This window comes from Dromiciops gliroides, chromosome 2 (genome assembly GCF_019393635.1).
Source record: "Dromiciops gliroides isolate mDroGli1 chromosome 2, mDroGli1.pri, whole genome shotgun sequence".
Classification (NCBI taxonomy): domain Eukaryota; kingdom Metazoa; phylum Chordata; class Mammalia; order Microbiotheria; family Microbiotheriidae; genus Dromiciops; species Dromiciops gliroides.
In genome coordinates this window covers 471,247,146-471,305,668 of record NC_057862.1, presented here as the reverse complement: position 1 = coordinate 471,305,668, position 58,523 = coordinate 471,247,146, and the positions used below count along the sequence as shown (strand labels likewise).

At 44.9% G+C, this 58,523-nt stretch overlaps 3 protein-coding genes, 1 long non-coding RNA gene and 2 other non-coding genes across 15 annotated transcripts in view; 2 read left to right on the top strand and 4 right to left on the bottom strand.

The window, feature by feature from the left end:
- The window catches only part of EMILIN1 (elastin microfibril interfacer 1), a 16,902-nt gene extending 9,875 nt beyond the window's left edge, over nucleotides 1-7,027 (bottom strand). The window contains exons 1-4 of one of the 2 annotated variants that reach the window (XM_043983813.1): nucleotides 6,416-7,027; nucleotides 4,890-5,015; nucleotides 4,103-4,317; nucleotides 1,130-3,040 (exon numbers count right to left, since the gene is read on the bottom strand). In XM_043983813.1, the coding sequence (XP_043839748.1) occupies nucleotides 1,130-3,040; nucleotides 4,103-4,317; nucleotides 4,890-5,015; nucleotides 6,416-6,582 (2,419 nt within the window). In that variant the 5' untranslated portion in view covers nucleotides 6,583-7,027. The remainder of the gene's footprint in view (nucleotides 1-1,129; nucleotides 3,041-4,102; nucleotides 4,318-4,889; nucleotides 5,016-6,415) is intronic. The other variant, XM_043983814.1, reaches the window with a different exon arrangement.
- Nucleotides 7,028-16,426: 9,399 nt separating this feature from the next.
- On the top strand, nucleotides 16,427-18,704 carry LOC122740932. The gene is made up of 4 exons (XR_006354795.1): nucleotides 16,427-16,591; nucleotides 16,870-17,034; nucleotides 17,746-17,879; nucleotides 18,325-18,704. It is a non-coding gene; the product is annotated as an uncharacterized LOC122740932 (long non-coding RNA).
- A 705-nt stretch (nucleotides 18,705-19,409) lies between these two features.
- OST4 (oligosaccharyltransferase complex subunit 4, non-catalytic) lies at nucleotides 19,410-20,149 on the top strand. Its single transcript, XM_043983828.1, has 3 exons — nucleotides 19,410-19,568; nucleotides 19,709-19,844; nucleotides 19,936-20,149. Exon 2 carries the CDS (start codon nucleotides 19,710-19,712, stop codon nucleotides 19,821-19,823), a length of 114 nt encoding a protein of 37 aa, XP_043839763.1. The 5' UTR covers nucleotides 19,410-19,568; nucleotide 19,709; the 3' UTR covers nucleotides 19,824-19,844; nucleotides 19,936-20,149.
- A 377-nt stretch (nucleotides 20,150-20,526) lies between these two features.
- On the bottom strand, nucleotides 20,527-40,840 carry AGBL5 (AGBL carboxypeptidase 5). Of its 9 annotated transcripts, none has more exons than XM_043983821.1 (17): nucleotides 40,371-40,840; nucleotides 39,361-39,425; nucleotides 38,607-38,778; nucleotides 38,035-38,198; nucleotides 37,167-37,344; nucleotides 36,749-36,927; nucleotides 35,550-36,006; nucleotides 34,888-35,057; nucleotides 34,457-34,592; nucleotides 33,567-33,769; nucleotides 32,650-32,852; nucleotides 23,971-24,078; nucleotides 23,266-23,421; nucleotides 22,346-22,458; nucleotides 21,989-22,035; nucleotides 21,329-21,538; nucleotides 20,527-21,007 (listed from the first exon to the last, which is right to left on the bottom strand). In XM_043983821.1, the coding sequence occupies exons 3-17, from the start codon at nucleotides 38,715-38,717 to the stop codon at nucleotides 20,836-20,838; spliced, it is 2,607 nt and encodes an 868-aa protein (XP_043839756.1). In that variant the 5' UTR covers nucleotides 38,718-38,778; nucleotides 39,361-39,425; nucleotides 40,371-40,840; the 3' UTR covers nucleotides 20,527-20,835. The 9 variants fall into 9 exon arrangements, 7 of the variants coding, with proteins under 7 accessions (XP_043839756.1, XP_043839753.1, XP_043839750.1 ...); XM_043983818.1 differs by lacking the exon at nucleotides 39,361-39,425 and adding an exon at nucleotides 39,024-39,287 and having other exon boundaries at nucleotides 21,329-21,462; nucleotides 21,989-22,057; XM_043983815.1 differs by lacking the exon at nucleotides 39,361-39,425 and adding an exon at nucleotides 39,024-39,287.
- A 64-nt stretch (nucleotides 40,841-40,904) lies between these two features.
- On the bottom strand, nucleotides 40,905-40,977 carry TRNAA-AGC. Its single transcript has one exon. It is a non-coding gene; the product is annotated as a tRNA-Ala (tRNA).
- A 428-nt stretch (nucleotides 40,978-41,405) lies between these two features.
- TRNAY-GUA lies at nucleotides 41,406-41,494 on the bottom strand. Its single transcript is given in 2 exon segments — nucleotides 41,406-41,441; nucleotides 41,458-41,494. It is a non-coding gene; the product is annotated as a tRNA-Tyr (tRNA).
- Between the last annotated feature and the right edge of the window lie 17,029 nt (nucleotides 41,495-58,523).

Here is a 58,523-nt window from a genome sequence, read left to right as displayed (position 1 = left end):
CTATCTGTCATCTATCTATCTATCATCTATCTATCATCTATCTGTCATCTATCTATCATCTATCTATCATCCATCTATCTATCATCCATCTATCTGTCATCTATCATCTATCTATCATCCATCTATCTGTCATCTATCTATCTATCATCCATCTATCTGTCACCTATCTATCTATCTATCTATCTATCTATCTATCTATCTATCTATCTATCTATCTATCTATCATCCATCTATCTATCATCTATCTATCAATCTATCTATCTAACATCCATCTATCTGTCATCTATCTATCATCCATCTATCAATCTATCTATCATCCATCTATCTGTCATCTATCTATCATCCATCTATCTGTCATCTATCTATCATCCATCTATCTGTCATCTATCTATCATCTATCTATCTATCATCCATCTATCTGTCATCCATCTATCTGTCATCTATCTATCTGTCATCTATCTATCTATCTATCTATCTATCTATCTATCTATCTATCTATCTATCTATCATCTGTCATCTATTTATCTATCTATCATCCATCTATCTGTCATCTATCATCCATCTATCTGTCATCTATCTATCTATCTATCTATCTATCTATCTATCTATCTATCTATCTATCATCTGTCATCTATCTATCTATCTATCTATCTATCTATCTATCTATCTATCTATCTATCTATCTATCTATCTATCTATCTATCTATCTATCATCCATCTATCATCCATCTATCTGTCATCTTTCTATCAATCTATCAATCTATCTATCTATCTATCTATCTATCTATCTATCTATCTATCTATCTATCTATCTATCTATCTATCTATCATCTATCCTTGCTTATTTGTGTATATGTCATTTCCTCCCACTAGAATGTACATTCCTTGGGGAAGGGGATTCTTTTTTGTTGAGGAGGCACAATAAATGTTGGTCTGATTGAATCAAATGCCTGAAGGATGGAGGCTGGGACCCTGGCACAGCACTTCTGAAAGGGAGCAGCCAATTCTAGGGGGCTGAAGGGGATAGGAGTAGATGAGAGATGAATGAGGCAGATACAAGGGAGCTCAGGAAAAGGAGACCTCCCAAACAGTCACATCCTCCCCCCATCCCTCTCTCAAAGGGTCTTACCAGAAAGGTCGCTTTGGCTGAGCTGATGCAGCTGTTCTTCCAAGAGAAGCAGAGAGCTGTTGAGGGCTCCCAGCCTTCTGCCTAGGCCAGCTTGGCCACCCAGCAATTTCTCCAGCAAGGCAGCTTGGTTTTGGCTAGTGCTGTTGGTTTCCCGTAAGCCAGCCCAGAGCCCAGCCACATGATTTGAAAGCCCTTCTCGAAGTCCCCTCAATCCTCCGGCCACAGTGTCTAGTCGCTCACATATGCCCTCAATCCTGGTCAGTCGTCCCTCAAGGTTTGGGCACTGTCCCACTTGAGTTTGCCCTTCTTCTAGAATGCGAAGCCGTTCTTCACTTTCTGTTGCATGCTCTGTGGCCTCCTGTTGTAGTCGATTGATCTCAGAGATGATCCTGTCCTTGGTGACCCCCAGGTCAGCCAGGTCTGCCCCCTGGCCCTCCACTGCCGTCTGTAATTCTCTCACTGAGTCATTGAGGGAGCTGAAGGTGAGGATGACCTCTGAGAGTTCCCCTTGCATTGCTCGAAGGGCTGCACCTGAACTGCCCCCGAAAACACTGAACCCATCCAGGGGGCCTCGCCCAGGTCCCCCCACTCCCGCATTGCTCCCAGGGTCTCCGGGAGGCAACAAAGGGCAGGGACAGTGCTCTACTCCTTCCCTTAACCGGTTTAACTCCTCCTGAAGGTCGCTACAGCCCAGGCAACCCCCTCCTCTAGCTTGCATCCTCTCCTCCAACTGTGTCAGCCTCCCAGTAGTGTGGTTCAGCTGAAGCAGCAAGTCCCCGGGCCCTTCTCCTTGCGTACGCAGCTGATCCCTCATGCGCCCCAGTTCCCCTTCTAGTCCATCCAGAGCTGCCTGTAAAGCTTCTCCAGCCACCCCCATCTTGTGCAAGCTGGAACCCACCAGCCGCAGTTGGCCCTCATTGTCCAGGATCCTCCGCTCTAAGTCACTGAGGATGGCACTGATTTGTGAATCTTGGGTCCCTGGGTAAACAGTGCAGAGCTGCCCACAAGCCTGCATGGCGCCTTCCACCCGCTCCTCTAGCACATGGAGCCTGGAGTCTAGTTCCTGGCTCAAGTTGGCCAGTCTTCGTTCTAGCCTAGTGAGCTGCCCCTTGGCTCCCTGCAGCCAGTGGCCCAGGCCTCCTAGGACAGGGGGCCCACCTTCCATCTTCTCAGATGGGCCCAGGGTAGAATTGAACTGATCTTCCAGCCGGGAGAGGCGAGTGGCCAGGCTCGTATAGCCAGGGGGATGACCTCCCTGCCCAGCCGCCCCCTCAAGCTCTCCCCCTCTCCGACCACTCAGCACATGCACAGATCCAGCCACCACATCCAGCCGGCGCTCCACGTCCCCCAACCTCTGGCCTAGCTCGGGAGCACAGCAGCCCGGAGGAGGCACCCGGCCCCCAGCCAGTCGCTGGTGCAGCTCTTCCCTAGCTTCCCTCTGTTGTTGCTCGATGGAACCAAGGAGTTTCTCCAACTCATGAAGGCGTTCCTGGTCCTCCCGATATTGCCTGCGGAAGTCATCCAGCCCATCCATGCAGCTGGAGCAGGACTCCTGCAGCCTCTGCTGCATCTCCTGAAGCAGCTTCTCTGCCGGGGACGGGCTGGTCAGGTCAGGGCCCAGAGCGCCGCCTCCGTGGTGGAACAGACCCAGTTCCCTATCGTGGGTGGAGACTCTGTTGTCCAACAGCTGCAGCTGGTGCTGGATCTCACTGAGGGTCTCCTGCACCCCAGGCTGGGCAGCTGCATCAGCAGGGGGGCGTCTTCCATTAAAGGCTGTCTCCACAGCCTGCTTCACATCCTCAGCCAGGCGCCCACTCAGGCCCTGCAGGGTGCTCTGCAGCCCTTGCAGCTCCTTTGCCATGCTCTGTACTTTCTCCTCTAGTTGCTTTAACTTCTCGGAGTCCCCTGGACCTAGAAAAAGGGTTAGAGTGTGGCTTGTGATCAAACAGGCTGGAGAAGGAAAATCAGTGATTCTGTTCTAGTCCCAACTTTTTCCCAGGTGAATACAGACACTTCATTGAGGCAGCTAGGTGGCTCAGTGGAGTGGATAGTGGATAGTCTTAGAGTCACAAAGACCTGAGTTCAAATCTAGTCTCAGACACTGTGTGACCCTGGGCAAGTCACTTAACCCTCTTTGTCTAATCTACTGGAGAAGGAAATGGCAAACCACTCCAGTATCTTTACCAAGAAAATCCCATATAGGGTCATGAAGTAGGACATGACTGAGTCACATCTTTTTTTCCCTGTCTTCCAGAAATAGAAAAATAAAGGCAGCCATTTCATGGAAAGCTTACTGATTTGTTTTTGTTAGGTTTGTTTTTGTTAGGATGTATATCAGAAAGTTGGTAATCAACAAGAATTATCATTACCAGGAAAGGAAATAAAGCCTAAGTTCCTAGGGGGACCCATCATGTATATGGAGAAATGCTCAAAGCCTAGAATGTTATATTATGGGAGCTAAGGTCTCCAAAGGCCACATTGTACCTTGTAGTCTGTCAACCTGTGTGCATGCCAGGACTTGAGTCTCTGTGGATCTGCTCACTAGAGTTGGGAAGTTATTATGTCTTTCTGTGGACGTTTTACAGGAGTGCCATTTTAATTCTAAGGGTCATTTATGTCACCCACAAGAGCCCTGGATAAGAGGCCAGTGAGCATATTCATCCCCCTGGATGCAGATCCAGAGTGTGTGCTGTGTCGCATCACTCCCCATCCACTAAAGGGGAATTGCTGTACCTGCCTGGCTGGCATGCCCAAACATACACACACAAATACATGTAGATGTTTGCTTCGGGGGTCGGGGTAGACAGTCTGTGAGGAAGCCTATTTCACATCAGGCTCATCTTATCCCTACTTTTTTTTTTAAATTTTTCTGTTTTCAGGAGTAATGAATGGCCCTCTCTCCAGTTACCTGGCCCTACATTATCCAGCCAGGCCTACTCCGTCTTCTTTTCCCTTCTTATTCCTGGTACCTACCTTCTCCTCCAAGCCCACTCAGGTAACTGCCAGCACTGGACCCTGAGAGATTGGGACGAGCTAGATGGGGCCGAGGGTGGGGAGTGGTGGTGCCCAAGGCTGGAGTTGGTCCCTCACTACAGTCCTCACCCCCAAAACCCTGGCAGCACCGCCATTCCATGTCCGACACTGTTTTATAGGCTACTCTGTATCGAGGGCGGAGGAAATTGCGATACCTAAGGGAGAGAGAGTTGAGATGGAAGAAAACATTGGACATATCATAGACTGGCCTGTACCATTAGTCATCTTTTTATGTGAGTATGCTTGGCTTTCGAAGGAGAGTCAGTGAAGTTTTATATATCTTTTGTATGTAGGAGCACCTAGCACAGACTTTTGCTCAGTAAACATTTGCTATTGATTACTGCTTCTCTTATTTTCTTAAACCACCAAGCTTGTGAGGAAATTTGGCATAGTCCTCAGGTGATTCCTGGATCCCTGCTAGAGAGCTCATCTTGGGCCTGTGAGCCCTATCCACCCTTCACTGGCTTTTCTTCCCATGCCCTGGTTCAGTCCCAGATCTGGTCTCACAAAACAGAAAGCAGCACAAGGGGGCAGCAAGATGTCCCTGAGTGGATTCTCAGCTCAATCTCTCCAGGCTATATTTCCAGCTCACCACTGACTCTAAATGACTGACCTCCACTTCCAAGCTCAGTCCCATATCGCTTCTTTGGCCTTGAGTCAAATTCCCTGGTTTTGCCATCTTGGTCTCCCACCCCCAGTCTCGGTTTTCCTGGCCCAGGCAACTCACGTGATAGTTCGAGGACACTGGGGCTGGCCCCAGCCACAGGCCTGGTAGTCGGGTTTGACAAAGGTCTCCACCCCGTCTTCTAGTACGCAGCTCACTGTCCGAGTGACCACGTAGGCACACCAGTTCCTGCAGGCATAACCATCAGGGCCTGAGCACTGGGACAAGGACCCCAGGAGGAAGACAGAGGGATGGAGCTACCCAGAGGCACGGCCTTGTCCATTGGCCTCTCTCCCCATGCCTTCTAGATCAATAATGGGTCATGGAAGAACTTTTTAGAATGGAGAAGTACAGAGTGGGAAAAGTTAGTGCCTCCTGACATGCAGAAAGTGCTCCTAATATAGATGGGAGCACAGGCGGACATAGAGATGTGTCTTACATATAGATGTGTCTATCCATAAGTGTTCCCATGTGTCTGGGAGTCTGTGTTTGCATATAAATGTTCATGGGCATAAAATTACAAATGTAACCATTTAATTATAGAGCTTTGAATATTTATCACCTCATAGGAACCATGAATGCCAGAGTATACACATCTGTATGTTTCTGTGAGTTTGTTTATGTGTGTGAGATCTGTCCTACCGGATGTTACCCTAGGACCTTCAGGGGAAAAGAGTAAGGGCTTTTTCCCTTTTTCTGCTGGTTACAGCCCAGGACTGATAAGGATAATGGGGGCATTCACTAGTAGTTACTCACCACTCCCTTCCCACTCCCCCCTTCCCCCAACACAACCTTTCTAGTTTTCAGTGGTACCACATTCCTGACCCCCCATCCATACAGGGCCTCTGATCTGTGACAGGATCTGTGTCAGGGTCAGGAGGAGAGCAAAGGGTAGCAAAGAGAATAGGGTCAGTAACAGATTAAGGAGTGGGGGTAATTGAATCACTGAAAAGCAACAAAAGGGTATAAGTTAATTCGGGGCTGTCTCTTCTAGTCCTGGCCTCGATGCCCTACTAAGTGCAGTGCATAGTCTCTTTCAGAGTATGAATAGCCCCTGTTGCCCAGGGCCTGCGGGTGAGAATCAGAGGCTAGAGAGGGAGAGGGATGTCCCAGCAGAGGAGGGCCTCTGGAAGCAGCTAAGCCTGATGTGGTCCCAGAGCAAAAAACCCTCGGTAGGGAGGGAGCTAGCGACCTAGGGAGCCATCCCCTCTGGGTTGCCTTTATCCAGTTTGGTTCTAATTTCATGTAAAAACAATTTTTAACATTTGGTTTTTGAGTCCCAAATTCCCTCCCTCCCTCGGCTCCGCACTTCTTGAGAAGGAAGTCATTTGACAGAGATTGTACGCGTGAGGTCATGCAAAGCATCAGGTTTATTTCTAAACCCCAAACTTTATAAACCTGGCAGGCAAGACTGGGTAAAGGTCAGTGAATGCATGGGGTGGGCTGGATATGTAGTTCTTGTCCCACCCGTCACCGCACCCAAGTCTCAGTTTCATTCCTCTGAGGAAAAGGTGGTAGAGGTGATAGAAAAGTTGCGGGGGAAAGTACTTGCGGAGTGGTTGGGGCTGGAGATCCATGGGGCCTCTTACCTGTGGCGACTAGCCGGGCGGTGGACACTCTGGGCCTGTGGCCCCCCAGGACTGAGGGAGCGGGCCCCGGTGTAGAGGCTGTAGCCCCGGGATGGGTAGCTCGCAGCCCAGGCTGCCCCAGCCAGCAGGCAGCAGAGGTAACAGCTCCAGAGTGCGGTGGGGGCCATGCTGGGGGAGGCTCCACTCTGTGCCCGGCCTCAGCTGCACATCCCAGCCCAGCTGGCTGCTTCTGTCTCAGTCCCAGGGGGGTCCTGACGCTCCTCAGGAAAGAGCTCCCTCCACCCAGAAGGATAGAGAGCCCCTGTCCCCCCCTCCCCACCCCAGCTTCCTGCCTGCTTCACGCCCCCTCCTTATCCTTCTCCTATCCTGATCCTCCCCCCTCCTCCCTCTCCTCTTTTCCGCTCTCCTCTTTAGAACAGAGTCTGTTCTCTTTGCACCTAGCCTCCCAGTTCTTCTTTACCTATTTGAGTCTTTCTCTTCAAGCCCCTCTTCCTGGCCCCCTCACAGCCTTCTCCTTACTCCCCACTCTCCTGGATTTCCTTGCCACCTTTGTTGCCCCATTCCTTGCTCACTGGTTCCTCTGGGATGATGAGGCTGTGCCCCTGTGGCGGCTCTGAGTGAGGGTGGCTGTGTGGGGCGGGCCCTGGCCTCCTGCCTCTCTCCCTCCCCTCCCCTCCCCCCAGTCTGGCTGGAGGTCCAGCCTACCCCCCCACCCCCCTTCCAGCAGCTCCACATCTGCTTCTTGTTAACGCCGGGAAGGAGGGAAAAAAGGGGGGGGAACAGAGAAATGTGGAGTTGCCGCCGGGCAGGGGGCCAGCCGCTCAGACAGGGCCATATGGAGCCAGGGCCAGAGCCGGGGCGGGAGAAACCTGGGGCCAGTCACTCAGATGGGGAGTCAGAGCAGCAGTGGCAGCAGCAGGAGCAAGAACTATTGACTCTGGAACACGGGCAGTTCGGGGTGGGGGGATACCTCAAAGAGGTGGGAAAGGGTCTTGAGAACATTTGTCTTGGCTAGGGAGAATGTGGAGAGAAGCAATAGGCTAACTAACCCCTATGGGTGACTTTGGTCACCTAGCCTCTCTTGGCCTCAGTACAATCGAATGTATTGATTTAAGTGCCTACTATGTGCAAGGCACCATGCTGCTAGGTGCCAGGGATAGAAAAATAAAATGAACAATGGTCACTATCATCAGAGAGTTTGTGTTTTAATTTGGGAACACATAAACACACATTTTATGTATACATATATGTGTGTGTATACGCATGCACACACACGTGTAATATATACATGTGTATATATGTATGTAATTTCAGTAAGGGGGGAAAGAACTAACAATTAAGGGTATAAGGAAAGACTTCTCAAAGGAGGTGCCGTAGGAGATGAGTTTTAAAGGAAGCCAAAGATTCTACTAGAGAGGCTGGAATGTGCTGGTAAATGTTTAACCACCAGCTCTCAAAAATGCACCACACATTTTTACATTTAATCTGCATTATTCACCTTTTCTCTATCACTTTCTTATTTCTATACTATCAACAAAACAATCAAGCCCTAAAATGTAGCAATTTCTGATTAAATGCTCACACTGACAATTTAACAACCAGCTCTCAAAAGCCAGTTTGAGCTGTTTCTACCCCTGAGAAGTGAGGAGAGTGCACAACTAGGGATGCTGGATGATTGAACAAGGAATAAGGCCAGTTTTCTAATTCATAAATGGGAAAGGGTTAGAGGCTGGACTAAAATTATCTCCAAGGTCCCCTTCAATTTTTAAGATTCTATATGTTTCTAGGAAACAGAAGGCAGAGGACAGTCCAGAGGAGAAGATGGTTTGGGGTGGAAAGATGATTGGATTTGGATCAAGTTTGAGATGATGGTCCACATAAAATTGTCCAACAGGAAGTCGGAGGTGTGTAAATGAACCTTGAGAGACAAGGTGGATGAAGTGGGATCTCCCACTTAAAGGTTATATAGGTTGGGAGAAGATGATACCAAACATCTCAGAATATCTTGGAATACCTTCACAGTAGGCAGTGGAACACCTACCTGTACAGTAGGATTTTGAATATCCTCACCGTAGGTTATGGGATGCCCTATAGATTGGACTGTGGGATATCATCAGAGTAGGTTTGTCAGACTCTCCCTGAAGGTCGAGGACACCCTTACAGTAGGATGAGGAACAGGCATCCTTATAAGAGGCAGAGAGTGTGAGGAATAAATTTCAGGTAGGAGGGCATTGGGGGCATCTGGTGGTGGACATGAGCATTGAGGGAGATAATATGCAAACCAGATGGGAGTTTGGAAGAAGTGCCTGGTAGCCTTACCTGAAACCCTTTGAGAGTCAAGGAGGACAAGAAAGACAGAAGGTCTGGTTGAAAGGTTCTAGTGGCAGTTGGTCAGATGGGGGAAGGGAAAGGAGAGTGCTGAGGTTCCAATGGCAGTTGACGGAGGAGGGGTGCCTGAGCTACATGAAGTGGGGAGGGGGTGTGATGAGAGTAGTAAAGGGTTCTCTTCTTTTTGTATTTATAGGTTTGGGGTCTGCAATAGTCAAGGGCCCACATCAGAACACAAAGCACTACTAGAGTTTTCTCAGTTTTCTCAACTAAATTAAATAAATGTGGTGTCATTAAAAGTATTTTTCTCTTATATCTTATTCAGAGGCAACATTAAAAAAAAAGATTTTTATTAATAAGTGTACCATTTACCAAAAAAATCACCAAGAAGCTTACAAAGAGATCATAGGATGAATATCTAATCGAACCCTTAGCCAAATTTAACCACTTATATCTTGATCAAATAGAAAACTAACTCAAATGAAATTATTATACCATATAATTTAACAGAATAAGCTCTTAACAAAAATGCAGTAGCTAAAATCTCCTGATTTTGTATACGTACTTCTTTTGGTTTTGTTGAAATATCCACATATTTAAAAGTGGACATGAGGCAGCTAGGTGACAAAGGGGATAGAGCTTGGGGCCTGGAGTTCATATCGGCCACAGACGCTAGCTGTGTGGCCCTGGGCAAGTCACTTAACTCTGTTTACCTCTGTTTCCTCAACTGTAAAAGGAGCTGGAGAAGGACATAGTAAACACCCCAGGGGGCAGCTAGGTGGTACAGTAGATAAAGCACCAGCCCTGGATTCAGGAGGACCTGAGTTCAAACCCAGCCTCAGACACTTGACACTAGCTGTGTGACCCTGGGCAAGTCACTTAACCCTCATTGCCCCCTAAAAACAAACAAAAAACACTCCAGTATCTTTGCCAAAAAAACTCCAAATGAGGTCACAAAGAGTTGGACATAATTGAACAATAAAAGTAGAAAAGAGTACCTTGGGAACTAGAGGATTCCCTCTTTTTGGAGGTCTCCAAGCAGAGATCACTTGTTGGATATATTATAATGGGGATTCCCTTTTGAGTATGGATTAGACCAGCCAACTGCTTGAGGTTCCAACTATAAAATTCTGAGATACATATAGGATGTCCCATAAATGCAGTCCTAAACTTTAATAACCTCAGATATATGAATGCTAAAAACTTACCAAAACATCTGCATTTGAAAGGTTAATCATATACATTTTAAAAATATTGATGCTTTTTATTAAAAATGCAATGTAATCAGCATCTTTTGCTACACATTACTTTAGCACATTTCTGAACTTTGTAAATCTTTCATCAGTTGCTGCTTGGTGACAGAAAGGATTCCTAGGCTTAAGGTGATCCAAGGAGTGCAGTTTTGATATGACTCCACAAGGAAAAGAATAATGGAGACTGAGGTGGCCATATACCAAATCCCCTGGTCTGAGAAAGTGTCATCCAAAAATTATTGCACATACCATACAATGCATAATAATCAGGTGCCCATCTTGTTCAAATTAAAATTTTATTATTTAAAATGTACAAAACTAAGTTCAAGGTAAATTTAAACAATTAAGCTTTCAAATGATTTTGTTTTTGTTTTTGTGGGGCAATGAGGGTTAAGTGACTTGCCCAGGGTCACACAGCTAGTGTCAAGTGTCTGAGGCTGGATTTGAACTCAAGTCCTCCTGAATCCAAGGCCAGTGCTTTATCCACTGTGCTACCTAGCCACCCCCTTTCAAATGATTTTTTTTTTTTTAGTGAGGCAGTTGGGGTTAAGTGACTTGCTCAGGGTCACACAGCTAGTAAGTGTTAAGTGTCTGAGGCTGGATGTGAACTCAGGTCCTCCTGACTCCAGGGCAGGTGCTCTATCCACTGCGCCACCTAGCTGCCCCTCAAATGATTAAAAAAAAAAGGTTCACAGCGTTTCTATTTGTGAAGTCATTAAAGCTTAAAAGTACACTAAGACTTTTGGAAACACCACTGTGTGTGTAGGGAGGTGAGGAGGTTGGAGTTACCATGCATGCTGTTTTGATTCTCCTGTCTTCACTTTGCACGTGGGAGGGATGTAGTGTCAGTGGGTAATCCAGGCCATACTAATTGGCACTTATAGATTTCCCAGGGCAGCCAGTAGAAAATAGACATGAGAGAATTTTATGGTGAACTGTTCTTTTTTCAGAAGCCTATGGTAATATAGAAAAAAAAGATACACAATTTGAATAAGACTCAGCAGGACAATGCCAGCCCAGGTGGCAATCCAGCTTGGGTGGGATTTCATAGCAAGACTCTTCATGCAGTAGGGGCCACATTCTTTCTTCCCATTCCTTTCAACTCTCTCTCCTCTTTCCCCACATGCAGCATGTAGTACAAGTGTCAGGGCAAATAATAACAACATAGTAATAATTATATCCTCCACTGAAGTATTACCTGATTAATATTTATTTGTGATATGGCGGTGCTCCTGTGTTATCTCATTGACTTGGCTCTTTCCTTCGACAATTCAGATCACCTCCTGCTTCCATACACCATTCCAAGGCCCTCTGGCCTATGGGGCTTGTCCGAGTCTTTCCATAATTCATCAAAAGGAGTCCACTCAACATGCTTTCTCTTGACATCTTGAGGAAACTAGGGAGAACATGGGCTGTCCATCACTCTCCCTCTCTCTTACTATATAACTAGCCCATCTTTATTTATTTATTTATTTATTTTTGTGGGGCAACGAGGGTTAAGTGACTTGCCCAGGGTCACACAGCTATTAAGTGTCAAGTGTCTGAGACCAACTTTGAACTCAGGTCCTCCTGAATCCAGGGCCCATGCTCTATCCACTTCGACAACTAGCTGCCCCCAGCCCATCTTTGTTGTTCACATATTTCTTTGATAACATTTATTGTGCTACTTGGGGGAATTCTTTGTAAAGTGTCAAAGCCTGCTTGTACCCACCATATACTTCTATTGCCTTTTGAGTAATCTTGAGGGACTGAGGTGTCCTCACATCATTACAACAGAAGAATATAATTGTGTTGTTTTTTTTAATTTTTTTTTTTTAGTGAGGCAGTTGGGGTTAAGTGACTTGCCCAGGGTCACACAGCTAGTCAGTGTTAAGTGTCTGAGGCCAGATTTGAACTCAGGTACTCCTGACTCCAGGGCCGGTGCTCTATTCACTGCACCACCTAGCCGCCCCTATAATTGGTTTTTAAAAGATGGACTCTTATTTCAGGGAGAAGCTTCTAACCTAGGTCCTTTGAGTCTTTTTTTTTCCCATAAAAGTATTTTATTATTTTCCAGTTACATGTAGAGATAGTTTGCAACATTTGTTTTTATAAAATTTCTAGTTTCAATTTTTTTTCCTTCCTCCCTCCCCTCCCTTCCTAGGTCCTTTGATTCTAACCCTAAGGCTCTTTCCACTATACCCTGCTGTCTCTTAGCAATGATGTGTGCATTTTTAAATTTATTTTTATTTTATTTATTTAAATTTTTTTACAATTAACATGTAAAGATATTTTTTGAGTTCCAAATTTTTCTCCCACCCTGCCTTCCTTCCCCCCTCCCAAAGCCAGCAAGCAATCTGATATAGGTTATACATCATAATCACATTAGACATATTTCCAAATTAGTCATGTTGTAAGAGAAGAATCAGAACAAAAGGAAGAAAATGAAAAAAAGAATAAACAACAGTGACAACAAAAGCAACAAAAGTGAAAACAGTATGCTTCAATCTGCATTCAGACTCCATAATTCTTTTTCTGAACGTGGAGAGCATTTTCCATCATGAGTCTTTTGGCATTGTCTTAGATCATTGTATTGCTGAGAAGAGTTAAGTCTATCGAAGTTGATCATCACACAATGTTGTTGATACTGTGTACAATGTTCTCTTGGTTCTGCTCATCTCACTCAGCATCAGTTCATGTATGTCTTTCCAGGTTTTTCTGAAATCCACCTGCTTATCATTTCTTACAGCACAACAGTATTCCATTACATTCATATACCACAGCTTGTTTAGCCATTCCCCAATTTATGGGCAACCCCTCAATTTCTAATTCTTTGCCACCATGAAAAGAGCAGCTATAAATATTTTTGTACATAAGGGTCCTTTTCCCTTTTTTATGATCTCTTTGGGATATAGACATAGTATTAGTGTTGCTGAGTCAAAGGGTATGCACAATTTTATAGCCTTTTGGGCATGGTTCCAAGTTGCTCTCCAGAATGGTTGGATCAGTTCACAGCTCTACCAATTGTAATACCAAGTATTACAATTTTCCCACATCTTCTCCAACATTTATCATTTCCCTTTTTTATTTCATATTAGCCAATTGGATAGGTGTAAGGTGGTACTTCAGAGTAGTTTTAATTTGCATTTCTCTAATCAGTAGTGATTGAGAAAATTTTTTTTTCATCTGGTTGTAGATAGCTTTAATTTCTTTGATGTATGCTTTATTGTAACCTGTCTGCCTTCTTCTCCCATCCCTCCCCACAAGAAAACCATAAATGCCATGTGAACAGGAATCTGTCTTATTTAAACTGTGTCCCTCTTCTCAGGCTAGTCCTTCAAAAGTTATCAGGCAGGGGCGGCTAGGTGGCACAGTGGATAAAGCACCGGCCCTGGAGTCAGGAGTACCTGAGTTCAAATCCGGCCTCAGACACTTAACACTTGCTAGCTGTGTGACCCTGGGCAAGTCACTTAACCCCAATTGCCTCACTAAAAAAAAAAAAAAATTATTCTTTCAATTAACAGAAATCTATTGTCTTTCCTTCCCATCCATCCCTCTCCCACCCCAAATTTGAGTAAAAAGAAAAACAAATTCCTCCTAACAACTATGCAAACAAATTCCCTCAATGGCTGTGTTAAAAATATATGCATAGGGGGCAGCTGGGTGGTGCAGTGGATAGAGCACTGGCCCTGGATTCAGGAGTACCTGAGTTCAAATCTTAAAAATTTGTCATTTTTATAATATTGATATTATAGTATAAATTGTTCTAGTTCTATTCCCTGTTCTGCATCAGTTCATACAAAAATTTCCATGTTGTTTTGACATTATCTTGTTCATTTCTTATAGCACAACAATATTCTATTACCTTGATAAACCACAATTTGTTCAGCCATTACCCAATTGATGGGAACTCCTTAGTTTCCAGTTTTTTGCCACCACAAAAAGAGCTTCTATAAGTATTCTTGCCCATTAACTTTAAGTGAGTTAATCAGCAAAGTCAATCCAATCAATCTTAATATAATCCCCTTAAGCAGGGGCCTCTGGGTATCCCCAAACCCATTATTTTCTCACACAACTTTGTTTCTTCTCTTTGAGTTATGGATCTAGCAGTGTTATAGCTGGGTCAAAAGGTGTTATGCACTGTTCATGAGTGACCCTGGCAAGTCATTTACCCTCAAAGTGCCTCAGTTTCCTCATTTGTAAAATGGGTATAATAATAGCACTTCTCTTCCAGGGTTATTTTGAGGATCAAATGAGAAATGAGTGCTTAGCACAATAAATGTTAGCTTCTTATTCCATCAACTAGGCTGTAGGAAAATCAATTGACCAAGGGTCTCCAGATCAATCCCTTCTCCAAACTAAATAAGTACTGTATTTGTTTTTTACTTATGAGGAAGCTAAAACCCCACAAAGTGAAGCAACTTGCTCAAGGTTCCACAGTGAGATAAGTGGCAACATGGGCATTCACACGGAGAAAATGCTGGATTTGTAGTTAGACTCAGGTATGAATCCTAGCTCTGTTACTTATTACCTGTGTGACCTTGAATAAGGAACACCCTCTTTGTACTTACTTCTCCACCTGTAAAATCAAGACACTGAACTAAAGGTAGTTGGCCCCTTCCACATGTGAGGACAAGGGCCTGGTCTCCTCCCCTAATATCTCCCAACACTGCTTAAGTCAGGCCTTTCCCCTCAAAGTACTAGACAGGAGTGAGAAGACTTGAGTTAGAATTCTGGCTTTTGCTGCTGCGACAAGTCTCTGTTCCTCTTTGTTCCTTTGTTTCCTGCTGTATGCTTTCGCCATCCCTAGTCCATAAGCCTTGGTAGTCCTAACTACACTTTTTTGAAAACAATTTTTCATTTGAAATTTTCCTGTAGCAATCTCCTGTAACATTTTCCCCTTACTGGGGCTTGTGGGTCTCTTTCCTAAGTGTTATACTGATCCCTATGCCTTCTTTAGTCACAGATTCTATACTGGTATACAATGGCTCATAATCATACCCCCCCCCCATACAAATTTCCAGCTCCTTTCACTATCTCTCACCCCTGCTCCTCTAGCTCTCAGCTGTGGACCCTTCTGCCTTGGATGCCATATCTGATTTGTTTCCCTGGAGGCTAGGTCAGACAATCCAGACTAATACCATATAGAGGGCCGTTTTCCCTTTGGCTATTATAGGGTTCTTCCCTTCACCCTACCTTGTCCCTTCTTTCAGACATTTGTGGGAAGGGAAGATTATTGTCTTTGAGTATTGTCATGTGAAAGAGGGGTTAGATTTACTTTGTTTAGCCCTAGAGAGCATAAGTAGGAGCAAAGAAAGGGTGAAAGTTGCAAAGAAAACAATATAGGCACTTTCTACAGCTATACAAAACTGGTAGAGTTGGTGGGACCCCTATCATTGCAGGTTTTCCCATGAAGTTTGGATAACCACTTGAGGATCTATTATGAAGGAAATTCTTCCAAAAGTTTGGATTGGACTTGATGGCTGTTGAAGTCTCTTCAAACCAGGAACTTCTGTGATTCTATGGGACGGCTTTCCACATAGGAGACACTTAATACACTGAAATGGATGAGAGTGTACCTGGGAAAATGCTCCAATGACCCTGGAGGTCAGTGTGTTGTACTCTAGCCCTGGGAATCTGAAGCAGTTCCAAGAAGCTTGATTTGGGCTTGATTCTCAGCTTCCATCCAGGATCAGTCTAGGGATTTGAGTCCACAGAGTGGTTAGATAAAGAGAATTAGCTCATTGAAAAGTGGATCCCATGCTCTCTGTGGCCCTCTAATCGCTCCAGAGGATCTGAATTAGACATGACAAGACGTTTGAAGGTTCTTTCAATTCCTGTAGGTGGGCTCTTCCAGGAAGAAAATTCATCTGGAAAGGAATCCTTTTTTCCCCCCCTGAGAGATGGGTCAAGGTGGGATATGCTTGACACTCAGTGTGGGGCTTCTGGTTGTGGGATGGGGTGAAGAGAGGAAAAGAAAAGAGATACTGAAACGTCTGAAAAGAATTGGGGGAGAGCCAAGATTTACGAAGCGATGGTACAACTATAGAAGTAAAGGTTGATGACTGGGCCCGAGAAGTCTTGGGCTGTTGTTGGGGAGAGAGGAGGTCGTATCTTTGTGGGGGAAGAGAAGAGCAGTAATTATTTGTTGGAGAGAGCTGAGAGAATACCAAAGTGTGCCAGTACAGCTTGATATAGAAGCCACCAGTGTGTCCCTCGCTGCCTACCCCTGCCCCACCCCAGTTGTTCCAAACTCAGGGCAGCTCCCGTAGTTTTCTTTGGCTCTTCTAAGCCCTGCTCCTCCCCCTTCCGCCCCTCCCCACCACAAAGCAACTGGCTTCCATTACCCCTGACAGCTCAAGAGCAGCAGCCCAGCCCACTCCCACCCTCCCTCTCCTGACTGGCTCCCTGCCGTTCCCTTTTATGGATAGAAAGAGAGAAGAGATGGAAGGGAGAGAGGGCTGAGTGGGCAGCGAAGGGCCGAGAGTGCTTCAAGTAGCCCGTTCCCTATTTCATGACCTCCCTAGCCTCAGAGACACTCAAGACAATGCTCATTTCCTCTGAGTTCAGGTTTCAGCCCCTCCCCTTACCGGGAACCCCGGACTCTTCTTTCGAGGTTTGGCCCTCCCCCTCCCCACATCTGGGGGTGGTGGTGGTGATTTCCCATTTGACCCACTTGACCAAAGTGCCAAGATTTGAAGTTTGGATTCCGGGAGGATGGCCCGCCCGCCCCCAAACCCTATCTCTCAGGGGAAGGATGGGGGGAGGCGGGGAGGTTATCTGATCCCCTTTTCTTTGAACCCTTTCCCAGTCAGGGCAGACATTGGGCAAATTTCAGACACTTCCCCGCCCCCGCCTGCGCCCCCCACCCCCGGGTTTTCTTCTTTTTTTTAGGGTCAGAGGACAAAAGGTTTGGGCTGGCGGGAGGGAAGACCTTTTTTTTCCCATTGAAATCTCAGCCTCAACTCCCAGCTCTGACCCCGAATACCCCGACGCTTACTCTTCTGCCCCTGGGAAGAACGGTCTCGAACCCAGCACCTAGAGGACTGCAGCGGCTGAGTAGGGCGGCTTGGCAAAGCCCGAGAGGAAACACCTGGCGGGAAGCGGGCTGGGGGTGGGGGCGGGGCGCCGGCCCAGGGGGCCCCAACAGGAAAGGGGGGGCGCTGGGTGGGGAGGGCACCGAGGTCAAGCTAAGCCACTTCCCCGAGCTCGGGTCGCATTCTCTGGCCAACCCCGATATCGGCTCCTCAGTGCCGGGAAGAGTCTTCCCCGGACTGCCCATCCTCTTGACCTTTGCCACTAGGGCCCTAGTCAGCTGTATCCAGCTGTGCTGAGTCAAGCTCGGCTAATTGAACTGCCTCGGGGCTGAAGGCGGGAAGCTGGCAGGGCTGGGACGGGTGCGTGCCTCCGTATGTGTAGGACGCTGGGCTTAGTTTGGGGATGGGGCGTCTGTAGCTGGAAGAGGCTGGCCTCAGAGGGACTGTCAGTGTGTCTATTTGTGAGTGTAAATGGATGGATTCATTCAGAAGGTGTGTTGGGATGTATATATAGGAAGCTGGTCTCTGAGAGCAGTGTGTGTCATTGTGATGGTTGGTAACAGTCAAATCGAGTTATAACACGGTGAGTTTTTCCGTGAATGTATTCTCACATCACCAAGCTGTTATGGCATGGGCTGATTTCTCCTGGTTTCAACATTTCTATCTTATTTGCACAGGCACTGTACACCAAAACAGTGTATGTGCTCATTGCTATTGTCATGAAAAACTTTAGGATTCAGGACCCTGGCTAAGCTGCCATTTTTCTCCAATGAAATGAATGAAAATCTGCTGAAAGGGATCTTAGAGACCATTTAATCCAAGCTATACCTGATCAAGAACCAATATGTGGTTAATCAGCCCTCACTGGTAAGAACCCCTCTCCCTAACTGCTTCCCAGCCCCATTCCTGAATTTCCCCAGGCAGCCCATCTGAATTACTTTGGGTCAACTAGAATGTTAGGAAGTTTTTCCTTGCATCATCTGTTTGTTCTCTTGAAACTTCCTCTCATTTTGATTTAAGAATAATGAACTCTCCTGGTGAATCAGCTATGTTGCCCCAAATCCAGGTTTATGTTAAGTGGCCATGTGTGTATTGGGTTAATAATAAGGGAACCTTAGGTAGGGGCACCTTGGTGGTGTAGTGGATAGAGCACCGGCCCTGGATTCAGGATTGCCTGAGTTCAAATCCAGCCTTAGACACTTGACATTTACTATCACGTGACCCTGGGCAAGTCACTTAATCCCAATTGCCTCACCAAAATAATAATTATAATAATAATGGAACCTTTCATCTTTTTCCTCTGGTATGGCAGAAAGCATCCTGGATTTAGAGACATCACCTGGATTTGAGTCCTAGCTCAAACATTGTGAACACCCACATGACCAGATCAGCCCAGATCAGCCAGATCAGCCCAGAAAACTTCTATAGCTCTCAAGTGAATACTAAATAATGACCTTACCCCCTAAATGCCTTAGCCAAGACCCTCTAGGAGCCAACCTCCTTTGTGAAATAGAAATAAATAATACTGGCATTACCTTATTCACAAAGTGTTTTTGTAAACCTTGGTCCTCTCTTCCTTGCCCTTCCCCCCATATCAGCTGTACATTTTAGCTTAAATGACCGGCTGTTCCCTATACATGACATTACATCTCTGGCCTCTGTGACTCTGCACAGGCTGGCACCCCCCCCTTTTCCTCCACCGCTTGGAGTCCTTAGCTTCCTTCTTGTGAGGTCTTCCTTTACCTTACTATTTGTGGCTCTTCTCTCCTCTTCCATTACTGGCTATGTATTTTGTATTTCCTTATCTGTGTATCTGCTCCCCATAAGAATGTAAGCTCCTTGAAGGCAAAAATGGCTCCCTTTTCGGCATCTCCGGAGCTTAGCCCTGTACGTGGACCCCAGCAGGGAGCTTAACAAACATTTATGATTGAATTGGACGTAGAAGTCAGTTTGGAAAAGCTGTCCCGTGTGCAGGAATTTGGGCTCTGAAAAGATGTGTTTATAGGAGGTTAGTAAGGGGAAAGTGTGCCTATGAAAGCCTTCTGAAGGGAGGTGTACGTGTTCAGGAGCCTGGTGTGTGTGTGTGTGTGTGTGTGTGTCGTGGGCAGGCTCGGGGAGGGGGGAGGGTGCGGTGGTTGTGAGCAGAAAGCCGGGATATGGGGCAATATGCTAGAGCAGGAGGAAGGGCCAGGGATAGTGCTTGGCAGGGGGGGAAAGGGGGCGAGAGTGGGTGAGATGCCAGCTCCCCGAGCCACACAACCGGTCCGTGTGGCCTGGAAAGTCGAAGCACTGGCTCCCTCTGTAGGTCTGGCGGCTCGGGGCAGAGGGGTGGCGCATGCGCACAAACCCCGACGAAGCGTTCTGTTCCTGGCCCGCCCAACTGCGCCCAAGGGAGCATACGAGGCGGCGGGGCGAAGGACTAGAGTGGCCATTTCCTCCGCTCGCCACGCGCGGCCAGCCACGTTTCCTTTGGAGTGCGCAGACTCCTCGTAGTTCCGGTCCGGCGCCGCAAAGCTGCTCCCTTTCTGCAAGTACTGTGGGAACGCCGAGAAACAAGTGAGAGAGAGAGAGAGAGGCTGGGGCGGCGGCGGGTTCACTGTGCGGGGCGGCGGGGCGGAGGCGCGGGCGGCCCGGCCCAGCGGGCCTGTCCGTTGGCGGTGGCTGAGCCCGGCCCGCCGGCTCTGCTCTGTCCCTAGGATGATCACGGACGTGCAGCTGGCCATCTTCGCCAACATGCTGGGCGTGTCGCTCTTCCTGCTCGTGGTCCTCTATCACTACGTGGCGGTCAATAACCCCAAGAAGCAGGAGTGAGGCGGCGCGGCCCCGCTGCAGGTAATGCCCTCCTGCCCTCGGAGCTGGCGGCGGAGGAAGCCCGCTCGGGCCGGCCCTGGCTTCACCTGCGCCCTCCCCTTGTGTCTCCCAGATGGCTCTGTGCTCTGGAGGGAGCGTTTTCGTGCTCGTCTCTCCTGCCTGCTCAGCGCTGAGGATGCCACAAGCCTGAGCCCAGGAAGGGCCCTCGAGGGACGAAGAGACGCTAGCCACCAGGACCAAAAGCCAGAAGAGGATGGGAAGCAGCTGCTCCAAGGCTGAGGGGTTTGGGCCTCTATTAAACATCCCCCTCCTCTTTTGAGGCTAAACTGGCGTTTGTTAAGAGGCAGAGATTGCTTACTGGGAGATGGGAGTGGGGAAGAGCTGGAATGGTTTCTGTGCACGGTGGGTAAGGAGCCACCCATCACCCGGTGTGGGTCTTCAGGTTGGCCGTGAAGAAAAGGCCGTCCAGGAATTGGGTGAGGGAGAAGTCTTTGGAGACGGACGTCCCTCTGGCTGCCTCCCACAGGAAGGGGGCCGCAGCAGCAACATTCTCTCCTCTTTTCCAGGGTCCCCTGATAAAGTCTGAAGCTAGATGGAGTGTGTGTGGTAGGGGATCTTTACACTACATTCAATCCTGTCCACCTTTCAAAATAGCAAACATTTCTCGAGTTTTTTTTTTCCAAACAACTTTTATTTCCTCAAAGTCTTCCCTATCCTATGAAACAAGCCAGAGGCAAAATCTGCCACTGAATAGGGCTCAGTGTAGGGGCTGATTCCTTTTCCAACCCGCCAATATAAAAAATATATATATATGGTCCCAAATTCCTGTGCTGTGGAGGGAGGGATGGGGCTGGGAGATCCCTGCTCCTTTGTCCTGCTCCAAAGTGGGCCCGGGACAATGAGGCTGACTCTAAGGAGCCATGGTTGTTACAGGGGGAGAAGCAACTCATTAGGGCATTTCCTGTGCCCTAAAACCATGGGAGGATGTCCTGCCATGGAGTCAGGGGCAATGTCATACTCTGGGAGATTGAGTGATTGGGGGGGGCTTGATGATAGAACAACCCTCAGGCTGTCCCAGTGCCCCCCCACTGTAACAAGTTGGGGGCTGGGAGCAAATAATGGGACTAGACAGAAATGAGGAAGCAGGGGCAGAGTGGGGCCGTGGGGGCCCAACCGGGTACAGCCTGTAACAGAAAAGAGGGAAATCAGGCTGATGAATTCTGTCCCTTCTCTACTCTCAGCCCATGAGGATCTGAGCTTTGCATAGTCTTGTGATTTGGGGTGGGTTGGGGGGTAGGATGGTTCTAAGGCCTTTCTCCTATGGGGGAGGGGAATCTCAGTTAAAGGTCATAATGCCTCAGTAGGAAAGTCAAGGAGGTTGAATTTTTCAGTGGGACTGCATTTGGACACTAGGGTGATAAAGGGAATGGGGAAAATTACGTGATCTAAATCAGGGTCAGAGAATCACGTTCCTGTGGAAGAGGGTCAGGATTCCTTGTGCTTACCCTGATGCAACAGAGCAGGATCCCGGCTCTGGCTCAGAGCTGTCCCTGGTCCGGGGGATGGGGGATGTGGGGCCCGAAGAGCCTCTCATCCCTCTGCCAGGCGGCGATGAGCCCCGGCCCAACCCGGGCCTAGCCTGTATGGATAGGGGGTGGCGCTGAGGGCTAGACTCTTCCCCTGAGCTTCTCACTTCCTGGACTTGATTCTGGCATCTCCATGGAGGGAGTGTGGTACAGTAGGGGATTAACAAAGGAACTAGGACTTAGAACTCCTGGGGACTGTCCCTAGCTGGGACAGGTAATAAGGGATTGGGGTAAAGGACTTTAGTCTGGATTATGCCTTCCAGGGTCTTACCCAGGGTGGGGATAGCAAAAGGGTCCAGGTGCTCCACAGTTTTGAGCCTCCGTGGCCCTTGCATGACAAGGGGCTGCTTGAGCAGAGAAAGCTCTCTACATGGGGACATGATAGGGTATATGCAGACCTCCCTCAGAGTTCCTCTACTCCTCAGCCCCTGCCAGGGGAGTTTATCCTGTTACCCAATCAGGTCTTGCCTATAACCACTTCTGCCAACCCAAAGGGGTTCAACACTAGCCTGGGGGCCTTGTCTGAACCCTGGGGTTGGTGGTATGGCTGCTCCTTGGAGCAGCAGCCAGAGGTGTTACCTGGGGAATCCGGGCCCCCTCCTGGTGGAAACTCTCCTCGGGCAGTTCTGGGCAGAAAGAGAGGATAGGCTGAAGGCAAGGACAAGAGAAGCCAAGGCTAGGAAGCTGAGGTTGGGGTATGATTGACAAAGAATGAAGCTATGGAAACTGGAATTATGAGTTGGGGAATTGTTGCTAGCTGTGAGGGGTGAGTAGATTGCTATGGTCTTTTTGGGGAATGCCCCAGATAAATTCCCCACTTGGGCAATAGGCCAGTGTTGGATATTCTCCCTCCCACTACCAGAATGGAAGATCCATTGGATCTGGGCTTTGTTAGGGCAGCTGTTCAGGGAACAAGAATAGGCTACAAAGTGTTACCTGCAGTCGAGCCCTGATGCAGGGGGTGCGAGACCCACTCCCCAGCAGTCCCTTCCCGATAACCATGACAGTTTCTGGTTTATCCCCTGCAGACAGGAGTGAGCAGCTACTCCCTAGGGATTAAGAAAAAATTATCACTGGAATGGGACCATGCTGAAGAGGTTCCAAGACTGCAGATCACAGCAACTGAAGGATGATTTTGAATCATTAGGGCATAGAGCCCTAATCTGGCTCTAGTCAGAATCTGGCTACAAAATAGTTTAGAGAAGTTGCTCAATCTTGAGTGTCACTTAGGTGTTCCAGGACCTCTAGTCATTACGAAAGTCAAACCTTAAGAATAAGGTTAGAATCCAGGACTGGAGAGGGTATCCGAGCTGGTAGCTAAGGTGGGAATCAATATATAGGCATGGGAATGGTGGTAGCTGCTGAAAAAGTGCTATCACACAGATGAGCCTCATTTGTTAACTCACAAAGAGGGGAGATACTTGTTCAGCCAAGTAGAAGTAGACAAAAGGTATGTGCACAAGGCTGTCCTCTCGTTTCTAGTGTCCGACCGTGACATTTATTTAGGTGTCAGAAACCCCAAGTGAATATCCCTGGGCAACTAGGAAAAAGTCCCTTATAGAGAGGGCTCAAATGTGACTAGGCATAATTCAAGGTCTGTTTTTAAGTCATAAAATTCCAATTGATTTTGGAGGAGATAAATGTTTTCATGCGGGGCATTAGGATAATCCAGGATTGTGACTAGGAGTACAACTGAGGCTTATGTAAGAAGGGATAGACCGGAGCCATATCCTATCAATAAGGAAGCCAGGCTAGGTAAAAAACTTGTCTATGACTATGTTGGTAAGACTGACTTGGGGCCACTGAGTGGAGGAATGGGGGGAAATTGTCACATAGCAGTGGTGTTAGGTACAGACCTGCTATACCAAGTGAGGTAGGCAGTAAGCAGGTGCCTATGTTTCTTGAAGGGGGTGGACCGGTACTAGGAGGAGTTGGGGGCGAGTCCAAGCTGCCTGTGGTAGGGCGATGGGTCAGTGGCTGCTGCCGCCGTCTCCTGTCCTGGCTTCGGGACTCTGAACAGAGATTGACAGAAGTGAATAAAAGGGCGAGTCAGTAGGGGGTGCTCTTCACTGCCCATCCTGCTCTCCTCACTGCATGATTTATTGGGGCCTGGGCTTTGTGTATAATGGTGTCCTTCTCTCCTGGAGTAACTCTTAGATGGAGAGGACCTCTCACAAACATTAGAGATTCAAAAGCAGAGGAGAGTTAACTTTTTTCCAGTTAAGAAAACTGAAGTATAATGCTAGGAAATGAACCCAGGATTTGTGCCTTCCATCTTGGTCCTTTCCTTGGGAGAAACCATGGCTTTGACTTTCCCAACTGCATCTTGAAAGTCTTTCCAGTGACCTAATCACAGGTTATTTAATATTGACATTTACAGTTTTGTCTCATCTCAAGCCCTTTTATCCTAAAGGGTCCCTTGGACAACCATTCCCATTGAGGACCCTCTTCCCTTTAGACTGCCACTACTGTCTCTTAAGACCATGCCTATTTATCAGATTGAATGTTACTCTGCATCCAATTTATAAACCTTTAGCTAACCTGGTTCCTATTTCTTTTACCTGCTCGGATTTTCCAGTCTGTAGTAACCCAGCTCTGCCCATGACCTTGTCTTTGCTTCCCTGCTGTGTTGCTGCAGTCCTCTCTTTCCTCTGGCGTGCTCCCTGCATCTGTCACACACAAGGAGGGGGACCCAGGGCTAGTTTCCTCAGTAGAGAAGAGGGGACCAGGACCGGCCAACAGAGGGTATAACTTTACCTAGACCTCCCAGAAAGCCAAATTCCATTTCTGTTCCCCTACTCTTTGACCTTCTGATTCAATGTCTATTCCTGGGCTCTTCCCTTTGTAGGCTTCTGGGATGAAGAAGGGGAGTACTGCTTGAAGGCATTTCCTGATCTTAATTGTGTTCTGAACTTTATTAGCTGGTACCTTCTCAGAAGAGCAAAGAGCAGCAGTGGCTTAGAAATTACACAGAGCAGCTAGAGAAGTCCCACCGATGCCAGCCTCAAATCTCTTTTCATCCTAGAGCTGACATTGTGCTAACCTGCGCTAACTGATTTTTCTGGATCGTTGTCTGTCCTGTTTTGAGGTTGCAGGGACTGTTGGGACTCAGGCAGTAGCTGAGAGGAGTGGAGGCTGCTGCCACTGTGGAGCTCCTTTCCACATTGTATTTGCTCCTAAGCTTCTGAGAGTGGATGTATTAAAAAAATGTAGTAAGGAAGAAACAGAAGTGAGATTGTTGGGGAATTCTACAACAGGTCACCTAGATCAAGGGTTCTTAATTTTTTTGTGTCAGACTCCTTTTCATTCTGTTGAAGCCTAGGGACTTCTCAGAATGTTTTCAAATGCATAAAACACATAGGATTACAAAGGAATTCTACTGAAACACGGCTTTCAAAATAATTTTTACTTGCTTTATAATGGCAGCATTCTTTGGGGGGGGGGCAATGAGGGTTAAGTGACTTGCCCAGGGTCACACAGCTAGCAAGTGTCAAGTGTCTAAGGGTAAATTTGAACTTGGGACCTCCTGAATCCAGGGTTAGTACTTTATCTACTGCACCACCTAGCGGCCCAAAATAATTTTTTTTTTTTTAAAGTTCACAGACCCCTAGGTTAAGAACTTCTGACCTAGAGGGCAACTAGGTAGCACAGTGGATAAAGCATCAGCCTTGGATTCAGGAGGACCTGAGTTCAAATCTGGCCTCAGACACTTGACACTTACTAGCTGTGTGACCTTGGGCAAGTCACTTAACCCTCACTGCCCCGCAAAATAAGTAGAAATTTAAAAAAAAAAGAAGAACCTCTGACCTAGCTAGAAGGCAGAGATAAATGAGAAGTTAGAAAATAGATCACAACTGGCATGGAGGCAAAGGGAAAGTAGTGAAAAGGGACTAAAGTCATCCAGAGATCTAAAATGAAGTTAAACTCCTGGCTTATCTAAATGCCAGTTTAATCCTTCAGAAGATGGGAGAAAGCAACAAGGGATGCTGCTATCTTGACAATTCTCACCAACAAGGATGGGAACCTTGGGGGTAGTGACTGTAAAACCTTAAAATTACTGACAAAGAGAAAAGCCCGGTTAGTCTGTATATTCTATTTTTGGAAAGATTTCAAAGGGTTCAGAAAAAGGTTAAGTAGAATCCCAGAACTTAAATGTCTATCAAGGTAAGTCAGTCCAGGAGGGCTACCCTGAAGAATAAAATCCTTAAGATGCAAAAATAAATAGTTCCATCAGGATGAATGGGGTTGTGTAAAGGCTCATGGAAATGCACAGGAAATTCATTGACCCACTTAGGTCATACTATAAGAAAGATAGATGTATAAGTTGGAAGCAAGGATGAATACCAGAGCGGCGTGATCCTCTGACATCAGTGGTAGGAGCCCCAAAGTTCAGGATAAGCTGAGTTAAGAGCTGAAAAAAAAATTGGGGGAAAAAGGAGGTAGGACCATTCATTGCCTAAGGGTTTGGGATAACAGCCAATGATAGACCACAGAACATATTTATCATATTCAACTTTGCATTTTTTTTCTCTGCCAGGGATCCTTGTGTTGGAAAGGACAGGACAGAAATAGTTAAAAGGAATTAGAAAACCAAGATAAACAGATACTAAGAGCATCTCAGCTATGCTGAGTTCAGGTCAGCAGTCTTCGCTGTGCCCCATCCCAGGTGGATGTTATTGCTAAGCCACTGAGTGATTTTGGAAAGACCAGGAGAGGTGCATCAGGATTGGCAAAGAGCCAGTGGTCCAGTTTTTAAAAGAAAAAGGAGAATAGGTTCCATAAACTGGAGGCCTGTGAGCTTGACTTCTATTCCTGACAGTATTCTAGAACGTTATTAAAGGGATAGTTTAAGAACATCTAAAAAAGGAAATGGTGATCATTGAGTCAGCATGGTTTCATTAAGAATATGCTTTTCCCCACTAAGTTTTCCAATAGGGTAACTAACTAGATTGGCAGATTGGGAATTCAACAGACAGGATTTATCTGTACTTCACAAAACATTTGACCAGCATTATGCTATTCTTATGGGAAAGTATTTAGAGGTGTGGGCTGGATGATATTACAGTGAGGTGTCTTATATGGTTGAATGACTATTTAAAGAATAGTGTTAATGGCTTAGAGGGAGGCCTTTAGTGGAGTTTACCAGGAATACATCAACTCCATACTATTTACATTTGCATCTGTAATTTAGATAGTATGTTTATCAGATTTGCAAATAAGGTGAAGCTGGGAAGGTTAATTAACAGGTTCCAGATACAAACAATAATAGCTAGTATATAGCACTTTAAAGTTTGCAGAATACTTGGTAGATGGTATCTTATTTGATCTGCAAAATACCCGTGTGAAGTGCATGCTACCATTATCCTCATTTTGGAGATGAGGAAACAGACTGAGCAAAGCTAAGTGATTTGCCCAAAGTTACACAGCTAGTATCTGAGGCAGAATTTGAACTCAGGTTTTACTCCAAGTCCAACACTATCCTAGTTGACTTGATAGGATGAAATGATGGGCTGAATTTAAAGGCCTGCATTTGAGTTGGGAGTAGGGAGGGGAAGACTAATTTCACAAAGAAGGAAGGAGACGTGTAGATAGCGGTTCATCTGGAGATCTTTGGGTTTTAGTAAACAATCTCAATATTAGACAACAGCAATCAAAAAAAGCTACTATGTTCTTGAGCTGCATTGAAAGACATCATATACAGAGAATACTCTTCAATTTGGAGTACGTTTTAGTAAAGCCATTTACAAACAATCCTATCCACAGGAGGGCAACTAGGATGGTAAAAGAACTGAATCCAGGCCACACCTAAGAGTATTGGTTGAAGGAATTGGGGATTTTTAGCTTGCAGAAGAACAGTGTTAGGGGTGGAGTAAACCTCCAGGGCTGTCCTGTGGAAGAGGCATCGGTCCTGTTGGTCCTAAAAGGAAGAACTAGCAGTTTATAGAAATTAGAGATTTTAGCTCACTGCTGCCCCAAAGTGGAATAGGCTGTCTTGGGTAGGCAGTGGGTACCCTGTTACGTGAATTTTAGGAGGCAGGTTGACCAGTTGTGGTTTTTTTTTGGTGAGGCAATTGGGGTTAAGTGACTTGTCCAGGGTCATGCGGCTAGTGTCAAGTGTCTGAGGCCGGATTTGAACTCAGGTCCTCCTGAATCCAGGGCTGGTGCTTTATCCACTGCGCCACCTAGCTGCCCCAGGTTGACCAGTTTTGGTGTATGTTATGAGTTGGATTAGACAACCACTGAGGTTTCCTTTAATTCTGAGATCCTGTTAGAGGAGACAGGTGGAGTTTGTAAGATGACATCCCTACAGAGGTTTCCATTTGTGGAGTTGGAAGAAGCTGGCTAAGTTGGTAGGTTGCCCACCTGACCACACAACTAAACTAAGAAGTGAACTCAGTCTTTTACAGGTTGCAGCTGTGATTATAGTTATCTGCCACAACTACTCTGGGCAGCTTGTCTTAGTCCTACCCACAGTGGTCAGAGCTGGGAATTTTGAAGTCTAGAACACTGGTGAATACAATAGATGTTGCCTTATATCATGGAATTACAGGTTCTGTGTTCCTTCTATTATACTTAGGTAGCAGGTAACCAAGACCTTAGCCATCCTGGACTAACTGCTTATATTGGCAAAATTGTGTTTGAGAGAAATTGAATTTAAGATCTGTAAGGAAAGAAGGCTAGATGCCAAACCCTCTGAAGTCAGCAAGAGATACTGGATCGTAAGTTAATTTTAGGGTCAGGAGTTCTGGATCCTGTCAAGATTGTACACATGATGGTAAGAAGGCCCCAAAGCTCCTAATGACTAGATAGACATTCATGTTCCTACCTCTGGGCATGGGATGAGCAGTATAGTGGTGGAGAAAAAAGCACTAGATTTGGAAACATGATCCCAAATCCTGCCTTTACAATAGACTAATCACAACTTCTCTGGGCATTAGTTTCCTCATTTGTAAATTGAGGGACTCAACTGGATAACCTCTAAGATTCTTTCCAATTCTAAATCTGTGATCTTTCAACTGTGGGCTGAAGGAAAAAAAATTTCAGATGACAACCATTTTCTAGCTGATGGTATTTGTCTTGTGAGATGCTAGGGCCTGCAATCCAGCAGTCTCTATCACAGGGAATAAGGTAATCAGTAAGTCAACAGTCATGCTTTTATTGGGAAATTGACCAAGCATAGAGAAACAATTAAATTTGGCAGGAGTCAGAGATTCTTGGCCACAGCCTAAAGATACAGGACATTATCCACTGTCATTGGTGCAGAAAGGCCAGGATCCTGGCAACTCTCTACAGTTTCTCTTAAGGCTACAGTGGAGACATTACTCGGCTGTTCATTAAAGTGGACATGGTTAGTAACTAGAAAGAATACAGAACTGGAGACAGTGAGATAGGCTTGGAGACGATCTGAATCAACCACACATAGGTGTTAGCTGAAGGGGATTGATTTTTCTGAAAATGTGTACAGGGCTCTGCACCTGTATCATTAAAGCTAACAAGAAACAACTTTTGAAATGACAGTGGTATAAGGACCAAAGTTTTTCTCTTAAGTCAAGGAGAAGGTGGAAGAATTAGGCTATGGTAAATGGCATTTGACTATAAAACCCAAGAATTCTGCCTGAGGCATTAAAGTTGCTGGGAGACTTTGAGCATAGACTGTTCCTGAGCCACAACTTGACTTTTATTCTATAAATGAGCATCTCAATGGGGCATGGCTCAGTAGTAGAGCAAAGGTTTGCCCATGTCACTTTCCTACCAAAGGAGCTCCAATGACTTTCTGTTGCCTTTAGAATAAAATATTAACTCCTCTGTTTGACACCAAATATCCTTCAACATCTGGTTCCAACCTCTGTGCCCAGGTTGATCACATACTACTCTTTCTCACCCACTTTGGTACAAACTGGCTAGCTGTGCCATTCCTTGTACATGAAATACTTATGTCATACCTGTCCCTATGGGGGACAGCTTTCCCTCCTTATCTCTGCCTCTTGGAGACCCCAGATCCCGGGTCACTTCCTGCAAGAGGCCCTCACTGATTACCCCAATTGTTAGTGCTCCTGAGATTACTTGAAATAATCTTGTATTTTATCTCTCTCTATAAGCACTGCATCTCTCCCCTTGCCCTTCCCCACTACTCTCCCCCAACTCCCATCCACACAGAATATAAGCTTTTCTATTTGTCCCCACAGTGCCACGAATATACTAGGTGCTTACTGATTGATGAGCACATGCTGCTTGATCCCTGTTGTCTCCATAATGTGAACTTGAGGACAGAATGACTAGAATGACAAAGGAGCTTGGGCTGCAAAATGTGGGGGAGCTTCAAGGTGGCATTTTCAACTAATACCTAAAAAAAAAAAAACTCTTGCAGACCTTCACTCTTCTATGACACCACAATTCCTAGTTCCTCTCTTAATTGGGCCCTTGATACAAGCTAGAAACCTTCCAATCTGTCATCCAGGTGGAAAAAAGAAAGGGAAAGCCTGGACTTCCAGAGCTCTCTTAATCCTGGCAATAAGTAGTTATGGGCTGGGGTTCTAGGGTCTGTTTTCAACAGCTCTGTTCTTCAAGGTCATGGGATGACATTTTAGGATAATGAGCTGATATTTCTGTTCTGAGGGAACAAGGCTTGTTCATCTGGAATCACAACAGAAACAGTGGTGACAGCAGTGCTTTCCCCTCATGTTCCCTCTACCTACCACCTAGTAGAGTCCCCTCAGCTGAGTGTAGCTGCTCTACAAAAGCTTTCAGCTGCATTAAGGCTTGAAGGGTCCTTCAGAGTGAGAGATGCCCCCCCCCACCCCCACCTTACTAGCTTTTGCCCTGGATACCACAAAGGCCTTGTGTCAGGGCTCAGTTTTTAGTCTAAAGGAGCCTCGCTTTTACAAAAGCATTTACAGGACACACCCTCTCCATTTCACAGAGATTAAGTTACTTGCTCAGGATCACAAAGTTCTGAAAAGCCACGGTATCTGAACCCAAGTCTCTCCCAAATCCAAGTCCAGGGCTTTTCCTACTACACTGAGAGCTTCCCCTCAAACTCACTTCTAGGCTGGCACCATCCAAAAGGTCAGGGGATGAGTTTCAGCTGAACGCTCCTATCTATAATAGAATTGCTGGGGTGGAAGAAGCTGGTCTGCCTGTTCTCTCCCTGAAGGTCCCTTCCCTCCACTCTGATTCCATGTTTTTGTCCTGGATACATAGTAACCTTGTGAATTCTCCCTTGCCCAGAGCAGTACCGTGGTTACTTCCTCCTAGGCAGCAGCCACTCTTCGGTTTGGCAGATAGCTTTCTATGATGCAGTAAGCCAGATCAATTGGCCTTTGCTATGAGACTGGGGATTCCAATGCGGGAGGCCAAGCCAGTGGGCCTGGCTCTGGAGGCATTAGGTCTCATGCACAAACTCTTCAGGTGCCATCTGTGGACACCGAAGAGTAAACAAAACACATCACTATGAGAGTTTTAGAGATGAAAAAGTTGAAGGTCAGAAAGTTTAATTTACTTTCCCAAGGCCACACAATTAGTTAAGTGGCAGAGCTGGGACTGGAACCAAGATCTGATTCCTATAGTGGGAACTCTTTCCACTACACTGTGCCCATCCACTATACTGTGGTATGGGAGGAATGAGAGCTAAGAAGTCTTCAGGGAGGGGTTCCTCTCTTGAGCAAAGAACACTTTCCTGAGTTGAACTTAAAGTAACACTGGCCCAGAAACCTTCATAGTGTGGATCAGCTGTAATAATCCAAAAGCCACACATGACACTGATTAATGGTCTAAGGGTTCTTAACCTGAGGCCTGGAGAAATTTAAAATTAAAAAAAAAAATGTTTTTTGGATAACTATTTCAATAGCACTTGGTTTCCTCTGCAAATCCTGTTTTACTTTATGCATTTAAAAACACTATTCTGATAAGGGTTCCACACTGCAGAAGGGTCTGTGACACACAAAAAGTTTAAGAACTCTTAGTCTAACCTATTTCTAAAGTTATGAATTACTTCCTTACTCCTTGTTTGAGGATACTCTAAAATTCATCAAATCGGAGATCTCTAAAAAACTTTAGAGGTTACAGAGGTCAACATCCATTTTACAGATGAGGAATCAAATGTAGAATGGTTAAGTAACTTGTCCAAAGTCTCCCAGGGAGCAAGTGGCAGAGCCAGGATTTGAACCCAGGACTGTTTTTCTATTACACACTGTTGCCTCCCCGTGACTTCCTTTTTTTCTCCTCCCAATAACCCAGCCTCTTTCTAAGAAGACAAATGTTTAGATCTCCCATTATTTTTATGGGCCTGCCATATTAGGCAACACTTGTGGACACTGAAGCACATCTAAATAATTATAACCATAGTGGGGAAGAGGGGGAAGCAAGAGTCTAGCTTTTTGGATTAGAATAGACAATACTTGAGGTCAGCCCCTTCACTTTTTTGGGGGGCAGGGCAAATGAGGATTAAGTGACTTGCCCAAGGTCACACAGCTAGTAAGTGTCAAGTGTCTGAGGCCAAATTTGAACTCAGGTCCTCCTGAATTCAGGGCTGGTGCTTTATCCTCTGCGCCACCTAGCTGCCCCCAGCCCCTTCTATTCCGGAGGACTTGCAGTGCTTCTGTCTCAGTCTTTTTGCCTAGGCTCCAGAGCCAGAAGTAGCTCCAATTCTCAGGAACCTTGAGATAGTGTCATCATCTCACAGTTCTGCAACTTTAGATAAAGTGCCTGCTTTTATCCTGACCACAAAGCAGCATACTAAAATCCTTGATTTAGAGATTACATGTCTCAATATCAGTTAGCTAGCATTCCCTTTTTTTTTTTTTTTGGTGAGGCAATTGGGGTTAAGTGACTTGCCCAGGGTCACACAGCTAGTAAGTGTTTAGTGTCTGAGGCTGGATTTGAACTCAGGTACTCCTGACTCCAGGGCCGGTGCTCTATCCACTGTGCCATCTAGCTGCCCCTAGCATTCCCTTTTGTCAGAGGGCTTGTCTGGTTTTCAATACGTGCTGGGGCCCTGTGGTTCTTTGGACTCTTGAAAGAGGTGCCTAGGACCCCTACCCATGGTCATAGGTCCCAGTCTGTGGCCCCCATGCTGCAAGGAAAACCAAGGTCTCAGGACAAGCTACAGATTCTGCTGTAAATCGGTTTTATTGGTTTATCCCTTGGCTCAGGCCCAAGAATGAGTCTTCAGGGCTAATTTTTCCCCCAGCAACACCAGAGAGAATGGAACATTTGCCCCAGGGGCTTCCTTATCAGCTTACCTCTAACAGGGCCCAGCACCCGATGGCTGCCTTTCTGGGTGCCAAGGCCCAAGCCTGGTAGCCCTGTGGACCGACTGCTATGAAAGGGAAAGCTGGGTGAAGTTTTGATCTGTGGAGAGTTTTGTTGGCTACTGCCACTGGTACCAGTGCTGAAGCTTCGGGCCCGGCTCAGGGTGTTTTCAGAGCACGATATAGGCAAACCACTGCAAGGAAGCAGACAGAACAGGGGAAATTAGGGATGGATACATTCCAAGTCTTTCAGCCTCCATGTCTTCCCCTAATGAAGAATCAATGGAAATTATTTTTGGATTAAGGAACATAAGGCACCAATACCAAGGGAGAGGAAAAAGAAATCTTCTGCCCCTTGATTAACTACCAAACACATTTCATGTAGACCCTCCCAATGTGGGGTACGCTGTTAAGGAAGTTACAAGTAGCCTCCTGTGGCAAATGTGGCCTCCTGTGGCCACTCGGAAAGGTTAATAGCTCTACCTTTTTGGGAAGTCCCTGCCTCATTCCCCTTGTCTGCCTTATTGTTTCCCTAAAGTAGGGTCTCTCAATCTGACAGGCAACCAGTTATTGTGGATTTGAATTCATGACACCCTTTCCCCCTCCTAGAAGCATCCTATGGTAAACATTAGTTGTAAAATTAAATGTGTTCTAAGTACTTATACATTCCTTGAGATAGCTGAAACCTAGGGGCTGCCCTAGGTGGTGCAGTGGATAAAGCACCGGCCCTGGATTCAGGAGGACCTGGGTTCAAATCCGGCCTCAGATACTTGATGCTTACTAGCTGTGTGACCCTGGGCAAGTCACTTAACCCTCACTGCCCAGACCAAAAAAAAAAAGATAGCTGAAACCTCAAAACCAATTAACTTCTACTTTCCCACCCTTTCCTCCCATCCTGTTATCCTTACTTGGGGCCTTTTGGTGGGGTTCGAGAGCCTCTCCTTTTGTTGATGCCTACATTAAGGCTGTTACCTACACCTCTGCTGTTACGAACATGTCTCAGCATCCAGGCTCTCAAGTTGTTGAGGCAGCTGTGCTCTGACAGGACAATTCGTGGCCAGGGATTGCATTCTGCCATGTCCAGGGCTGCAATGGCCACAGCCCGCCCTACCTGCCAAGGGAGTTCAAGTCAGCTCAGTATTAGGGAGCTTCATACCATGTTTAATAGCAAAGAAAGTGATGCTGGCAACATTCCTGATTTGGATGACTCTAACTTAGCCTCTGCCCCAGAGTACTTTGGTTGTAGCATATGCTAAGAGGGTCACTGCCCCTCATTTGCAGCCATAGTGGATCCCCTAGCAAAGCTGAGACTAAAGTTCTTTGTCTTTAATTTTTTCCTTTTCATACTACTGCTTTTATGAGTTGCTATCTCAGGAATTAAGCCAGATGGCAGCACTCTCTGTTATGAGATGAGTGACCCTCAATGGCTTAGAGTACAAGGGCTTGTAGAATATAGGAGGGAACAAAGCTCTTCTTTCCTATTCCTGTGGAGCCTCCTGTGAGGCCAGCAAAGACATACACATCCTTGTATGATCAAAGGAACAGCTTAGAAAGACAAGGTAGGATGAGATAAGAGTATGGACAGAGGTGAGCTCCCAAAACGGGAAGAGATATTCAGTTAAAGCCCTCCTGGCAGTACTGGGGAGTGAATATTCAACGCCCCATTATTTGGAAAGATCCAACCAGAGCCCTAGTGGCAGTATCAGCTCTCCATAAGACTTTAAGTCAAGTGAATTAGTGTAGGCTACCCATGGCTTGAGGCTACCCTACCTTTGCTTCTACCTCCATGGATCATTACCTGCTCAAACAGCTCCACAGTGTATCTGGAACGGAAGGCAGGTGGGGGAGGGGGGCTGGCACGCCCATTGTCGTGGCAGGCAGCAGGGATGCTATTTACTGAGCGTCCAGTGTTGTAGTTGCATTCAAGTGTGTAGCTAAGACACAGAGACTTTTATATCACTACTCTGGACAGACGACACGTAGCTTGAATATACTAAAGTGGTCAAGGGAAAGATTAAGGGCTATTTCCCAATGAGCTTACAATGACCCCAGATACTATACCCTCCAAACTAAGCTATGAAAGGCAGGCCCACAGAAAGGCCTTTCTTCCGAGATGCCTTGGCCTATCACAATCCATTTCCCCCATTCCCCTCTCAAGGCTGGGTGTGGGTACTCCTAAGAGAACATATCCAAAGGCTGCCGCCCTATTTTCCCAGTATACACCCCAACCTGTGGATGATCCCTGAGGCTTTGTAGATGGCAACTCGCCCACTGCCCTCCTTAGACTGGCCATCTCGACGATCCCGAGCATACATGTTCTTCTCTGAGAAATTGCAGCCTTGGAAGTCAAAGTGTGCTGAATTCAGGGAGATAAGCTTTGGATACAGCATATTTTCCACCTATTTGGGATGAAGGGCAAGCTCAGAAGGTGTTGTGGTAAAGAGAAGGAAATAAAAAGTAAAGAGAAGGCAAGGGCCAAGTCACTGCAGTCAATAGAAAACAGATACTACCAGAATCATCAGTATCAAGTTAATCCTTCCTGAATTCTCACTGTGTATGTGGTTTTGTACTAGATTTTTAAGGAAGGTACACATGGCTAAATCAACACAGTATAATTTCTTTTCCTACTTCTGTCCCTCCCCCCAGTATTTTCCATTTGGCTCCCATTAGAAAAGGCTTCATTTCTTTTACAGTTTTGAAAAGCCTGGTCCTTAGCACCAAAACCCTGATTTAAAGAATGCCCTATAATTCCAGATTTTCAGATTTATCGCCAGCTGCCCCCACAAGCTCCACCCCAAGCTAATTTTCTTTCTAAAGTGGCAAGTCCGTGGCTATTCTTCCCTTAACTCCTAATGCATATCACATTCCCAGGCCAGTTTCAAGGTTCCTACCTGGGCACTCTCATCACTGAAGCTATTTCCATACATGAAACAGCCCCTTTTAGAGGCATGTCCATGTAAGTCCACATAGTAGGCCACCCCACTCTCCTTGGGGGGGATGGTTTCAGGGGCTGGCTCCACCTCACCAGATTCTGATTCCAAAAACCACAAGCTATTGGGGTCCTGGCTTGCTGGCTCAGTTTGGGTCCAGGACTCAGGATTGTCCCCATCAGTTGAGAGTCCAAGGTCAGCCTCATTATGGAGATTGTCGGTTTTTTCAAGTTCAGAAAGAGGACCAGGTGGGGCTGAGGGCTGGGAATTGGGCTGGTGGTCAGAGGGAGTGTGGGGATTCAGACGTGAGTGCACATGGTGGTAGAGCAGCACTGCCTTAGCCCCATAGATGGCTGGGTGCAGGACTGCATCTGGCTTTAGATACTGACGGTTCAGGTTCACTCCTCGTGAGTCTGTCCTGTGTGGGAACAAGGGGTAAGTTGGAGTTCTGGAAAGCTGGGGTGGGAAAACAGAGACTGGGGTGAGTGGCATAAGATATAGGAGGCAGGATAGAATCCTATAGGATAGGATTATCCTAGAGTTTGAATAAGTCTTAAGTAGAAAAGCCAAAGAAGGAAAAGGATTGAGGAGAGCCTCACCCCAGGGCTTCAGAAACTGGAGAACAAAACCAGACCTTCTATAGCTCCTGGTATTATCAACGTAATCATTCTTGATCTTTCCATGCATGCTTGGCATTGCACTAGGTGTTTTGGAAAAGTGTATGTGACTAAATCAACATAATATACATTGCACTGCTACTGGTGTCTGAGAATAGTTCTCCACATCCAGGTGACCCTACATCTTTCTTCCTTCCCACTCCTTCCCAAAGCTCCAGGAAAGTGCATTGTTTCTCAGGACAATGGGGCATTCACTCTTTTTTTTTTTTTTTAAAGTGAGGCAATTGGGGTTAAGTGACTTGCCCAGGGTCACACAGCTAGCAAGTGTTAAGTGTCTGAGGCTGGATTTGAACTCAGGTACTCCTGACTCCAGGGCTGGTGCTCTATCCACTGCGCCACCTAGCTGCCCCCTGCATTCACTCTTTAAGATGTAGGAGAGTAGTGAAAGAAGGACAGAGTAAATTTGTACCTCATCATGACACCATGACATTTATCAAGAGAACTACTGATGATCAGGAGAGGTGATGGGGGAGTTATTCTTACCTATAGTGACCCCGTACCACACCATCTGGGTTCAACATGGGAATCAGCTTAAAGACAAAAAGACGACGTAGGGTCTGGGCACGAGGGTCATCAGGTCGAAGGATAAAGTCCAAAAAACCATTAAAGACAAAACTAGATGGTGTCTCCCCAGGATGCACTCTGCTACTCAAGAAGAATATCTGTGATAAAGAGGAGAGCAATAATTAGGACTGTCAGTTCTGATTCTATTCCAATGGCAGAAGGACATAGCCTAGGTCCCAGCTGGGGCTATGAGAGCAAGGGGTCTGAGCTGTCATTCGTGCCCTAGACTAAGACTGGAGAAGCTGAGTAGAGATACATGGTCCAACACATGGCCTCTCCCATGACACTTGTTGACTGAGAAGAGCCAATTTCCTACCTTTCTTTCCTCCCCACTCACCCTCTTGCCTGAGAAACAGAATGGCCGGGGTGTGCTGGTATCAGGAAATAGCTGCTCCAGACGGGGTTCTCTTTCATCTCGAAGCCCATGACAGGAACTCACAGTCAGCAGATCTACACGAAGTCCATCCAGAGAGTTGCAAAGGAGTTCTCGGTGGTAATAGATGGAATCTAAGGGGCTGCGAGGATAAGGGTCATCAGACCATGGGAATCCCCCAATGTCTCAAGAAGGGACAGCCCACATTTGCAGAAGGGAATTAAGGTAGAAAAAGGAAGACAAACTACTTGGTCCCCAAATCCCACACCTTTGTAACTTAGAAATTGAATGCAAAGTTAATGAAATGATAGAAACAGAAAATGACACAAAAGTGGATCCAGGACAAAAATCTAGGAAAAGAGGTACATATGCTGACATAAAGGAAGCTCTCTCTCCACAGGGCAAAGAGTTGGGAACAGCTCATGGCCAGTGGCCTTTTCTTTGGTTTGCAGCTTCTCAGAGAGAGAGATTCTCTCTCAGGCATGAGTGAGTCCATACTGGCAGCAATGACATAGAACATATTCTGAACACATAGGAGTCAGTGAATAGATACTTGCTTGATTGGGGAAAAAAAAGGAATTCAGTCCTTTTTTTTGGCTAAGGCAGTAGGTGGTGTGAACTAGGCAGGAAAATAGGAGGTGAAGATGGTAGGAATGGCATGATGAGATAAAGGCAACTGAAACTCCTGTCTCAAGGGAGCCAATGGTGGTACACAACTATACAGAGAAAAAATGAATTATCAGTTGAGCACTATTAGGGCAAATCTCAGGAGAAGCAGAGGCAGTGTTTGATCCCAGTACTCTGTGGAGGGAGAAAGGGCAGGACATAACACCTGCTAAGGGAAGGATGGCTCTCCAGAAAGCGCTGGTCTAGCTGGTTCAGCAGATCCTGGCAGTCACTGTAGGAGAAGGGGTAGCAGAAGGCGAAGAAGGTGGTGGCCCCACGACCCTCCACGAAGCGGTGCACAAAGGATAGCACAAACTGTGTTTCTGTCATCTGAGGAGAAAGAGGAAGAGGAAGAAGAAGAAAGGGCAACCAATTACTACCCCCACAGATACTTAATTCAGTATCGGCTACTAGTCTTTTTTAGCCCACCAAACATCTAGCCCTTCAGCATCACTGCAATAGCAAACAATTTCTCAGTTTCACAGTTGAGAATATGCCACCTGTCTCAATGTAGCTACTTGCCTTAGCAACCAGAGCTTTCACTGCCACCCCATACACTGGAATCCAAGGCCCATTAAAGGCTATAGATATAGCTTGGGTTTAAAGCAGAGGGTCAAAGTAGAGTCCTTTCTTCCTGGTTCATTGTACCAAAGAACAATTTCTTGCTCTCAAGGGATCTTTGTACCCCACTTTACTCGCTACAGCAATATAGTCCTTTCTTCTGTGTGGAAACTATACCTCAAAGGTGGGCCTGTCACGTATTCGTTCCCAACGAGGTCGAGTGGGTAACGTCCGCACGAAGGGTGCCATGCCCTGGGAGTACAGTTTGCTTTGCTTGTTCATGTTCATGATGTTGATCTTTATGAGCTTTCCTGGAATCCCTCCCCGGACACTGAAGTAGAACCATGATCTAATGGGGTAGAGTAGGGAGAGACAAGCCTTTAAGGGAGAAGGATGAGGTAGCAGGAGGAATGGAGCAAGGCAGGTTAGTAGAAAGAATGGGAAAAGGCTGTTCTAAGGGGATGAGAAGTAGGGCATTGTAAAACTGTGAGGAGAGCCAAGTAGGTCCCTGGGAGGACAGGTAGGAGAGTAAGGCCAAAGGAAGTATGGCGCTGGGTTTCTGCATATTCCCTCCCCTTGACCCCAGCTTCATACCTGTTCCCATTCTCATATTCTGTTTCAGCACAATCAGGCCGTGTCCACACGTTGAATTCGTAGTCAGAGGTAGAGGATACTCCGCCGGTGGTGGGGGCTGAAACCCCACTCCCGCCCCCCTCCCCTTCACTAGCCACAGAATCCACCTTCTCCACATGGGCCAAGTTCCCTGAGTCAAAGCGGGAACTGAACAGCAGTCCCCCACAGCGCAGCTCCATGGTGGGGCTGGGTAAGCATCCTCCTGCCCCAGACTGGCCCTGAGAGCTAAGGGGGTAGGATGGGGATAGGGAAGGAAGGAGGGGGAGGAGAGGGAAGAAGACAAACTGTGAAAACTGACTTTGTTAGTCTCTGGGGTTCTGAAGGTGCTTTCCAGTACTTCAAGAAAACCGGGAAGCAGCTTTGCTATAGAACACCAAAAGGAGGAGTTAACCACCATGTACTCTGGACTCGGGGTTGTGACCTAACCCCATTATGCTACTGCACAAGCTATTCCAATCTCCAGGCCCCAGGGGCTTCCACCCCTGGGAGGGTATATTGTTGATTAAACCACGCTGAGAACAGGAGACTCAGAGCCCCTTTCCCGCCCAAAGTCTTCACAGTGTAATGAGATCGGCCTCAATGCTAGGGAGGACACCCCAACTCCAATGTATGGGGGGGGGATTCCCCGAGGGCACCCCCCCCCAGCCCCAGGCACAGTCGGGCGCCACTTTAAGGGAGGAGTCAAGCTTCACCTCGGAGTCCCTTCCCCCCTCTCCTCTCCCCCCTCCCCCGAGTGGATCAGCTTAACCTGGAGAGACACTTCTGCAGCCTCCCGGGCCCTGCTTCCCATTGCTTTCCACCAATTGTGGAAAAGGTAGAACAAGGGCGGCTTATTCCAGGCACGAGGAAGCGGGGCAGGGGTCGTCCATGTCATCGAGCAGCTCTACACCTCAACTCCAGCAGGGGTATTGGGTCTGAGCCCGGGCGGGGCTGCCCTCCCTGGGGCCCGGCGGTTGAGAGAGGGGCTGCAAGCCCCGAGCCCAAATCAAATCAATTAATTCCCCAAAGGGCCGAGAGGGCAGGAGTGGAGCGCAGCCGTCCAGGCACTGGGAGTGGGGCGGGGGACGAGGGCACACCTTCCAACGCGGACCGGCCCACCTGCCGGCCCAGGCGCGGGAAGCGGGGTCGGGCGCCTGGCTCTGGGCTCGGGGACAAGCGCGGGACCCCGCGGGCAGAGCCGGCTGCCGGAGCGACGGGGGCGGGGCCGGGGAGGTATCCCAGGAGGGGGCTCCGGGCCAGAGGGGCCGAGGGGGGCGGGGCCGGGGGCTGAATCGGGGTCGGGGAGCCCAGCCGCAGAGAGCCCCTCACCTCTCTCGGGGCCGGCGCTCCCGTTCCTCCTCCCGTCAGTGTGGCTGCGCCTCCGGCCCCGGCTCAGCGCCCGGGCCCGTCTCCCAGGACCCAAACAAAACGGGAGCGCCGCGGCGCCGGGACCCCGCTCTGCCAGGAAACAACAAGCCATCCGCCTATTGGCCGCTGGCGCAGCTGCCCACCCACCCAGCAACACTCACTGCCATTGGTCGAGGCGTGGGGGTCTTTTTCTCCCCTCGCGGTCGCTGGGGTCTCGGTTCCCCGGTAAAGTAACGTCTTGGGGTTCGCAGCCATCCAGCTCTCGAGAGAATTCCACTCGAGTCTGCTGCTCCGGAGGCGGTTAACAGTCATTGGGGCGGGGTTGGAGCACCGAACAACGGAGTGGAAAAATAACCGCTTTTTATCAGTTATTTCCGCGATAAGAAGAAAATAAGAACAAAACTAGTTACAAGCTCTTAAGTCGGCTTTGAATTCTCGGGTAGGGGCGTCCGAAAACACGCTCCAGAGACAAAAATGGGAAATAAAAAAAAAAACTGGAGGATGCGGGCATCGATCCCGCTACCTCTCGCATGCTAAGCGAGCGCTCTACCATTTGAGCTAATCCCCCACTTGCTTTTTTTGCGCTTCCCTTTTCCTTAGGGTAGACAGTCCAGTCACTCCACCGCTTGCCCCACCTCCTTGGTGATCCTCGGAGAACTATTGAGGCTCCACTGCAAGGAAACGGGGGTTTTCGCTGGCGTGTGGGATGAAAACACAATAAGTCTACCAAAAGAATTAGCAGAAACACAAACCCAGAAGTAGGACTCCCCCGACCATGACACAGCCAGAATCGGCCTTCATACGCTTGATATCGTAGCACTTATCCAAGGACACATCCCTATGTGTCCTGTGCTCAGTTAAATGGAAACAGGTTATTTTGGGTAAAAAGGAAAGGTGCATGCAAACACATACATTACATATACTAACCCGGTTAATTAAATGAATTACGTTAATGAAGCAGCCAAGAAACGGGAGAAAAAGAAAACGTTAGGGAAGTCCTTCGAGCCGGAATCGAACCAGCGACCTAAGGATAACCAGAGTAATTCCACTACAGTCCTCCGCTCTACCAACTGAGCTATCGAAGGCCTCGCTGGCGTAGGCCTTCTCCTGACTTCTCTTAACTTTACAGGGCGGTGTGCTCCGTTTCCTTTCTCAACCGACTTAGTTTTCCTGACTGGCCCCGCGAATTTGAAATAATCCTTCCGGAAGGTGTTCCTGAAGGAAAGTGCTCGGTTTTTATGAATACTATTTTCTCTAGCCCCACAGCAGCCCCTAAAAGGACTTTTCCCTAGTCATCTACTGAATTGCACACGCCTTGCCCCCTCCCCCCTATTTAAAAAAGTGTAATTAAGTGCCGCTCAGTCCAAAGCCGCCTGCGCACCAGTGTTTTATAAATAATGCCGGGCAACGCTTTACCAAGTCTGACTCGCGCACCACAAGTGGAGTAAGAGGCGACGTCGGGCCGAGGGAGGAGGTGGCCGGTCGTGTAGTAAGCATGCGGGATGCAGATCCGAGGGATGCGTGGGGACTAGCGACTCGTAGCACAGCAGGAGGTAGTCCCCTCACACATTGGAGGAAGCCTCAGGAGAGGACGCGGATCTAGAGTGGTTCGACATGAAGCGGAAGGCGTGCTGAGCTGCGATCTAGACGCACCACCGGCGGGAGTGCCCGCATCTCCGAGGTCAGGGACGCCCTCAAGTATTGCATATAATTTATCCAGCTAATGGCAAGTGGAATGGAGGGATTGTTCCTGCATTGGAAATCCTACTCCTTAAATCTTTTCTGTCCTGTTCATGGAACATAAAGTAACGTCCGTAGAATAGGAATGTGCAATACAAAGCCCAGATTTGCCTATTTGCCTCTTGCCCCCTAGTTCTGTTCCCTGGATCAAACCAATTAAGTCCAATCCTTTCACACGATAGTCCTTTAAGTACTTGAAGATGGAGTGAGTCTTCCCTTCTCCAGGCGAAACATTCCCACTTCCTTCGATTGCTCCTCGTACAGCGAGGACTTGAGGCCCTTCAACATTATGATCACAATCCTCTGCACATTCTACGGCATATCAATGTCTTTTCTAAAACGCCCAACCTAATCCTCTAGATGTAGACTACAGCTATCACTTCCTTTTCCTTACCCCAGCTTTTTAAAAAAATTGTTTTTAGCTTTTACTTTTAAAAAATAAACATTTTATTTAAAGTTTTGAGTTCCAAATTCTATCCCTCCTTCCCCTCTCCTTCCCCCCCAAGGAGATAAGCAATCAGATATAGATAACCATTTCAATATTATTCATTTTGTATGAGAAGATTCGAATAAAATGAAAGAAAGTGAAAAATAGCATGCTTCAGTCTGTGCTCAGTCAATATCAGTTCGTTCTTTGGAGATGGATAATATGCTTTATCGTTAGTCTTTTGGGATTGTCTTGGGTCACTGTATTGCTGAGGATGGTTGTCATTCACAGATCTTCATCAAACAATATTGCTGTCACCGTGCACAATGTTGTCCTGGTCCTGCTTACTTCACTATACATGAGTTCATACAAGTCTTTCCAGGACTTTCCGAAATCATCCTGCTTGTCATTTCTTATAGGTGAATCTGGGGACAAATTTGGCCTTTTCCACTTATGTCTCTTTCTGATTCCCATGGCTAGTTTCAAAATATCTCTATTTTTCATTAGAATTTCTATACCCTTGTAATTTCCTTTATTGTTATATGACCTGACCCTTTATGGTCCCATTATGGGTACTGATCACTGTGGGTATGATAACCTAGCATAAGTTATTCATTAACTGGGGGCTAATTTCTTTTTGGAGCTACCATCTGAATTAGAGTTTCGATCTTAGGTTTTTCTTTTATCCCCTTTTTGCCTCCTACATCACCACCTCTGTACTAATCCCACTGGCTGGTCATCAGGATTTACGATCTATACATGACATCTAACCTGAGGTTAAAAAAATTATTAACTATAACTAATCTGAAAAATTATGACTGTAGCTGTATGAAAAATTATAGCTAGCTGAAAAATTATAATTGGGTCATAAGTCCCATCTGGGTCACCATTCAAATGTCAAAATTGTTTTAACTTAACTGGTGGCCTAATCTGTGGACTTTTGGCTGGCTATCTGACTGCTTTTAGTTTAGTATGAGCTGTTTAAAAAATCCCACACTGCTTCTCCCAAATTGATAAGCAAACACCTCTTTTAATTAAATCATCAAAGCAGGGTTTATTTACATGAAACAATTCAGAAATGAGAATACAGGAAAATAAGATATACAACCTGAAACCTCGTCTAACGAACTCTTCACTTTCTCTGTTAGCCACCCCTGCAACTTTCTTAGCGTCCCCCTGCGTCTCCTTAGCATCCTCCTCCTCTCTGCTGTGTCTCCTTAGTCCTCCTTCTAACTGAAAAGCCCCCCTTTCTTTCCATCCTGTTCCTCAGTCACCTGTAGCATCCTGTAGTGTTCTCCCTTCTAACTCAAAAACCCTATGCTTCGCTTTTCCGCTCCTTTCTTCTAACTCAAAGCCCCCTTCATTTTGTCATTTTGTTGACCCCCCCTTTACATCTCCCTGTCTCTTTTCATTAATCTCCTCTCTCAGGTGAAACTTGAGCTGGCTGCCTCAGGGCCACTGCTGAGCTAGACAGGAGCTGGGAGCTGGGGGCTGGGTGAAGCAAACTCCAGCATCCCTGAGGTTTTTCATGTGTCTTTCTGCTGATCAGAGGAACCTGGGGCATGGCACACGAGGCTTTGGGGGGGGGGGGGGCGGGAGCCGTTCAGGGCTGCTAAGGCCAATTCTAACACTTACAAACCCAATCAGAGAACAGCACAATTTATAGTCTACTCTGATCACGAGCTAACCATCAGCTCAAGCTGAGAGGCCAAAATTTATGGTATAGCCTGCGTTTCCCTGATGTTACACAATGGCAGGATGTAAGCTAGAAACTAGGGAAATAAATATACAATCAGGATATAGTTCCTTTGAGAAAAACACTCTACGTTATTTATGTCACTTAAGCAGCCTATCATTGCAATATTTTAAATTATGGTTTAGAAATACAAGTCCCATTCTCACATACTATCTTTTTAACTAGTTATTCATCTCCAAAACCAGCTTTTATCTTTTGTGTCTTTTGTCTTCAGTGGGCAATCTCAATAAAAACATCACCCTTGCCCCCATGTTCTTTTTCTTGTCCAAGATTCAATAATCTTTGGCAAGTTCTTTGTGGCAGTTTTATTTGTGCCCACAAGGTTCATCAGAAGGGAGCCATATTCATTCATGTTGGCAAGTCTTGGGAGGTTCTCTGTTGTCTTACACATGCACTCTGGGAACACAATGGACCTTTTTTATTATGAACTGGTTAACAAAGGGCTTCCTTGGTTCCCCTTATCAGGCAGTCACCACCCACCACTTTTCTTCTCACTTCAAACCTTTACCGGGTGATCTTCCATCCGAAGGCCCAGAGTGGGCCTAAAGAGCAATTGCCTCTATTTGGCCAGAACCCCCCAGCCTCCACCCTTTCCCCCCTCCCTCCAGCCTTCCCTTATTTATTTATTTACTTTCTTTTGGGCTAGATAAAAGAGGCCTTTGTTTCTTACCCAGACTTAATCATTGAGTGGGTTTTGCCTCAGGCAAAGAGACCAGTGAAAGGCCTTAGCTGAATGAGATCTCCCACAATATCCAGGTCCATCTCCAGTCATCCTCATGTGTATCTTGCCACTGGACCCATATGGCTCTGGAGGAGTGAGGCTGGTGACTTTGCACAGCCCTGCCTTACTTAAATCAAATTCACTGCAAGTCATGGCATCACCCTGATGTCATGGTCTTCTTTAAGAATGATCTTTTTTGGTGAGGCAATTGAGGTTAAGTGACTTGTCCAAGGTCACACAGCTAGTAAGTGTCAAGTGTCTGACGCTGCATTTGAACTCAGGTCCTCCTGAATCCAGGGCTGGTGCTTTATCCATTGCGCCACCTAGCTGCTCCCCCCTTTCTTTTCTATGAGACGTTCTTCCATGAATCAAGGTTTCTCTATGATGTGTCAGATCCTTGATCTACTTGCTCTTCACTCTGAAGGCCAGGCTTTCTTTTTGTCTTTTAATGTATACTTCATTGTCCCTGGAAACCTGGAGTTTGGAGAGGCCTTCTTCAAACCTCCTCTTCTCTTCTGGGAGGGAGACTGACCCACACCTGGAATAGTCACTTGGAGAGAGTAGAAATGCAAATACTTCACACTTCATGAAAGTCACTGCAAAACTTACTCTATTCTTCGATCTTATTGACAGCTTATGTGTGTGTATGTGGAAGAACTGGTTCTTGGATTTCCTCAGTTAAAGAATTAACTTTTTTTTTTTTTAGTGAGGCAATTGGGGTTAAGTGACTTGCCCAAGGTCACACAGCTAGTAAGTGTTAAGTGTCTGAGTTTGGATTTGAACTCAGGTTCTCCTGACTTCAGGGCCGGTGCTTTATCCACTGCGCCACCTAGCTGCCCCCAAGAATTAACTTCTTGAACATGTTTCAATCAGAGATAATGATAAAGTTTTTATGTGGCACAAGGGAATGTGGGCAGGAGGAAAGTCAAAGACAGCCTCTCAGGGAGGAGAAGGTTTAAAACATTTTTCCTCATTTAGCCAGAGGAAAACAAAAAATTACAGCTTTTGAGGGGTGGGGGATACCTGAAACAGTTGAATTCTGTTTATTGCCAGGAAGCACACCTGATTACCATTTGGCTTCTTGCTATTAACTTTGATAGCCCCTTATCAAGTTGTTTTGTTTTCCATAGGAAAAGCATCCTCAGTCTGTCCTAGGCCCATCACACTTGTATTAAGTGGTTTTGTTTTTTCACAGGAAAAACATCTTGTAATTGATTCTAGGTCTGCTGCATCTTTGATTTTGTTTTTCACAAGAAGAGCCCCTTCTGAATGATTCTAGGCCCATGTCAGCTTATACCTTTTGTTATGAGGAAAATGGGGTACGGGTTGGGTTAGGGATTGGGGTTCTTAGGAATTCCTCTTTAAAGAATTACACCCTCTTGCACACAAAAGCAGTTAGAATAAGATGGTAGTTTATTTAGGGGCAAGGGCGGGGAAGGGAAGGGAAGGGAAACCAAGAGAAATCCTTGGACTTCTCCTGGGAAGATAGGTATGGAACAAAGCACATGGCTCTGAGGTACCAATCTCCTTGAGGAGGAGACTGGCAGGTACTTTTATAGGGGACTGATGGGAGTGACCATCTGCCTGTGGAAAGTTCCTTTAGTGAGGGAGGACCATCCCCCACTGGTGGTGGCTAGAGGAGTTGGGTGAGGGGTGGCTACAGAACTCTCAAGCCATCTCTCTCTTCTGGACACAAAGGCCGCAGCCACGCCTAAACTTATCTCCCCAAGGGTAAGGGAAACCAGAATGAAGGGTGGAGATCCCGAAGCTAGCTCAGTCCAATTTGGTTCCGCTTATGTCTCTAGGCATACTGTCCTCTGGTTTAGTTTCTCAAGGAGAAGATTCCTCAATGTGCCCCAGAGAACTTCTGGGGAACTTTGGGCCCACAACACTTTTATTACCTGTTTTATATCTGTTAATCATCTTCTTACACCTTTACTTCCCTTCATCACCACTAAACAACAGAACAACAACACCCAACTTCATTTTGCTTCTTTCACCATATTCTTACCCAGACTTTTCTCCCCCTCCTCCTCCTCCCAGGCCTTTTCCTCAATCTTTTTTCTTCTTCAGACTAAGTCATTCTCAAGCTTTAATTTTTCCTTAAATTCTCTCAAATTTCTCCTCACATTCAGCATCTGGCTTTTTTCACAAGTCTGAAGCTTTTCCAATCCCCTGCCCAATTTCCTCCTTCTTCATTTCAACTTTCCTTCTCCAGCCCCCTCTTCCACAAAACCCTCTCTTTTGGAAGATGGAAAAAGACTTTTGCCATTTACCATAGTTATTTTTGTATGGATTTAGTATTAATTTTGTATTTGTGTATGTCTCCTCTCTCCTTTTAGATTATATAAGTCTCAAGGTTGTAGACTATCTTATTGTAGCTGAGTCATGTCCAATTCTTCATGACCTCATTTTAGGTTTTCTTGGCAAAGATACTGGGATGGTTTGCCACTTCCTTCTCCAGCTCATTTTACAGATGAAGACACTGAGGCAAACAGGGTTAAGTGACTTACTCAGGGTCACACAGCTAGTAAGTATCTGAGGCAGGATTTGGACTCTTGAAGATGGGTATACAGTGCCACTTACTTATCTTTAATATCTCTTTTAGAGTTTGGCACAGTGCCTTGTCTATAGTGGTTGCTCAATGTTTGCTGGCTTAGTTATTCTTGGCTGGAACCTACATCATTTCCCTTTTGGAATATCGTATTCTAAGTTCTTCGCTCCTTCAAAGTGACTGCTAAAGCATGTGTGATCCTGACTGGCTCCTCATTACTTGAATTTTTTCTTTTAGATTATTTACAGTATTTTTCCTTTGACCTGGGAGCTCTGATTTTGGCTATAATATTCTTGGGAGTTTTAAATTTGGGGGTTCTCAGGAAGTGACCAGTAGCTTCTTCCTGCTGAGTATAATTGTACAAAGGGAGAAAATGGATCTATAATGAAGTAAAAGATTTCTAAGCATTCTTGGACCTGGACCAGTGCAGTTAACAAATGCCTAGTAGTGAATTCTCTGGGTCAAAGGGTATGGACATTTTAATAACTTTACTTGCATAATTCTAAATTGTTTTCCAAAGTGGTTGTAATGATTCACAATTCCACCAACAACAAAGTACTGTATCACAAGCCTCCCAGCATCGACTATTCACATTTTTACCATTTTTGCCAATTTGGCAAGTGGGAGATGAAACCTCATGATTGTTTTGATTTGCATTTCTCCTATTTCTAGTGATTTGGGGCATCTTTCCTGTGGTTGTTACTCGTTTGCAATCCTGCTTATATCCTTTGATCACTTATCTATTGGGGAATGGCTTTTGATGTGTATATACACAGAGACATTCATATATGTAAACAATATTAAATATACATATTAGCTGTCTATATATCTTTGATACCAACTCCTTACAAGAGAAATTTAATAAAAGACTTCCCCCCATTCAACTACTTCCCTTCTAATCCCAGATACATTAAATTTGTTTGTGAAGAAGCTTTTCAATTTCATGTAATCAAAATCATCTATCTTTTGTAATTTCCTCTACTTGTTGGGTTAAGACCATTATCTTTTACTCATATTTGTGAAAGTTATGTGATCTGTACCTCTCCTAATTTTTTTATGGTATGATCTTGAATATGCAGGTCATGTACCCATTTTTTTTTTGGTGGGGCAATGAGGGTTAAGTGACTTGTCCAGGGTCACAAAGCTAGTAAGTGTGAAGTGTCTGAGGCTGGATTTGAATTCAGGTCCTCCTGAGTCTAGGGCCGGCGCTTTATCCACTGTGCTACCCAGCTGCCCCCCATGTACCTATTTTGAAAGATGCTGACCTATGTCTAATTTCTGACAGACTGCTTCCTAGTTTCCCAGAAGTTCTTATCAAATAAGAAATTATTTTCTAAGTATATTTTCATTGTCAAACACTAGATCATTAAGTTACATTATTTATGATTCTCCCTTATGTAGTTTGTTTTATTAATATCTATTTTTTAACTATAACAAATTTCAATGACTGCTACTTCCTTCATTCCTCCTTAATGCCAACTTTTTTCCATTATTTCTCTTAGTATCCTACATCTTTTGTTACTCCAAATGAATTTTGTAATTTTGTTTTATTGAGTTTTATAAAGTATCATTGGTAGTTTAATTGGTAATATCATTAAAACTGTAAATTAACTTTGGTATTATGGTCGTTTTTATTCCTTGGCAAAACCTAGCAAGGAGCATTGACTATTCCTCTAGCTATTTAAGTTGTTCTTTATGGAATATTTTATAGTTGAGTATTTGTAGTTTGTGCTTTGGTAAATTAAGTCCCACATATTTCATGCATTTTGAAGCTTTTTTTTGGGGGGGGCGTGAGGCAACTGGGGTTAAGTGACTTGCCCAGGGTCACATAGCTAGTGTCAAACATCTGAGGCGAGATTTGAACTCAGGTTCTCCTGACTCCAGGGCCGGTGCTCTATTTACTGCACCACCTAGCTACCCCCATTTTGAAGTTATTTTGAAGGAGATTTCCCCTTTAATTATTCCTGCTTGGATTTTGTTATTTACAGAAGTGTTGTTAATGTTTATGGGTTAGAGTTGTAGACTGCAATTTTGCTAGAGCTATTGATTGCCTCAATTAGTATCTTTCCTGATCCCTAAAGATTTTCTAAGTAAACCATAATTTCATCAGCAAACAGGGATAGTTTTACCTTTTCTTTGCCTATTTTTATGCCTTTAATTTCCACTTTTCTGGATACCAGTTGCCTCCAAGAGCTCTGATTTCCCGTTTCCTGAGGCAGGATCTTACCCATGAAGGTATAACACTCTCTCAGAGGAAGTGGTTTCTCTGAGTGGTTTCTCTTAATCCTTGCAGATTAAGCCCATTGTAAGGTTCTGATTTCCCATTATGGAATATATTTCTTTTTTTAAAAGTATTTTATTATTTTAGGGTTACATATAAAGAAAGTTTTCAACTTTGTTTTCACAGGATTTTTTAGTTCCAAATTTTTTTTCTCCCACCCTCTCTTCCCTCCCTCCTCCCCAAGATGGAAAGCAGTCTGATATAGGTTGCATATGTACAATCACACTAAGCATATTTCTACATTAGTCATCTTGTGAAAGAATCAGACCACAAGTAAAGAACCTCAAAAAAGAAGGAAAAAAACAGTCTAAAAGTAGAAACAGTATGGTTCAATCTGTATTCATAATTCACAGTTCTTTTTTTTTCTGGATGTTGAGAACATTTTCTATCATGAGTTCTTTGAAACTGTTTTGGATCATTGCACTGCTGAGAAGAGCCATATCTATCCCTATTGTTCATCACACAATGTTGCTGTTACTATGTACAATGTTCTCCTGATTCTGCTCCTCTCAGTCAGCATCAGTTCATGTAAGTCCTTCCAGTTTTCTCTGAACTCCTCCTGCTCATTGTTTCTTCCAGCACAATAGTATTCCATTACATTCATATACCACAACTTGTTTAACCATTCCCTTACTGATGGGCATTCTCTTGATTTCCAATTCTTTGCCATCACAAAGAGAGCTGCTATAAATATTTTTGTACATGTAGGTCCTTTTCCCTTTTCTGTGGTCTCGTTGGGATACACACCTAGCAGTGGCACCACTGGGTCAAAGGGTATGAACAGTCCCATAGCCCTTTGGGCATAGTTCCAAATTGCTCTCCAGAATGGTTGAATCAGTTCACAGCTCCACCAACACTGCATTAGTGTTCCAATTTTTCCACAGCTTCTCCAACATTTATTATTTTCCTTTTTTGTCATATTAGCCAATCTGATAGGGGTGAGGTGTTATCTCAGAGTTGTTTTAATTTGCATTTCTGATCAATAGTGATTTAGAGCATTTTTTCATTTGGCAATAGATAGCTTTGACTTCATCAGAGAACTGTCTTTGACCATTTCTCAATTGGGGAATGACTTGAATTCTTATAAATTTTATTTATTTCCCAATATATTTTAGAAATGAGGCTTTTATCAGAAATGCTGGCTGTAAAAATTGTTTCCCAGTTTTCTGCCTCCTTTCTAATTTTGGCTGCATTGCTTCTGTTTGTACAAATACTTTTCAATTTAATGTAATCAAAGTCTTCCATCTTGTATTTCATAATATTCTTTATCTCTTGTTTGGACATAAATTGTTTTCCTCTCCATAGATCTGAGAGACAAACTATTCCTTCCTCTCCTAATTTATCTATGGTATCACCATTTATGTCTAAATCTTGAACCCACTTTGGCCTTATTTTTTTGTTTTGTTTTGTTTTGTTTTTTAGGCAATGGGGGTTAAATGACTTGCCCAGGGTCACACAGCTAGTAAGTGTCAAGTGTCTGAAGCCGGATTTGAACTCAGGTCCTCCTGAATCCAGGGCCGGTGCTTTAACCACTGAGCCATCTAGCTGCCCCTGGCCTTATTTTTGTATAAGGTGTAAGATATTGGTCAATGCCTAGTTTCTGCCATACTATCTTCCAGTTTTCCGAGCAGTTTTTGTCAAATACTGAGTTCCTATTCCAGAAGCTGGAGTCTTTGGGTTTATCAAACAGTATATTACTATAGCCATTAACTACTGTGTCTCCTGTGCCTAACCTATTCCATTGATCAATCACTCTATTTCTTAGCCAGTACCAAATAGTTTTGATGACTGCTGATTTATAGTGTAGCTTCAAATTTGGTATGGCTAGCCCACCTTCTTGTGTATTTCTTTTTATTAGTTCCCTTGATATTCTTGACTTTTTGTTTTTCCAGATGAATTTTATTATTATTTTTTCTAATTCTATAAAATAATTTTTTGTAGTCTGATTGGTATGGAACTGAATAGGTAAATTAATTTAGGTAGAATTGTCATTTTTATTATATTAGCTCAGCTTATCCATGAGTAATTTATATTTTTCCAATTACATAGATCTGATTTTATTTGTGTGAAAAGTGTTTTGTAATTGTGTTCATAAAGTTCCTGGGTTTGTCTTGGCAGGTAGACTCCCAAGTATTTTATATTGTCTACAGTTACTTCAAATGGAATTTCTCTTTCTATTTCTTTCTGCTGAGCTTTGTTGGTCATGTATAGAAATGCTGATGATTTGTGTGGGTTTATTTTATATCCTCCAACTTTGCTAAAGTTGTTAATTGTTTCAAGCAATTTTTTAGTTGATTCTTTAGGATTCTCTAAGTATACCATCATATCATCTTCAAAGAGTGAAAGTTTTGTTTCCTTCTTGCCTATTCTAATTCCTTTAATTCCTTTTTTCTTCTCTTATTGTTATAGCTAACATTCCTAGTACAATATTAAATAATAGAGGTGATAATGGACATCCCTGTTTCACCACTGATCTTATTGAGAATGCCTCTAACTTATCCCCATTACATATAGTGTTTGCTGATGGTTTTAGGTAGATACTGCTTATTATTTTTTATTTATTTTATTTTATTTATATATATTTTTTTTGGTGTGGCAATTGGGGTTAAGTGACTTGCCCAGAGTCACACAGCTAGTAAGTGTAAAGTGTCTGAGGCTGGATTTGAACTCAGGTACTCCTGAATCCAGGGCCAGTGCTTTATCCACTACACCATCTAGCTGCCCCTACTGCTTATTATTTTAAGGAAAGCTCCACCTATGCTCTCTAGTGGTTTTGTTATTGTTTTTTTTTTGGTGAGGCAATTGAGGTTAAGTGACTTGCCCAGGGTCACACAGCTAGTAATTGTCAAGTGTTTGAGGCTGGATTTGAACTCAGGTACTCCTGACTCCAGGGCCAGTGCTCTATCCACTGTGCCACTTAGCTGCCCCTCTAGTGTTTTTTTTTTTGTTTTTTTGTTTTTTTTTTTTAGTGAGGCAATTGGGGTTAAGTGACTTGCCCAGGGTCACACAGCTAGTGTCAAGTGTCTGAGGCCGGATTTGAACTCAGGTACTCCTGAATCCAGGGCCGGTGCTTTAACCACACCCTCTAGTGTTTTTAACAAGAATGAGTGTTGTATTTTGTCAAACACTTTCTCTGCATCTATTGAGATAATTATATGATTTTGGTTAGTTTCGTTATTGATGTGGTTGATTATATTAATAGTTTTTCTAATGTTGAACCAGCCTGGCATTACTGGTATAAATCCTACTGGGTCACAGTGTATTATCCTGGTGATCACTTGCTGTAATCTCCTTGCTAATATTTTATTTAAGATTTTTGCATCAATATTCATTAGGGAAATTGGTATGTAATTTTCTTTCTCTGTTTTGGTTCTGTCTGGTTTAGGTATCCACACCATATTTGTGTCAAAAAGGAATTTGGTAGAACTCCTTCTTTACCTATTATTCCAAATAGTTTGTATAGTATTGGAATTAATTGTTCTTTAAATGTTTGGTAGAATTCACTTGTAAACCCATCTGGCCCTGGAGTTTTTTCTTAGGGAGTTCATTAATGGCTTGTTCAATTTCTTTTTCTAAAATGGGCCTATTTAAGGATTTTATTTCCTTCCTCTTCAGTGGACCTGGGCAATTTGTATTTTTGTAAATATTCATTCATTTCATTTAGATTGTCAAATTTATTGGCATACAGTTGGGCAAAATAGCTCCTATTTATTGCTTTAATTTCCACTTCATTGGTGGTGAGATCACCCTTTTCATTTTTTTTTTTTTGTGTGTGTGGGGCAATGGGGGTTAAGTGACTTCCCCAGGGTCACACAGCTAGTAAGTCTCAAGTGTCTGAGGCTGGATTTGAACTCAGGTACTCCTGAATCCAGGGCCGGTGCTCTATCCACTGTGCCACCTAGCCGCCCCACCCTTTTCATTTTTGATACTGGTAATTTCATTTTCTTCTTTCATTTTAAAAATCAAATTAACCAAAAGTTTATCTATTTTATTGGTTTTTTCATAAAACCAGCTCTTAGTTTCATTGATTAATTCTATAATTTTCTTGCTTTCAGTTTTCATAATTTTTCCTTTGATTTTCAGGATTTCTAATTTCATATTTAGTTAGGGATTTTTATTTTGTTTTTTCTTTCTTTTTTTCTTTTTTTGTGAGGCAATTGGGGTTAAGTAATTTGCCCAGGGTCACACAGCTAGCAAGTGTTAAGTGTCTGAGGCCGGATTTGAACTCAGGTCCTCCTGAATCCAGGGCCGGTGCTCTATCCACTGCGCCACCTAGCTGCCCCACTTTGTTCTTTTTCTAGCTTTTTTAGTTGCATGCCCAATTCATTGATCTCCTCTTTCTCTTTTTTATTCATGTAAGCATTTAGAGATATAAAATTTCCTCTAAGCACTGCTTTGGCTACATCTCATAGGTTTTGGTATGAAGTTATTCATTGTTTCTATGATTTGTTGTTTGACCCATTCATTCTTTAGGATGAGATTGTTTAGTTTCCAATTAATTTTCAGTCTACCTTTCCATGGCTCTTTATCACATGTAATTTTTATTGCATCATGATCTGAGAAGGATGCATTTACTATTTCTGCCTTTCTACATTTGACTATGAGGTTTTTGTGCCCTAATAATACATGGTTAATTTTTGAGTATGTGCCATGTACTGCTGAGAAAAAGTTATATTCCTTTCTATCTCCATTCAGTTTTCTTCAGATATCTATCATATCTAACTTTTCTAATATTCTTTTCACCTCTTTAACTTGTTTCTTATTTATTTTGTGGTTAGATTTATCTAATTCTGAGAGGGATCCCCCACTAGTATAATTTTGCTGTCTATTTCCTTTTGTAACTCATTTAACTTCTCCCCTAAGAATTTGGATGCTATACCACTTGGTGCATACATGTTTGGTATTGATATTACTTCATTATCTATCATACCTTTTAGCAAGATGTAGTTTCCTTCCTTATCTCTTTTAATTAGATCTATTTTTGCTTTTGCTTTGTCTGAGATAATGATTGCTACCCCTGCTTTTTTGATGTCAGCTGAAGCATAATATATTTTGCTCCAACCTTTTACCTTTACTCTGTGTATATCTCTCTGCTTCAAATGTGTTTCTTGTAAACAACATATTGTAGGATTTTGATTTTTAATCCACTCTGCTATTTGCTTCTGTTTTATGGGAGAGTTCACCCCATTCACATTCACAGTTAATCTTATTAACTGTTTGTTTCCCTCCATCCTCTTTTCCCCTTTGTTTGTGCTCTTTTTTTCCCCTTCTTTCATCCTATTCCTCTTGACCAGTGTTTTGCTTCTGACCACTGGCTCCCTCAATCTGCCCTCCCTTTTATCAGCTGCCCTTCTTTTTCTTGCCCCTTTCCCGCCCTGCTTCTGCCCTGCTTTCTATCAATACCACCCTTTTCCCCTTCCCCTTTTGTTTCCATAAAGAATAAGCTAGGGGCAGCTAGGTGGTGCAGTGGATAGAGCACTGGCCCTGGATTCAGGAGGACCTGAGTTCAAAACTGGCTTCAGACACTTAACAATTACTAGCTGTGTCACCCTAGGCAAGTCACTTAACCCCAATTGCCTCACACACACACAAAAAAGAATAAGATAAGTTCCTTTGTACAAATGGGAGTGTATTTTATTCCCACCCTGAACCAAATCTGATGAGAGTAAGGTTGCAACAATGCTCACCCCTCCCTTCTTTCCCTCTTTTGTAATGGGTTCTTTTTGTGCCTCTTCATATGATGAAATTATCTCCATTCCACCTTCCCCTTCCTCTCCTCCCCCTAGTTTTCTTTTATTCTGCTCCTTAAGTTTCTTTATATCATCACATCAAAATCAATTTAATAACAATACCTTAACAAGGATACAGATCCCAAGAGTTAAAAGTATTATCATCCTTTATAGGGATGCAAGCAGTTTAACATCATTGAACAACCTTCCTCCCCACCCCTCCCCCTTGTTTACCTCTTTATATTTCTCTAGAGTCTTGTATTTGGAGATCAAATTTTCTGTTCAGTGCTGGTCTTTTTCTCAGGAAGTCTTGGAAGTCCCCTATTTCATTGAATGTCCATCTTTTCCTCTGAAAGAGAATGATCAGTTTTGCTGGATAGTTGATTATGGGTTGTAATCCAAACTCCTTTGCCTTCCTGAATATCATATTCCAAGCCCTGTGATCCTTTAATGTTGATGCTGCTGATTTTATCCTCTGATTCTACAATTTCAGGGCAGTTCTCCTTGATAATTTCCTGGAATATGGTGTCTAGACTCTTTTCTTGATCATGGCTTTCAGGTAGTCCAATAATTCTCAGATTATCTCTCCTGGGTCTGTTTTCCAGGTCAGTTGTTTTTCCAATGAGGTATTTCACATTTTCTCCTATTTTTTCAGTTTTTTGATTCTGCTTGACAGATTCTTGGTGTCCCATGGAATTATTAACTTCCATCTGCCCAATTTTAATTTTTAAGGCCTTATTTTCCTCAGTAAGGTTCTGCACCTCTTTTTCTACTTGGCCAATTTTTTCTCCCATTTGGCCATTTTTTTTCTCTCATTTGGCCAATTATATTTTTTAAGGAATTGTTTTCCTCAGTCAATTTTTGTGTTTCTTTTTGCAGTGTAACTCACTTCCCTCATTTCTTTTCCCATTTTTTCTTCTACCTCTCTCATTTTTTTTTTGGGCAGGGCAATGAGGGTTAAGTGACTTGCCCAGGGTCACACAGCTAGTAAATGTCAAGTGTTTGAGGTCAGATTTGAACTCAGGTCCTCCTGAATCCAGGACCCTTGCTTTATCCACTGTGCCACCTAGCTGCCCCTCGCATTTGGTTTTTAAAAGCCTTTTTGATCTCTTCAGAGAAGGCTTTTTGGTCTTGAGACAAGATCATCTTCCCATTTGAGTCTTCACTTGTAGGCATTTTGACAAACTCATCTGAGTTTGAGTTTTGGTTTTCCCTTTCACCATAGAATCTGTCAATGGTAAGTGTCTTTTTTTGTTTCTTGCTCATGTTGTAGCCTATTTTTAAACTTATAAAGTTGAAGTCTGCTCCTAGGGCACAGGGTTCACTATTGCAAGCTTCCCACTGCTCTCAGCTGCACTACTCCCAGCTGTCCCATTCTCAGCTGCCCCACTCTCAGCTGTGTCGAGTTGCAGCCCTGTCGAGCCACCCACTGAGCTGACCAATGCTGAGCTGAGCTGCCCACAGAACTGAGCAGTGTGGAGCTGAGTTGCCAGATGAGCAGAGCAGTGTTGAGCTTCCTTCCCCTTTCACCCAAGTGAGACAGACCTTTCCTGAAGTCTTCTTAATTATCTCAAGTAAGAGGATTGTGTGTCTCTTTTTGTAGGTTCTGTAGTTCCAGAATCTGTTTAGAGGCTTGATTTAATGCTGTTTTTGAGGGAAACATGGGAAAGCTCAGGCAGCTTCCTGGCATCTCTCCACCATCTTGGCTCCCCAGAATAATTGGAATATATTTCTTAACTCCTCAATTGACAAATGATCAAAGAATGCAAAATAAATGATTTTTATAGGAAGAAATTTAAGCTCTATTTTAATATTGCTTTAGGCAAAAAATTCTCTAAATCAATATCCGAGAAATGAAATTAAAACAACTATGAGGTACCACTTAACACCCATCAGACTGACAAAATTGATTTTTAAAAATAACAAATGTTATGTAACGATTGGAATAACGCCACCTGCTGGATACTTACTGTAGAAGAGTTCTGCCCATGAAGGGAAGGTCTTTGAGGGCAAGACCAGGAGTCTTTTCTTCAGGAGTCAGGAAGTGACGCGGACTAGTGGGAGGAGGAAGGAAGAGACTGGCGCTCAGTCTCGCGCTCTTTTCCTCTGGACTCTGGTGGAGAAGGGAGCTAGAAATGTGCTCTCCCTTTAATAGATAGAAATCTAGGCCTTTTTCTCTCTCTTTACCAAATTCTTATTCTCCTTAATAAATGCTTAAAAGTCTAACTCTTGCTAAAGCTTATAATTTATTGGCGACCACTCATTAGATATTTTAGACAGTTTAGCTAGAATTTTAACCCTTAACAGATGGCTGACCACGAAGAGGAAAGCTAACCCTCAGTCTTCTGATCTTCTGGTTGGGTAAGAAATTTCCCCTCCCTCTCCCTTTAACTGCTAAGTACTGGCGCACTGACTGTGTTTTCCCTTTAAATTTTTTCGAATGGACCTTTTAAACTCCCTAATTACCCTATTTTTGATTTTAGTCTGTTTAACCAGACAAATGGGAGATAAGATCATGTTAATGCTTTGTTTTTGTGGATTTTCTATTTTTCTTTTTATTTTTGTTAAAAGAGCCAGCAACTTACTCACACAAGGAAATATCTCTCCCTCTCCCAACCATGCTTTTTCAGAGAAACCTGAAGAGATTCCCGCAGCTTTTCCCAGTTCTAACAGTAATTGTTGCTTTAATTTTGCATGCCTGGAGGCAATGACCCACCCTCTAGAAGCTTTTAATCCCCTAGCACCTGGAGGCCAAGTGGGGGAAGAGGAATCCAGGCCTGAGTTCAAAATCAAGTCTGATTCAAATTGCTCTGGTCCCTCCCCTCCTCTCCAGACCCCACCCTCTACTCCTCCTATGGCCAAGCCCATAGCTTCCCCTGCCTGGGAAGTCCAGAGATCTGATGCTC

Bases quoted from the DNA above. Each gene is read 5' to 3' on its own strand.
- AGBL5 (XM_043983815.1), bottom strand. From the start codon at position 39,241: ATGGAGCTGCGCTGTGGGGGACTGCTGTTCAGTTCCCGCTTTGACTCA. The intron at 38,199-38,606 runs GTATAGTTTCCA...CTTTCTCCTCAG, and splicing joins GTGACAGGCCCACCTTTGAG to ATGACAGAAACACAGTTTGT. The intron at 24,079-32,649 runs GTAAGCTGATAA...TGTGTGTGACAG, and splicing joins GGTGCTGGGCCCTGTTAGAG to ATGCAGGGAGCACGCCAGAG.
- OST4 (XM_043983828.1), top strand. From the start codon at position 19,710: ATGATCACGGACGTGCAGCTGGCCATCTTCGCCAACATGCTGGGCGTG.